Source organism: Eupeodes corollae, chromosome 2, assembly GCF_945859685.1.
Source record: "Eupeodes corollae chromosome 2, idEupCoro1.1, whole genome shotgun sequence".
Classification (NCBI taxonomy): domain Eukaryota; kingdom Metazoa; phylum Arthropoda; class Insecta; order Diptera; family Syrphidae; genus Eupeodes; species Eupeodes corollae.
Genome location: NC_079148.1, coordinates 109,945,984 through 110,016,740, shown reverse-complemented (window position 1 = coordinate 110,016,740; position 70,757 = coordinate 109,945,984). Strand labels below are relative to the sequence as shown.

The 70,757-nt window shown below is 34.5% G+C and overlaps 8 protein-coding genes across 11 annotated transcripts in view; 4 read left to right on the top strand and 4 right to left on the bottom strand.

The window, feature by feature from the left end:
- The first annotated feature begins 4,115 nt into the window (after positions 1–4,115).
- LOC129944258 (pupal cuticle protein Edg-78E-like) lies at positions 4,116–4,909 on the top strand. The gene is made up of 2 exons (XM_056053579.1): positions 4,116–4,267; positions 4,378–4,909. Exons 1-2 carry the CDS (start codon positions 4,256–4,258, stop codon positions 4,762–4,764), a joined length of 399 nt encoding a protein of 132 aa, XP_055909554.1. The 5' UTR covers positions 4,116–4,255; the 3' UTR covers positions 4,765–4,909.
- A 4,112-nt stretch (positions 4,910–9,021) lies between these two features.
- On the bottom strand, positions 9,022–9,731 carry LOC129944257 (pupal cuticle protein Edg-78E-like). Its single transcript, XM_056053578.1, has 2 exons — positions 9,581–9,731; positions 9,022–9,499 (listed from the first exon to the last, which is right to left on the bottom strand). The coding sequence occupies exons 1-2, from the start codon at positions 9,647–9,649 to the stop codon at positions 9,161–9,163; spliced, it is 408 nt and encodes a 135-aa protein (XP_055909553.1). The 5' UTR covers positions 9,650–9,731; the 3' UTR covers positions 9,022–9,160.
- Positions 9,732–13,381: 3,650 nt separating this feature from the next.
- On the bottom strand, positions 13,382–23,915 carry LOC129944245 (intraflagellar transport protein 122 homolog). The gene is made up of 15 exons (XM_056053562.1): positions 23,664–23,915; positions 23,351–23,581; positions 17,245–17,455; positions 16,349–17,182; positions 16,121–16,285; positions 15,803–16,047; positions 15,261–15,743; positions 14,925–15,199; positions 14,715–14,862; positions 14,448–14,648; positions 14,257–14,377; positions 14,038–14,194; positions 13,861–13,973; positions 13,637–13,801; positions 13,382–13,571 (listed from the first exon to the last, which is right to left on the bottom strand). The coding sequence occupies exons 1-15, from the start codon at positions 23,726–23,728 to the stop codon at positions 13,476–13,478; spliced, it is 3,510 nt and encodes a 1,169-aa protein (XP_055909537.1). The 5' UTR covers positions 23,729–23,915; the 3' UTR covers positions 13,382–13,475.
- A 1,081-nt stretch (positions 23,916–24,996) lies between these two features.
- Positions 24,997–36,744, top strand: LOC129944246 (putative uncharacterized protein DDB_G0271606). 3 transcript variants are annotated; one of them, XM_056053563.1, is made up of 4 exons: positions 24,997–25,974; positions 28,948–29,698; positions 32,949–34,318; positions 34,386–36,744. In XM_056053563.1, exons 1-4 carry the CDS (start codon positions 25,927–25,929, stop codon positions 35,439–35,441), a joined length of 3,225 nt encoding a protein of 1,074 aa, XP_055909538.1. In that variant the 5' UTR covers positions 24,997–25,926; the 3' UTR covers positions 35,442–36,744. The 3 variants fall into 3 exon arrangements, with proteins under 3 accessions (XP_055909538.1, XP_055909539.1, XP_055909540.1); XM_056053564.1 differs by lacking the exon at positions 24,997–25,974 and adding an exon at positions 28,535–28,753; XM_056053565.1 differs by lacking the exon at positions 24,997–25,974 and adding an exon at positions 28,535–28,787.
- Positions 36,745–40,864: 4,120 nt separating this feature from the next.
- On the top strand, positions 40,865–45,730 carry LOC129944254 (SURF1-like protein). The gene is made up of 5 exons (XM_056053575.1): positions 40,865–41,132; positions 41,209–41,330; positions 41,408–41,602; positions 45,115–45,282; positions 45,366–45,730. Exons 1-5 carry the CDS (start codon positions 40,938–40,940, stop codon positions 45,574–45,576), a joined length of 891 nt encoding a protein of 296 aa, XP_055909550.1. The 5' UTR covers positions 40,865–40,937; the 3' UTR covers positions 45,577–45,730.
- Positions 45,587–59,733, bottom strand: LOC129944251 (UDP-glucose 6-dehydrogenase). Its single transcript, XM_056053572.1, has 7 exons — positions 59,169–59,733; positions 47,585–47,723; positions 47,358–47,507; positions 47,078–47,289; positions 46,729–47,016; positions 46,350–46,664; positions 45,587–46,280 (listed from the first exon to the last, which is right to left on the bottom strand). Exons 1-7 carry the CDS (start codon positions 59,337–59,339, stop codon positions 46,104–46,106), a joined length of 1,452 nt encoding a protein of 483 aa, XP_055909547.1. The 5' UTR covers positions 59,340–59,733; the 3' UTR covers positions 45,587–46,103.
- Positions 59,734–63,835: 4,102 nt separating this feature from the next.
- LOC129944255 (cytochrome c oxidase subunit 6A1, mitochondrial-like) lies at positions 63,836–64,579 on the bottom strand. Its single transcript, XM_056053576.1, has 2 exons — positions 64,242–64,579; positions 63,836–64,163 (listed from the first exon to the last, which is right to left on the bottom strand). The coding sequence occupies exons 1-2, from the start codon at positions 64,417–64,419 to the stop codon at positions 63,928–63,930; spliced, it is 414 nt and encodes a 137-aa protein (XP_055909551.1). The 5' UTR covers positions 64,420–64,579; the 3' UTR covers positions 63,836–63,927.
- Positions 64,580–67,828: 3,249 nt separating this feature from the next.
- LOC129944247 (cilia- and flagella-associated protein 52) overlaps positions 67,829–70,757 on the top strand; it is a 5,023-nt gene continuing 2,094 nt past the window's right edge. The window contains exons 1-5 of one of the 2 annotated variants that reach the window (XM_056053567.1): positions 67,829–68,192; positions 68,261–68,369; positions 68,439–68,539; positions 68,843–68,946; positions 70,373–70,757. The exon at positions 70,373–70,757 is cut by the window's right edge and continues 16 nt beyond it. In XM_056053567.1, coding sequence (XP_055909542.1) covers positions 67,975–68,192; positions 68,261–68,369; positions 68,439–68,539; positions 68,843–68,946; positions 70,373–70,757 — 917 coding nt within the window. In that variant the 5' untranslated portion in view covers positions 67,829–67,974. The remainder of the gene's footprint in view (positions 68,193–68,260; positions 68,370–68,438; positions 68,540–68,842; positions 68,947–70,372) is intronic. The other variant, XM_056053566.1, reaches the window with a different exon arrangement.

The following is a 70,757-nucleotide window of genomic DNA, read 5'->3' as shown; positions in this document are numbered from 1 at the left end:
TAATTCAAATAACATAAGAACTCACGCCGTACACAAGAACACACAGACATCCCCTAAAAAAATTATGAATTTAGAGATTTTAGGGACCTTAAAATGTCATAAAATGTTGACTGTCCAAAAATAACATTGTATTAAAAATTATTATTAAAAAAAGAAGTTATCAAATAAAAGTGCATTCCAAAAAAAGCAAAGTTAATAAAAAGCGTAAATCTTTTAAATGGCAAAATTATTCAATTTTATATGTAAAATAGAATTACCTCAGTTACAATTTGTACCCATAACTTTTCTTCAAGACAAAAAACATAATTTAAGATTAATTTGGATAAAACTGCTCATCACTTCCTCCCATCTCTTTGAAAAAGGGATTTGTCTAGGAAGTAATAACAACAAATGAATTAAACTTTCAGAAAAAGTTCACTTTTTCACTTTTTGAATTAAAGGGTGATTTTTTTGAGGTTAGGATTTTCATGCATTAGTATTTGACAGATCACGCGGGATTTCAGACATGATGTCAAGGAGACAGATGCTCAGTATGCTTTGACATTTCATCATGAATAGACTTACTAACGAGCAACGCTTGCAAATCATTGAATTTTATTACCAAAATCAGTGTTCGGTTCGAAATGTGTTTCGCGCTTTACGTCCGATTTATGGTCTACATAATCGACCAAGTGAGCAAACAATTAATGTGATTGTGACCAAGTTTCGCACTCAGTTTACTTTATTGGACATTAAACCAACCACACGAATGCGTACAGTGCGTACAGAAGAGAATATTGCGTCTGTTTCTGAGAGTGTTGCTGAAGACCGTGAAATGTCGATTCGTCGCCGTTCGCAGCAATTGGGTTTGTGTTATTCGACCACATGGAAGATTTTACGCAAAGATCTTGGTGTAAAACCGTATAAAATACAGCTCGTGCAAGAACTGAAGCCGAATGATCTGCCACAACGTCGAATTTTCAGTGAATGGGCCCTAGAAAAGTTGGCAGAAAATCCGCTTTTTTATCGACAAATTTTGTTCAGCGATGAGGCTCATTTCTGGTTGAATGGCTACGTAAATAAGCAAAATTGCCGCCTTTGGAGTGAAGAGCAACCAGAAGCCGTTCAAGAACTGCCCATGCATCCCGAAAAATGCACTGTTTGGTGTGGTTTGTACGCTGGTGGAATCATTGGACCGTATTTTTTCAAAGATGCTGTTGGACGCAACGTTACGGTGAATGGCGATCGCTATCGTTCAATGCTAACAAACTTTTTGTTGCCAAAAATGGAAGAACTGAACTTGGTTGACATGTGGTTTCAACAAGATGGCGCTACATGCCACACAGCTCGCGATTCTATGTCCATTTTGAGGGAAAACTTCGAAGAACAATTCATCTCAAGGAATGGACCGGTAAGATGGCCACCAAGATCATTCGATTTGACGCCTTTAGACTATTTTTTGTGGGGCTACGTCAAGTCTAAAGTCTACACAAATAAGCCAGCAACTATTCCAGCTTTGGAAGACAACATTTCCGAAGAAATTCGGGCTATTCCGGCCGAAATGCTCGAAAAAGTTATACGAAATTGGACTTTCCGAATGGACCACCTAAGACGCAGCCGCGGTCAACATTTAAATGAAATTATCTTCAAAAAGTAAATGTCATGGACCAATCTAACGTTTCAAATAAAGAATCGATGAGATTTTGCAAATTTTATGCATTTTTTTTTTAAAAAAAAGTTCTCAAGCTCTTAAAAAATCACCGTTTACAACCATGCAACAAAAATTATTTTAAACCAACCAAAAAATGCTTAAATGTTTACATTTACATGCTAAATTCGAAGTGAAGTATTTTATCAATTTTAATGAAATGTCTCATTATGAGTTTGTATTACTTTTCTTACCGGAATTGTAAAAACGTTGAATTTTGTTTTTAATTTCAAATACTGTACATTTTGCGAATATGATGTTTAATTTTAAAATTTAATCCAATTTTGTTGGTTACAAAACCTTTGAAGTTAGAACACATAAAATTAGAACCCTTGAACGGTAAGATCAAGTCTTCTTATAACGAAAAATATTACTCTGGTTTGTATGTTTAATTAATACATAATCTGAAGGCTCCCTGAAATTACGCCATAGGAAATTACGCCAAAAACTGTTTTGGAAAAAAAGCCTAAACAATTTTGGCGTAAAAAAATAGGAAAAAGGGCCCAAAAACAAAAAGGAAAATACGCCAAAAAGTGTGGAAATTACGCCAAACTTTTGGAAAAAGAGCCAAAATACTAAAATGGAAAAAACGCCCTAAAAAATATGAACTTTTTGGTGTAATTTCCAAATTAGTTTTGGAAATTAAGCCTTTAAAGAATAAACAGAGCTTTCCCTGGCTTAATTTCCAAAATTAGTTTGGAATTAAAGATCAAAAAGTCTATAATAGAATCTGAACGTACGACGCACGTAACATGGAGCGGCGCGGTGCAACCCGCGTGGCGCGGCGCCGCGCACGGCGCGCCGGAACGGCGAACGCGACGTGTATGGGCCGCCCCCCCCGCCGTTGATTATATAATAGGTACTTGTTCATTGGTTTTGTAGAACACATTTTCTTATACCTTTGTTTATTTCAATTTGTCAATTTTCGTATATGTAGGTATTACATGTAAACCTGAAGGACACCTGCCAAATTTTTCCGACAACACGGACATTGGTCAACGAAGTTCTTTGCTGTTACACACAATCCATCACTTTTTACTTTCATCTTAGCACCACAATTGTTAATATAACAAATCTAAAGAACATCTTCTTTATACACACATTTTTTTTTATAATATATCATAATCAAAACTTTCCATTTTGTCCATCGCTTTGTCAAAATGCTCTTCAAAATTCGTGAAAAACATGTAAAATACTGTTATTTGCCGTTATATATTTCTGTATACCATATGAATACATTCGACTTACATGTACATTTTTGATTTTGAACAACGAACGGTTAATTTTCTGGCTTTTTTTCCTTATTCGATTAGGAAAACAAGCCAAAAAGTTTGTTTTGTGGCGTTTTTTGCTTTAAGATTTGGAAAAAAAACTAAAAAGTTTATTTTTGGGCTTTTTTCAAACAAAAATTATTTAGCCTTTTTTCATTATTCTAAAAGGAAAAAACGCCAAGAATTTTTTGAAAAAAATAGCCAAAAAATCCGGAATTAACACCAAAATCTTTAGGTTCTTTTTCCTAGGAAAAAAAGTCAAAAAATTGTATGGAGAATTTTTGGCGTTTTTTCCATTTTATTTTTTTGGCGTAATTTCCTATGGCGTAATTTCAGGGAGCCAATCTGAAAAATAAGAACAATTGTTCATTTCACCTTTTAACAAAGGATTTGGTCAATTGACATTATCTAAAGATAGAAGGTATGTTTTGAAAAAAAAAGAACAATTTGAAACAAAATTTGTATTTTTATATTTGCTCATATGTTCTCAAGGTCGTCGAGGAGATGGGTTGGAGTGTGTATTAAATACATTGATTTAATTAATTAATTTTCCTATTATAAAGAAGGCCGTTCCTAAATCGATTAGAACATGTTTCTAGATGAATTTAATAACAACTATTGAATAAAGTTCATCTTCAAAAAGTCAATCTGTTTTTGATCCACCCAAATTTAGCACAACGATAAACCTTCCAAGATTTATTTCAAGTTTACTGCCCTCGTTCAGTGCTGCTTATACATACATGAGGATTGCATTCTTCTATATAAGATTACCTTCGTTTATTAGTTATATATGAGAGTTCGTCTTCATATCATTGGAAGCCCACGCTAAATAATTAAATTATGGAAACAAGTTTAATTATTTCTCATTTTTGTTTGCATTTTTGCAATTTAATTTTCAATCTGATTTTTCAATTTTTGTGTTTTGAATACAACGTAAAATAAAAAAGAAACTATAAAACAAGTTGAACATTTTTTTTTAATGGAAAACAAAAATGGTTTAGTCAACTCGTTTATGCAAATATACAAAACGGAGATTTTGACCGCTTTTGGGGGATTAATGACAAATTATATTATTGTTGGTCCCACCACCGCTGACGCTGACGCTGCCGATGACAACAATATAACAATGGACAATGATCTTATGTGAAACCAACCTCTATACTTAATTTCCAAAACCAAAAGATGGTAGAAAATTTCCGATTTGTTGCTATAAAAGCATGGTCAATAATGCAAATGGTCAACAGTGCTTCTTTGCATCTCTTGGATATTTCATATCTTCTCACCGTCAACACTTAAAATGTTCAAACTTGTGAGTACCTCACTCTAACTAAGATACCATACCATCTCTTAAGATGACATCATTGCAATATTTAAGAAATAATCTCTAATACTTTTGGTGTTTTTCTTTACATCACATAGATTTTGGTTGCCACCCTTTTGGGATTAGCTGTAGCTGCAGACTCTGACAGAGCCGCTGAAATTCGCACCCTCACCAACGACCCCTCAGATGCAGATGGAAACTTTGCGTATGCCTTTGACACCACCAATGGAATTGCTGTCCAAGAGAGTGGAAATATTGCCGGAGTTAATGGAGCTGCCCAATGGGTGTCCCCCGAAGGTGTCCCCGTTCAATTGACCTACACAGCCGATGAAAACGGATACCATCCATCTGGTGACCATTTGCCAACCCCACCACCGATTCCAGAGGCCATCCTCAGGGCCATTGAATACATCAGAACCCATCCACCAAAGGAGGAGACAGTTAAATACCAACAGGCTCAGGCTAATACCCCATTTAGAGGATAAACATAATTAAATCTAGTGATTTCATTCATTTTATTTATTCCGTCTTATTGTTTTTTTTTTTGTATTATTTGTCAAGGTTAAACAAATAAATTGTTAGATTTTTTATAAGGAGAAGAAGAATAAAAATAAAAATCTGTTAAATTTATACATTTTTTGTTCGTGTTTATCTCATTTATGTAGCTCTGTTCGTGGTTCCCACATGCGGTAGATAAAACATTATTCACATATTAGTTTTGTTTTTCTTTATACCAACATAAATTTAATAAAATAAAAAAGACTATAACTATTCTAGTTTAACTACCTACATACCACTTAAAATTTATGATTCGGATATGTTGTCGATATTGGTTGTTTAAATTTGATTTTGTTTCTTGTTTTCGTGTGAGAATTCCATCATAAATATTTTAAGTTTTTCCATAAATTATAAATTTAATTTTAATTTAATGACTTGACTTAAATTTTAACATAAAAGATGTTAAACTATTTTTGGAGCAATCTTAATTATTCTGTAATTATTAGTAATATGCGTATAGAAATTTTCCTGGAAAGTTTTGGAAAACAAATTGAAAATCTGATATTAAGTATTTTGTTCTGGATAGTTTAAAAATGTTTTTAAATGTATTTTTTGGTTAACAAAAATTATCAAAAAATCATGGGACTCAATTTTTCCAGCATTACATTTGAATCTTCCTTTTTTTCACCTAGTCTTTGCAAAACCGGTGAGGTGCGAAAAATACTAAGGTCTTTGAGATTTCCAAGTTTCTAGTTAAAGAAGGCACAATGCAAATTTATTTGTGTGGTTATGTTTTCATTGAAGCAAAAGTTCTTGCAATGAGAAAAAATTTGCTAATGATATCACAGGATAGACAATTTGTTCAAACAAAATCGATATACAACTAAAACCTGGTTGTGTTCCATCTCAGATAGACAGTGTATCCGGTTACCTCTTTGGCAGTGTTTAACTTTTAAATGAACAACTTATTCAAAACAGCTCGGCTGTCAAAAAAGAAACCTAAATGGCTGAAACACAAACACGCTTCAGCTTCGGCTTCGCCTGACGTTTACGAGTTCAGCAATAGGAGTTCAATTGGATTTTTTCTTTTTTAGTTCAGAGCTGAGCACTGAGCAGAGTCTGAGCGAACAGAGTAGAGTTCTGAGCAGAGTATGTTCAGAGCTCTCTGATTTAACTATGAAACAACTTGATCCTTAAACTGTCATGATTTGAAAAACAGTCACGAAACACGAATTTGAAGTTCTGAATGATCAGAGCTCTAAGAAAAACACGATTATTTTTCTGACATTTGGAGCTCTGCTCTGAACTAGAAAAGAAAAACGCCAAATGCATGCTATCACAATGAAACTTTGACCTGACGTTTCGTTTGACAATCGTAATGAAAGAATATAATGTTACGTAATGTTACTCCAAACGTAAGCTCTAGTTCAAATTTGCTGAACATTTGAATTGGCTGACAGCTCAACAGCTGTAAAAAAAAAAGTCTACAGACAAAATAGATTTGCTTTTAGAGCAATTTCTATTGGTTTTATAGGCTGTGTAAGCAACTTCCGCGATAAATTTAATTTTTTCGATTTCAAAATTCATATTTTTTACTGCACGAACAATTAAACCAATTTTTTGAGAAAAAATAACAGCTGCTACTGACAGAAGTGGCATTTTAGAAATGTCATATTAGAAATGTCATTTGAAGCAGCCTCGAATCAGGCCCATCGTAACGCAGACGAAGACGAAGTCGAAGCTGAAGGCTGTTTGTGTTTCAGCCAAAAGTTATCCTTAGATATCGGACGGAATCGTGCTTACTCAACCAGTGACGAATCCGGGGTCATGAACCCTCCTGGGAGAGTATTTTAGGAATTCCTTTAAATTAAAAACTAATCGTATTACGTTAATATTTTAAATTATTTATTTCTTATATATAAAAATAAAATTTGTATGTTACAGCTTTCCATGTTGTTGCAAAAAGTTTCACTTTTAACTTAGGAATTTACCAAGAAATCAAGGCTTTTCAATCACGCCGTAATAAAGTCATCAACTTCAAACCAATGAAATATCCAGGGAGGGGTCACATAAGCGATAAAGCTCATAGGTATAGTTAAGTTGTAGCAGCAAAGATTTCATCAGCATATTTTTTTGTAATTTAATTTACCAAAAAATCGCTTATTCTGTAAAACACGACTAAAATATTTTTAATAATCTTAAACGTATTAACAAAATTTCAAATTTAAAAAACAAAAACTTTAAGCTTTAAATTATTTAAATAAGAATTTTTATGAGAGAAATTGCAAATGTTCAGGTTGTTAAGAAGAAACCTTAACTAAGAGATTGAGCTGCCTTTAAATTTCTGAAACTCGTATTTATTCCATCTTATTTTTTTGACGAATATGAAAAGTGTAAGGTTTTTCTAAAGTGTTTTTTTTTTCTATTAAAATTGATTATCTATTGAATAAAAAAACTGTTAACATCTTAATAAAATAAAGAAATCTACTTTTTTGAAGTTTGCCCAGGAAGCTCTTATATCTGATATTTAAACATGAATTGAATATACATATGTCCGAAATACATCAAAAGTAACACTTTCCTAAAACTAAATGGCTAATTTAAATACATAATGAACGTTTCATATCTATTTATTAAAAATATAAAAGCTTTCAATCTTTCAAAAATTGGAATGGAAAAATATTCTGTCACCAGTAATTTTTGAGTGCAAGTATTATTTACCTATGTTCATTAATTTTTGTATTTGTAATTTCTAGAAAAATGTTGTATCGAAATAATTCTATTTCTTAAAATTCATGAATCAAACGTTTTCCTCTCTCTAATTTTCAAGTGTTGCTGAATCCTTTTTGATTAAAATATTTGTAAAATGTACATTTTTAGAATTTGTAGCAACAGCTCAAATCTACGAGTAAGCAGTCAGTTATAATAGACAGAAAAATCCTCAAATTGGATTCTATTTAATTTTCAAAGAAAAAAAAACAAATTTTTCTACAAAAAATTCTCATTTTCTGGCTTTTTGCATCTTTAATTTTGTAGCGTTCTTCGCATTGTTCTAAAAAAAATCTAATAACTAGTAGTCACTTTAACATCAACATAATATATATATTATTATATTTTCGTTAGTCTCCTATACAGTTAATTAAAGAACATTTTTAAGCGTTGTCCAAAAACTCGTATTTATTTTAAGTGTGTGAGACCCCCTGAATAAAAGTCTGGATTCACTTTTGCATTTGAAGGAACGTGAAAATTGATTTCATATTTGTATGTTTTTTGGTAAAAATCAGCGAATTATTGAAATTATCCATTGATTTTAAAAGCATTTTTGGCCTTCAAAATTTTAAAGTTTTGCAGCTATTTTTTGACGGCTAAAAGTCATTTCACTTTTTGACAATCCAACTGCGTTTAATAAGTTATATAAAAATATACCTATATGACTGGGCAGGTTCAGACAACAATAGAGATTTCATTTGCAGTCAACTGAAATTTTGACAAGACAACTAGATAGTTGTTTAAGTGTCATAAATTTCAAACATTAAACTAACTAACTACCTTTTAATCTGCTACCTCGAAAATTTTAGCGTTCAGTTGAAGGAAAAAACATGACCAACTGTCATTTTGACATAAGTAGACATGACTTGAAAGTAAAGCAAGTTTCTGGTGTCTGATTGGCTAGATGCCAAAAAAATTACCTTCCAATTAGGGCAACTTTAATGGAAAGTTGACTGGAATGGTAGTCAGGAAAAATCTCCCTTACTATCCAGTCAAGTCATCTTATGTCAAAATGACAGTTATCCATGTTTTTTCATTCAACTGAAAGTTGAACTTTATTTCACTATTTTTTTATTTTCTGACCAATTTTATTTAATGTTTTGTGGAAAAGGGTTTCTTGTGAAATTGGAAAAGAAATAAGTAATACATATATTCTTACAATACAAAACACAAATGTTGGTTGATATTTAGCTTGACTGAGGAGTGTTTTGTAGACAATATTGTTTTTTGGTAGTTTTTGTGTTTTTGGCTTTAGTCTCCTTTGATGGAATATTAAAATTGCCTTATAATTATGCATTATTATGCTTAAATCTTGCGTATGTCGAATCCGAACAGCTATATTTAATAACTCTTTTATGCTAATTACTTTTCATCGTAAAAAGACAGACTTCTGACATGAAATTCATACGCACTAAACAACAGTACGTCTTGTAAAACAACAACTACAACAACAATGAAAACAGTAAGAAAAAATATATGTTTTACATTTTTCCTAACAAAATAGGCAAATTTAATGTTTAATTAATTTCTTTGGTAGTGAATATTACGTTTTATAATATTCACCGACTAGAACACTACTCCTGGTCCAAATTCCTTAAAATTAGTATTTTAAATTTATTCCTTTGATGGATGGGTCCTGATGTATTCAAGAGCCCTAAGGATTTGTGCTGGGATTGGTGGAGGAGTTGGCAAATGGGCACCAGATGGGTGGAATCCGTTCTCATCAGCAGTGTATTGCAATTGAATTGGGATACCCTCTTGGGAAATCCATTGGGCAGCACCACTTACACCAGCAGCGTTTCCAGTTTCTTGGACGGAGATGCCATTGGAAGCTTCATATCCATATTTGAAGTTTCCTTCAGCATCGGCGGGTGTGTTGTCCAAAACACGGATTTCGGCATTTTTGTTAATGTTGTCGGCAGCAGCTAATCCCAAAAGGACAGTAACGAGGAGCTAAATTTTATTCAAATGTAAAGAACAGAAATGAGTTACAACCAGAAGATCTTTCCAAACTATCGTCCAAAATATACTTACAAGTTTGAACATATTGAGGCTGAATATAGGCTGGTATCCCAAGTGAATCAAGAAAGATACTAGTGACATTCACCATCCAATGTTATGTTTTTATACAAAAAAGTCAACACCAAATAAAAAACTTGATTATATCTTTCTAACTTAAAGGTCAGTAATAAAAACATGCGTACGAAATATATGTATTAGAAAAAGTTGTTCCTATACCTACCAATAACTGCCTTCTCGCATTATCATAACATCTTAAACATCACTCCTCGACGTCGACGACTACGATATGACGGTCCATTAGCATAATAATCATTTTAAAAATGCAAACATCAAAGGTGTGATCGACAAAAAATGATGTTTGGGTAGCACCTTCATACATACCAGCATACCATCAATGCCTAGGCCTAAAGTTACCTAATCCCCTAACCTAATTTACACATTTTACCGGGCCATTTAAAAACAATAATACGCCTTTAGAAAAAACAAAGCTCGATTCAATTAATTATGTATTATTATGAGTAGGTTTTATTCAACAGCCTTCTTCAAGCCCAAATGCCTAGACAACTCTGATTTTGCTTATAGCTACATTTTGTTCTCTTATTCTTTTTATAACATTTTGTGATATTACTCATCGAAAGAACGGAAACAATCGAAAGTTATTTTTCAACTAAAGATTATTTTAAATCTAGTTTTGCAGACTAGAAAAAGGAGTCTTTCTAATTCATTAAGACTTTTCGAAAAAAGAGTTAAATACATGTATTGTCAAACTAATTCAACATCACCTTAATTATTACTTGTAGTCAGTTAAATCTTATTTATGTGCTCAAATTGAACATATTAATATTATTCAATAAGTGACAATATTTTTAGAAATTCATTGGACAAGATGACATTTAAAAATACATTTATTGGAGAGCAGTTTTGTATTTTAATCTAATGCATTCGTTCTACATAGAATTGGAAACAAATACGAAAATATTTTTGAATAATTTCGGAAAGAAAATAAACTTTGGAATTTTAAGAAGTTTAAATTAGTGTTTTTTTCTAATTCAAATGTCAGCGGAATTCCCAATCCTGTTGATCTTACGAAATACTTATCTAATAAATAACAGATAATTGTGCTCTTAGTCTAAAATGTTGGCAGTCGAGGTATCGAATCCAGTGCGAGCACTGTTTGTATATTCTTGTCACCAAAAGCAAACGCTTAGAAATACTCGTGCCATAATAATACTCCAAATAGGTAAACCTTTGATGTTCAAATAGTAGTAATGTGCATTCCAGAGGGCACAGGTTTTTCTCAAAACCCACCTATGTCTATCAACTCCTACTCTCACCTCCCCGCGGTGAACATCAGGTGCCTAGTACCTCAACTTGAGATTTGGTTTCAACCCCAGTGGAAAGTAGTTGGGGACAGCAAACGACCTCTCCTTATCTAGACGGCAGCGGAGGAATTCTTGAGATGACCACGTAAAAAAATTCATAAGCTGCGACAATCCGCCAACATAAGCCTAATATGCGCGCATGCTCCAACAGAGGAATAATATGAAGACACCAAAGACATATTTTTCGAGCTCTTGGAAAAGTCATATGAGCAGTACCCTGGCTATGACATTAAAATTGTCTAAGGAGATTTTAACGCCAAGCGAGGAAGACTAGACATCTTTGGTTGTACAATCGGGAGATACAGTCTGCACGATACCACCCCCGACAACGAATTCAAGCTGATTAATTTAGCTGCGGGGCGAGACATTCTGGTAGCTAGTACGCAGTTCACACATCTAAATATCCACAAGGGGACATGGAAATCTCCTGATCAATCAACAGTCAACCAGATTGACCACATTGCGATCGACGCTCGACACTTCTTAAGTAAACAGGATATCCGAACATTCCGAGGGGCCAACATTGACTCGGGCCACTACCTCGTTGTAGCCAAGGTACGGCTATGGATATCACGATCCAAACTAAACAAGGAAGTACCTTGAGAAGATTCGACGTTAGACGACTACAATCGCAAGAGACTGCCATGTCCTTTTCCGATCGAGTCTCGAATAACCTCTTTAGGAGTCCTATGCTGCTGCATTAAGCATTGAAAACCAGTGGCAACATTTACTTACAGCCATCAGAGATGCCGCCTCTGAAGTACTAGGTTTCACACGGCCACCACAGCGAAACCCCTGGTTTGACGACAAATGCCGGCACGCAACGAAACAGCAGGCATACAAGCTGCACAAAAGGACCAGAGCTGCTCACGAGCTTTACGAGCAGAAGAGGAGAGGGGAACACCGGCTTTTTAGATGGAAAAAAAGAGAGCATGAGAAGCGCGCTATCGAGGAGATAGAGAGATGTCACAACAGGAATGAGGTTCGTAAATGTTACCGAAAGGTAAAAAAAAACCTCCCAAGGGTACCAGCCACCAGCCGAAGCCTGTAAAGACGATCAGGGGAACAACGTAGTAGAACCGCAGTCGATGTTGAGAATATGGAAAAACCACTTCTATAAATTATATAACGGCGATTACGAACCGAATTCCGCTGTAAGGGAGATGTGAAGTGTGACCAGGCAAGTCCACTATCGAACAAATATTGAGACTACAGTAGATCTTGGAAAAAACTCAGGAACTTCAAATCGATACTCACCATCTCTTTATCGATTTTAAAGCCGCGTATTACAGCATCTATAGGGAAGAGCTCTACAGAGTAATGTCTAGTTTTGGTATCCCTGTCAAACTTATCCGTTTGTGCAGAATGACGATGAAGAATGCACGCTGCTCTATCAAGGTCCGAAAATATCTAACAGATGCATTTGATGTCAAAAAAGGTTTTAGACAAGGCGATGCACTGTCATGCGACTTCTTCAATATCATTCTGGAAAAAATTGTGCAAAACTTAACCGTCAACACTAGAGGCACATTTTTCTAAAGGTCCATCCAATTACTCGGATACACTGATGATTTTGACATAATCGGAAGATCAAAGCGTGATGTAAGTGGAGCGCTTTTGAGCATTGCGACTGAAGCGAAAGAGATGGGTTTAGTGGTCAATGAGGGCAGTATGTGATGTTCGGTTCTCATTTATGGCGTTCTCATAAGATAAGAGCGTCTTAGGATGCTTCGAGAGAAAAATTCTTCGGGTGATTTTTGGACCCGTAGGCATAGATGAATTGGGGAGAAGATTAACAACGAACTGTACGGGTTGTACAGCGACACTGTCCTATTTAACAGAATTCAAGTCCAACGGCTTAGATGGCTAGGTCATGTAGAGCGAATGGACATCAACACTTCAGCCCGGAAGGTCTTCAACTCCAATCCCGAGGGACGGCTCAGTAGAGGGAGACCACTGTTTCTGTTAAAACATACTTCGAGGCAGATTTCTTCATTGGAGAATCTCGTTGAGACGTTTAGCTCGAATTAAGTCAGAGTGCCTTTTACCAATCATCTACATAAGTCTCGGATCCATATGTGAGTATTGGTCGGCGCGGCGGTTTTAAACAGCAATAGCTGTTGTATAACTTTGAAATGCTCTAGTAAATTCGAGACTTCAAATGCAATGAAGGTATACAATTGAAAATATCGTCTATGATTTTTAACGTTTTTTGTATTCTTTTGATTAATGTTGATTCAAGTAAAAAAAAAATCATAACCGAAAATTGAAAACAAATATAAAAATATGGAATTGCATACTTTCAGGAATTGATGAAGGGGATAACTGATATGGATTATTATTATGAGCTTATTTTCTCCCAAACAAAAAAGGAAACTACTTGGGACCTGTTTTTTCTAGTTATTTGAATTAAAAGAGCATATTTCTTCACTTCAGTTGTGCACACATGTTTCATTTTTGTTTATTACCAAATTTTTAAATAGAAAAATATACATAAACTTTACCTAACAAACAAAAAACAAAATCTAATAACTTTCAAAAAGCTTCTCGGATGGTGTGCGGCAAAATGGACAATGACCCTTTTGTAGAACTTGCAATTCAAAATCCTCAGCATAAAATAGCTTCAAATTTAAAATAAATAATTTTTTATTTGTTTTAAAATAATGTAATATTCTCCTCAACTTACCAATAAACATTCTGGACAAAATGTTACTTGTAAATCCGGTAAAATATTTCTATAATAAATATTCTTCATTTGTTTTTCTCGTCGTTTAACAATTAGAATATGATTTGGATCCATTGCTCTAAGAGCATTTCGATCAAGGCTTAAAGGTAAGGCACCAGCAACATCCTTGAAATGTAATTTAATATAATTAAGCAATAAATGTAACCACTCTCACTTGCACTTACTTCAGAAAAAGGATCAATATCATCGGGTGATTTTGGTGGAGCTATAAGAAGCCTTTCAGCTTCGATGTCCATTATATCTATCTCCGGATTAAATTGAACTAATGGTAGTATTTCTAAATAAACAAAAAAAAAAAACAAATAGATTGACATTTTTTAAAAGGTAACATGTTAACAAACCAAAAGACACAAAGGAAAATATGTAATCTTGTTTGCAAGATGCACAACTGTTGCCATTTAAATGAGCACTATAATTGGAACACTTGTAGCAAAGTGGCAGCAGTTCCTCAGGATCGTTGAATCCTCCTTTGCAAGCTTTACTACTTAAATAGTTGATCTAAAATATAACACAAAACTTAATAAATAAAACTTGGTTATAAAAATAATTCATGTTCCCACATCAATCTGCTCCTGAATTCCTGCAGGAGGTTTAAGGGTTTGAAGCTTTTTGTTAACCTGTAGACATAGTTTGTTGGCATCCAAAAGTTTTGCTTGCTTCGAGAGTGTATAATAGAGTGCACTAATGGAAAAGAGAAATATCAATTAAATCTTTTATATGAACTATAATTACTCTTCAAATTCAAACTTACAACATACTTATGCCCTTTGGAGCCCCCTTGTGTTCTATTTCATTGACAATGTATCGACTGACATTAAATAAGCTAACCGGCGAATAACTTGTAAATGGTTCTTTAAGGTAACTGTGTATAATGCTGTAGGCAAAGTAAATTTTTGCAATACGCAAATTATTTTTGTACTCTTTATAATCATGATCCATTGGAGATTGTTCCCTAAAACAAAACAAAAATATTAAATACGCTTATGAATATTTTTATCAAGAACAGAAAAATGTTTACGCTTTTGAAATGTATGTATCTAAAAGCTGCTTTGCCATTAGCCAATTGAAATAGCTAGCATCCAAAAAACGCTCTTCTGCAATAGCCGAAGAACTCAGACTTTTCAGAAGTCGATTTGCATCCTTACTTCTACCAGCTTTGAGGTAGGCTAAAAATGCAAATACAAAATAAGACCACTCAAATATGTACATACATTGCTATACAACCAACCCTCATGAGCTTCTATAAATTGATCGGACTCAGCTAGCCATTGTGCATGTTGAAAATGCACAGATGGTAAAATTTCAGGTACGTTTTCAGCCAATCGAAATGCTTCATACCAATCTCTGGCTTCGACATGCAATTGAATGACTTGTGATTCATCGCCTAATTTCTTGTAAACTTCAGCGGCTAAAGGTAGAGCTTTCAGACGTTTTAAATGTGATGCCACTAGCTCTAAGGAGCTCCTTTCATTCAAACTCAATCGCCGTCCAATATCGTAAAGCCTAAAATTAAACCCTATTAATATTGAAACCCATTTTAGAAAAGTCAAAGTGTCTAAATTACACATCTGCCCATCCCTGTTGTGATACAATCTCAATGGCTCTATCATTTTCTCCAGCCGATAAAAGTAACTCTGCTGCAGCCCTTGGTTCGTGTACTGAACAAGCCCATTCAGCGCGTTTACGTATTAATTCTCGTTTCGCTTCTTCGTCCCCGTCTTTGAGATACTCTTGCGCTAAGTCGAACATTCTCAGGTCACTGTACATAATTAAAGCACGATCATTTTGCCCACACTTCTGATAAAGTCGAGCAGCTTCTCGGAATTTTCCGGCAAAAGCAAAATTCTCCGCCTGTAAGACTTCTTTGGGAACCTCAGAACGCTTTTGTTTCTCCATTAAACTATGAATCAATTGCAACCAGGGAAGATTTCGCACTTTAACATAAGCATCTTTTGCAATGTTGAGGTGAAGAGATTCTAGAGCTGCCTGAGCCAAACTCTCCCAATCGGCTGTAGTTACCCCCAGGCATGCAACTTGATACGCCTCACTTAAAATGTACAATATTCGAGTATTCAATTCAAAATCACACACATTTTTTTAACTTACTCGAAAAATCCAGCCTCAATAAACTGCCACATGGTTGCGCCTAAAGCCAATGGAATGTTGTGCATTAAATTACCACGCAAACAAAATGCTGTTGCTCCACACAATCCAACAACAACACCGATCATATTCTGTGGACTACGAGGTGGTAAATTTCCGACTCGAACACTTAAGCCTCCTGTGGTATGAGTGTAACAGAGCATTGTATCTAAGTGGGTATTCCATGCAACAGAATTGACGCCAGAATCCTGTTAACGAAGCACAGAATCACACATTTCAATAAAGGAAACAGAACTGAAAGTTGTGAAGGAAAAAACCTACCTGGTAAAGCATTGTGTCATTGACCACATCTCGCACAACCAATCTCCCAGCATCGTCCACAACGGCAATGCGACTACGTGCAGCATTCAAATCTAAGCATCGCACTGCTGACATAACAGTTGTTATCAAGATTGGCAGAGCATTGTCAAGGAATATTCTAAACACCTAGAAAAGTTATAATAATATTAACAACCAATCGAAAACTAAAACTGTATCATTTTTGAATACCTGTCCACTTTTTAGACCAATAACAAGACCCTCTCTTCCAACAGGACCACCAGTTACTTTGATATACCTAATAAAACTGTCCATAAGCCACTCTCGCTGGAGAACCCCTTCAAAATCAAGACTTTGCAATCGTTTTTCCTGGCACAAAACTATATGACGAGCACAAACCACCAAAAGACTACACTCAAATCGTTTTTGGATCTTTTCTTTAACCTTATAGTGCATCGGTTGATCCTCTGCCGAACTCAATTCGTAAAGAACAATTCGTTCCGGTAATTGCACAGCCAAGCGATTTCTATAGATGGCTATTTTCTGCACCAGGTCTCGGCATTTGATGCGAACTTTTGAATTTGATATCAAATGTTGTATTATCACGTCGCACATATTTTCACGGAATGCATATCGATCACGATACAAAGCATGAACTGTACTCGATGCTATGCTATAGCATGCCAAAGTTCCATCTTGACATCCAACTGCATAAGCGAATCCACTAGGATGCAGGGCCACCGACCAGATCCACGAATCAAATGCATCTCCTAGAGTTCCCAATCGAATGCCTTCTTTTGTAAATATCTGCAACGAGCGACAACACCCACTCACAATGAGATTTTCTCCATTTGGGAAATATGTCAGACAGAGCGGATCAAATCCCAGGGCACGTTCTTTGCCAATCATCTGACCCCCAAGAGTGTGAAACGACAGAGTTTGATTCCAATCTGCAACAGCAATTGTGTCTATGCTGCTCGAATTCGCTGCTGGACTACATTGAACACCAAATATGGCACTGCTTGAGCCTCCAGGACGTTCAATACGAGATTTTTCTTCTCCAGACTATCAATTAAAATGCAATTGTATCTGTCAATACTTACTTGTATGAAGCTATTAAAGATTACCTTATTCCGAATTGATATGGTTCCATTGCTTAGACCGAGAACTAAATATTGTCCATCGTTTGTCCACGCGCAGGAATTTATTCGATAAGAAACTTTATTTTTCTGAACCGCCTTTTGTTCTGATGACCAATAAGCGAAGTCGGAAGTGGAACATGAAGCCAAATGATGAGACACAGGGTTAAATGAAAGGCATTGAATGGCGTCACCATGTCTATTCATAAAATTAAGGAAAATACATAAATAAATACACTATTTTCTGAATTTATAACAGGAAAATAAGACAATATTAACTAATCCGTTAAGTATGCCAATGAACTGCTTGAAATCTATAATTTATAGCAAGTTTTTAGGCGTTCGCATTTTGAAGTTACACTTCTTAATATCCACAATTATTATGAGAAAGAAAAAACTCTCTTGTTGACGTCGTAGAAGATTAAAGCCACAAAGTAGATCTTTCATAGATTTTTAACAATTAAACCTTAACAATAGTTTAAGAAATATTGGAGACTATAGCCTCGGGAAAATCAAACCTGTCATTATTTTGTTCCTAATTCTTCATGGCACACAAATGAACTTCTTAACTTAAATTGGCGTGCATTCTTATTGTTTCTTAAAATCTTTGTTTTGTGATACTTAAAGTCTTTATTTTCATAAGCACAAGATTTGTACCTACTATATCAGACATGCTGTGCTTTTCAAGCGTGTCCAGAGGAAGTCCAAAGTACACTCGTTGTACCCAAACACTAGTTTTACAATTTTGTAATTAATGTTTTCCACAAATGGTACAGAAATAATTTGCATCACTTTTACATATTATTCTCGACGCAGAAAATATCAGAACTTTTAAATACATAGTGAGCGTGATTGAAAGGAGCACCTTAAAATTAATAAAATAAAGTCCTACTTTGCTTTAATTTGTTATCAATAATTTATTGTCAGACTTAGAAGAACGATTTTTCGATACTTTGGTTGCTCTATGGCTTTGCTACTGAAATGTCTTCTAGGCACGTAGAAACATTATATGATTTCAATAGTAATATCATCTTTGTAGTTCAAACAGTCTTGGTGTAAAACTAGGTGATTAATTTTACATTTTAGAACATTTTAGAACATGTTAGAAACATCAGAATCCGTACATAATAAGACCAGAAGTCTAATGCTAATTTTTTGTTTGGTTATGCGTATACTCATAATACCAAATTATTAATTACAGTTGAAACTCGATTATCTGGGATTCGATTAAGCGGGATGCTTTATTTACCGTGATGAAAATATTTAGCATAAAAAACTATCATCCGTAAAAGAAACAAAAACAATTTCTTTATTAACAATAAGACAATTTTGTAATTAAACTCTATTATCCGTAAAAAAAAACTCTACTATCCGTAACATGAGAACAAGACCGAACAAGTTTTTTCACATCTAAAAATCAACGGAATTTTGTATCTTTTGCATTGCATTTAAAAGAAACGCAAGCAAAGTAGCAGGATAATACATTTTTCGGGTTCCGTTTTGTTTTATTTCTTATGTTTTTTTCAAATTTTTCGCAGACAGCTTCACTATAAAAGAATCGGAGAGGCGCAAAACCCTCAAAAAAGCTGAAAATCCCAAAGTGGATGCAACAACGTGTAAATGGTTTCGATAGGAACGATTTCGAGGAGTTCCAATTTCAGGCCAAATGATATGGAGAAAGCAAAATTTTTCATGAAAATGTAAACATAGCCTTTGACTGTGTATACTCTGAAAGATGGCTCGGAAAATTCAAAAACTGCCATGAAATTCATGGATTGAAAGCGATAGGGCAAAAATAATCTACGGACTAGGTACGAAGCTGCTACGCCTTTTGTAGAGGAATTGTCTGAACTCATTAAAACAGAGAATTTAAGAAAGAGCAAAACCAAAACACTTTGGCATGCAGTGGCGAGCGTTCAGTTGGAGGACATAACGAATCGAAGGAACGACTCACTGTACTGGTTTGTTCTAATGCTTTAAAAACTCATAAATGCAAGTTGATGGTTATTGGCAAAAGCGCTCGTCCAACAGCTTTAAAAAATGGTGGAGTTGGGCTTGGGTAACCCAAAAATGTCTCCTTGAATGGTTCAATAAAAACTTTGTACCAGAAGTTAAAGAGCACCGGAAAAAAACAATCATGACAAGAACTCCAAAGTTGTATTACTCTATAATTACTGTTCAGCTCATCCAGACGTTAATGATTTTAAAGCCGCAAATATGCTAGTGAGGTACTTTCCAGCAAACTGTACTTCTCTGATTCAGCCAATAGACCAACGCGTGATTCGAAGCCTAAACTGCCATTATCGCAAAGAAATTATTCAGAAAACAGGAACAGCTCAGAAAACAGGATGCATTTTTTCAAGTCATTTAACATCAAAATGCCTTATTGGGTTTTTCTAAGTCCGGGAATTCGTTACCACCGATGTTCTGAAAAATGCTTGGTACAATTAACTCTGTCCCGAAAATGAGGAAGAAGGTAAGTTTTATCGAAATCAAAAAGTTTTAGTTTTTACATCATCGACATTTCTAAACTTCCTCAGAACAAGATGCCATTGACGAGATTTCAACAATTATGGAAGTCGCAGACGATTTTGATGTCAATTCAATAAGAAATTGAGAACGAAATTATGATAAATAACCCTCTTAAAAACGAGTCGCAATCATTTCTGATGAATTTGATGATGTAGAAATTTCAAAAATTCCAATCCAAGAATCGATTTATCCTGGAATAACACAACAAGATATATAGTTCACCGCATTAAAGTAATTTACTCAAAGAAAACCAACGAGTAAAATCACAACGACAAACAACAATACAACAATTTGTTTTAACTTTTTTTAAAAAGTTTTTCTTGAAGTTCGTAATAATCAATTTTGTGATTTTGTAATGTATGTACAAACAAAAATATGTACAGAATGAATTGTTAAGTTTTATGAATTAATTTTATGTTTGTAGTCTTTTTTTTAATAAAAATAAAAGATACAAAAATTTAATAAAAATTTCTGTTTTATTTAGTTTGAGATTTGGGATGAGATTTTCGATTATCCGTGATGAGCTCCGTCCCGACCATCCCGGTTAGTCAAGTTTCAACTGTAATTAATTTTTAAACTTATTTTCGATTCTTTTAAATAAAATGGTTATAATCAGGAGATTTTTAGGATTGGATTGTTTTTCTCGCATTTGTCTATTGCCAGCTATGCTTTAAAGATTGAATTTCAAAATTTGAATAAGAAAGTATTCAGATTATAAACGATGTATTTAACAAAGATGATTCATCGTATACAAAAAAAAAAAACACTCATGATTGATTGAATATTAACTATTTGGGATTTCGTCCGCCTCAAAAGCAAACCTAGTCACTCACAAATCGCAAATCTATAAAATACTTTTGTATTGATTTCAAACTCTTGGCAGTTATGTATTACGAGTATGTTTATTGAATGCTAAACTATATAAATAAATATTATAACACTGAAGAAAATGTTCTCAAAATGGATTTAAAATATGATTTTTATTGTGGAGTCACCAGGAACGAGGTCTTCTTATGAGGATTTATCGTATTTCATCATTTAAACTATAATAATTGAAACAATTTTGTAAATGTAGGTAATTTAAGATTATTTAATCCAATCAAACTTTTAATCTATCTACATTGCCTTTTAGAGTTTAAATTATAAACGTTTTTGATAAAAGAAGTTTTATCCTACTCACATTGAAAGAAAACCAAAAAAATACTTTTCTCGTTATGGGGACGTCGCGTTGTCTTTTCGAGATTTTAAAATCCTGAGACCCACTAATTCCTATGAAACGACTTTATGAGAGTTTTATCGTGATTTTTGCACATAAACACAATCCAAAAAGTCTCCGTAAAACAGCTTTCTTTTTTTTGATTCTGAGATATGTAAGTTTTTACAATCAATCCGTTGAGAACTAGGGCCTATTGACTTACAACTCTCAGGGATGGAGGGGACCTACAGTTTTTTAAGCCGAATCCGAACGGCTAATTTGAGAAAGCACTTTTTATGACAAGAATTACTCTTGGAGAATTTGGAAATTCCTCGCAAGAGGCAGTTCCCGTGAAAAAACTTTAAGATGGCATGGGCATAACGATATTTTAAAAACAAGAATTTTGAAAATCGCAATTTTTTTAAATTTGAAGATGCAAACTAATTTTTTTTTAAATGGTACCAGTTTAGTTTTTACATTTATTCCTACTACTTTTTTCAAAAAAAAACACTAAATTTAGGCTGCTGTACGCAGACTTTTTTGGCTTAGCGCATGTACATATGTATTTTTTATCCTTTAAAACCAAAAAACTATATGCGCTACACTTAAAACCTCTGAAAAAATAAAATTACTAAATATTGCGTTATCGGACTCAAATAACAAGTTAAGAGCAATTTAAATCAAGGACATCCCCAATCACGAAAAGATTGGCTAATCCATTTGGATACCATATAAACAAAAACCCTACAGAACGAAAATGGTTCTCTGTGGCCGGCTTTTTTATAAATACATACAGTGTCGGAAAACAAAAAAGAAGCAAGTGCCTTCTACATTTTCGATACACAATATTTTGTTAGCAATTAAGTCTTTTGTTGTTAGTCTTTCTATATTTTAATTGTACTTAATAATGCTCTTAAATGGCAAAACTGTTTTGTGGAAACAACTTTTTGTTTCCACTTAATGGTAAAAAGTTTTGTTTAGGTGTTTTGAGTTTGTTTGTAAGTTTGTCAGATGTTTTATTTTCGATACTAAACAACATTTTTAAAAATCATTACATTATTACATTATGCTGCCTTTGAACGTGAAGTGATAAAGCAACTAAGACAACCTGGAAAAACAATGGTTGAAACTGAAAAAACCTTAAACTTTTCGAAGAAAAAGGTATTTAAAATTTTGCATTCACGCTTAAAGATTAGATTAGATTAGATTTATTGTTTCTTTTCTTGTTTATGTACATAAATAATATTTACAAAAATCGATAAGCATGGATTTGCCGTCTGCCTGTAAAAGAAGAAACAAGATAAACTTCTTAGCGTTTTGATACACTATTGGTAAGAATATGTAGCAGACACCATTTCTTTTTTAAGAGAACTCAAAAACGAATTAAACGGATCATTGACAGCTAGAGCAATAAGAAACCAACTTATAGAAGCAAGTCCACAAAAAGTGGAATTTTTAAACCAAGCAAAACATTATACAAAAGACTACCCTTTGCAAAAAAAACGTACACCGTTCTTATTGGGTTAACGTTTTGTGGCCGGATGAAACGAAGATCAATTTATATACTTCCAATGGAAAATGTAGGAAAATGTATAATAGAAGGGCCACGGTGGTGGGCATAAAAAGATTTGAGGGTACTTTTCAGCATCTGGTGTGGGTCCAATAATTTAGATGAAAGATAATATGTCCGATGTGGATTATGTCCAAATGGAATTCATAATCCACCGGCCTAAGCCCAATTGAACACTTTTGGGGCATCCTAAAGCGAAGGATCGGATATTGTAAAACCAAAAAGAGTTGTGCTCGAAAATTCAAAGGGAATGGTACTCCATACTCGTAGAGACATGTGTCGAATTGGTGAATTCGATGGTGCGAACAGTGAAGGCAGTTATTAATAAAAACTTTTACCGTTAAGCTACTTTCTCGCTACAAAAAGAATCCCATTCTTATGTTGTTTCTATTATTTTTTTCCAGAAGGAAGCAACATATTAATCACAAGTCTACTTTTTATCATTTTTTCCCAATATTATATTAAAAAAATTGTTGCATTTAAGCAATACATTATTAAATATTTATCTGTGTAGTTTTTATTTTCATACTATTCACAAATACTTGTTTGTGTTTTTAAAAGATTGAACACAAAGCTTGTTTCCATTATTTTTTCTAACACTGTAGGTATGTAAAAAAAAGAAATTTAACAGATTTGGTTGAGTGTTATTAAACACTATTATTCTGGCTTTTGCTACAATTTGTCAATTTTTCAAGCTAATCTCTAATGAAGGATATTTGGCATTTCTGTTTGGAAATGTATGTATCTTAGGTCTTTTAATTAAATGGAACTTCAAACGCTCTCCAAAAGATACTTACGAATACTTCAAAAGACCCTCCAGCTTATTAGTCCATATAATAACCGATTTATCTGCACCACCAGTAGCGAATTTCTTCCCATCTTTGGCATAGGCAATACAATGTACAGTGTCCTTGTGAGCTTTAAGTGTATTCAAAACACTTCCATCAATTGGATCGTAAATTAAAACCCGATCCCCAGCTGCCACAACTAAGTGATGACCTTCCGGATGATAACATACTGCATGTACACTAAAAAACCATGAAAACTTAATAAAGATATGAATTTCCTTACAATCAATATATGAACAAAATACCCTCTGATTAAACAAACCTAATATCATCATCTTTAGAATTGGGTAAGTTAATTTTTTCAACCCACTTAAGAACACCCCTCATTTTTTAATAGCACAAATTCAAAAAATGTATTTATTTATTTAATTTAACATTTTCTTTCTGAATTGTGGGTAGGTAGGTTACTTTCTTGTTGGTTTAACTAGTTTTTAGTTTTTTGGTTTCTTGAATCATTTGTTTATAATTTGATGGAGCTGTCATGTTGCTTTGGTAACAAAAACATTTAAAATGAAAAAAAAAAATTAACAAACAAGAAAAACACAACAACAATTCAACCAACACAAGTGCAACATAAAATATATCCCAAAAACTCCATGCAGTTTTTGCAGGGGAAATAATATAAATTACCTTCTTAGGCAGGCTACATACGTCAGAAACCCAAGACAAATTAAGAATATTCAAAATTGTGTGAATTGAAATAATTGGAATATTCAATCCCCTTGCTTACATTATGGTCAGTATTCAGCAGAGAAAATCAAACGTCAGAATTTTACATTCCTAACATAGTAAGTATCAAAAACTCATTTCAAATCCAAGTCTTTAAATTAAACAGATAAGTTTTTTGAAGACATCGCGTGCTTTGTGAGCATTTTGAACCACCACATCTAAAATTAATACAATTATTCTTTGCGAAATAAGTCAAACTGTCAAGATTTTGAATTTGTCCTTTTTTACGAATTTAATTGTAAACAATTGTGTGATTCGTTAAGTCTTGAAAATTCTATTCAAGATATATTCCAATTCAAATTTGACATTTACTAGTTTTTCTCAACAGAACATAAGCAAAATGGGATCAGTTTTTTTTTTCAATGGTGTTCCATTGGTCACAAAAAAATTAATGCAATCCAAGTTAAGAAAATGCAAATTCCATTATACACATTTATTTTCTTCTTGCACATTTATTCTGATTTTTTAATAATGTAACTTAGACATGTTTCACATTTTTAACCATTTTTACTATTTTCTCAATGTTATTTAAGTCTTTCAAAATGTTGGACTGAAATTTATTGACATTTTCTGTTCTGTAATTTTAGAATTTACCTAAATACTGTATTTTGTGTGGATCTAAATTAAAACTACACACATTTGGAACAAAATTATATCAAATTGTTGTGTGAACTAGCCTTTAAAACAATTCTCCTCCTAAAACTGGAGTACAACGAATACAAATAACCCCTTCGCTGAAACCCATGACCATTTATGCTACGATTTCTCCTCTGGCCTTCTCCTTTGTCAAGTTATCTACTATCCTGCTCTTGAACAAACATGACGTACCATGACAAAAGAGACCAACACCAGACCAGTGCATAAGCAAGCAAGTACAGGAAACACCACGTCGGTCGTTGTTCTCGACTCCACATCAATTTCAGATCAAATTAAATCGGCATTTTTCTTGGCTCAACCTCAAACCTATCGGTTTTTTAGAGATTTGTTTAACAAATAAACCATAATCCTTATGTGAAAATAGAATTTCCCTAATTGTTCGTTATTCAAAATCATTTTTCGTCTTTCCCAGCATAAGCAAGAAAAAAACGGTTTTGAAGAAAAAGCCTTTTTCAATTTTCATATTGCTCACAGCTCACGCAACCCTGTTATCGCATTTACGAGACAACGCGGAAAAGAGAGGGCATATATGGACTACACGTTTAAAAAACCCACGGCTACGGCATTCGAGTACGAGCATACGACTCAACGATTTTCCTCAACTCGTGCATGATTTCCCATCTCTGTCTGACCCACATCGATTGCACTCGAAAAGTTAAAAGAACGTGAGTGCTGAGCGAGATAAAAGAATTAATAAAACTGCACGAACGAAACAACAGCAGAACACACGTAAACGAAAACGAAAAAACGACAGTGAGATGCCGCCATTTTCATTAATTCCACATTCTTTCGTCGATTCTTCTCTTTCAGTTACGTTTCGTCGGTGAGACTCGCGAGTGTTGTTGAATCGAAATCGAGTGTTTGAAAGAAATTCATTATTTTTATATTCGATGCGCGACATATCTGTGCTGTGCTGTGTTTTTGTCCCCGCAGTCTTTTATAATCACACCAAACCCAACACCAATTATTAATTGATTTAAACAAAAGAACAAAATAATCTCAATCTGAACAAAAGTCGCAACCAAGTTTTCTTTCCTTTTTTTGCATAAAATTTGTTGGCGCCGCTGCTGGGAGCGCAAACCTTTTCAGCTTGCTCTAGGTTTTCTTTTTTTATTTTTATTTTTGGTTTTTCTTGTTCAATGATGAAGAGAATTGTTCAAACGACGACGGCGACAAATAATCGAAAGGTAAAAATATGTAAAAATCTAGTAATCTTCTTCACACTCGTTAAAACCTAGCTACCCCCATTTCCCTAAAAAGATAACTTATTTTTCGAAATCTTTTCGTTAGTTGAGTGCATTTTTATTTAAATTTTACACTACGAGTCATATTCGGATAACGCTGCGCCGCCATTGCATATTAGAGCTAGAAATTTCAATTTCCTCGCCATCGCCAGTTGCCGTTGGGAAAAAAAAAATGAAGAAATCGTGTGTGAATTATTTTGGCGCGGCTGCGGTTGAATTCTCGGAGTGAGAGATAAAGGGAGAAAAGAGTAGTTTTTTTTTCTCTGTAAACAGTGATGCCATACCAAGTTGAATAAATAATGCTGAAAATTTATAGGCACCCCCATATGAAGGCTACACTAGAGTTTCAGTTTCAAACAATAGTAAAACGGAAGCATTAAATTACTCATAAGGGGTTATAATTCCTGTATTATGCTATCCGTCAGATGGCTTTGATTAAAATACGTTGGACTCTTGTCAGAATTTCTAAAATGCTGATAAATGACTCAAAAAAAAACATATTCAGCCACATTGAATACAAAATTCATGTTTGGCATCTCTAGCGTAGAGTTGTGTGGTGATAACTTCTTATCTCAGCATTTTTCGAATTTGAAAGTAAATTCGTAATATTTTTTAAATTTCACATCTATGAGTTTTTAAAAAGAGTTTGTGTTTTTCGTACTTCCACGGTAGAGACATTTTAAAATGCTCTGTATGGGCATCATTGAATTATATACCTGTACCTACTTACAATAAGTCAGGATTCGTGTATTTTGAAGGTAGAATTTTATTTAACGAAGGGCAGCTGTTCCTTGCAAAACAAGGAAGAAAACATTTTACTTTGATCTTGTCTCGTGCAGACTTGCATTTTTGGATATTATGATCACAGTTGTAAGGGCTTAATTTGTAACATTTACTGAAGTGAAAAAAAATCCAATTATTGATTACAATAATTTCTTTGTTGGATAAGTTGCTTTGTGCCATTGTGAAATCTACTTTAGCGAAATATGTAACACGCAGAATCAGGAAGTAGAAACTATCGGTACTAATTTTCCAATGTTTTCTGTTAGGTTAAATTTGTCTAATTTTGTCAATGGAAGCTTGGGTTGCTTTTAAACTTAACTCTAGAATACATTTCAAGAGATAATTTTTAACTTTGTTTTTTGAAGATTGCAAAACATACCAAGGTTCTTTTAAGGTTTTGAAATACCTAATTGGTCTTCATATTCGGACAATGCCTAAATTGAGTAATTTTTTATTTTTCCACTTATAAGTGGTTTCAAAAGAGGTTACAACTTTATATTTCTTTCTAATCGTTTGCTAGTTTTAAATTGATAACTTCGGGTTAAAAAAGCTGACAAAACGAAACCATAAAACCATTTTAGGTATCTAAACACTTATTAAAAATGATGGCATTATTTACTATGAAAAATAATATTGATTGTGTTTGACCAATTCTTTGAACATGTTTCAATGAATGTGCTCTATTGGTCTTCAGAAGAAGTAAGGAATTCTTTTCATCACAATCAATTAAAATATTATGGTTCAACAAATTTCAATTCTCGTTTATTATTTAGATCTTCAAATAGTATACTTTGGTCGTTCTTAAAAATTTGTGTTCTCTGTAGCATTATATCCTGAATTTCTTAAGCTCAAATTTAAATATTCTTTCACCTCTTTACCCCCTTCCTTGGCCAGGAACCTTTCTAAGGTAAAGACTAACTACGCACTTCCAAGTCAATTGGTCTCCTAGGATTTGTAGTTTACACAACAAGTTAGTTATACACTTATTGAAAATCGTCGCTTGATTTACTTTTAAAAAATCGTATTTCGTATTTATTTTGTTTCTTCCTTATTAAGATTTTAGAAATGCTAGGAGGCCAATATCTCGAATTCCGTCGTAATCGGAAACTTTTACGAACTCTGTGTTTAACGCGAGATTTTCCGCCATGAACGATTTGTTTATGTTTTTTTTGGTTCCTAAGGTTTCCGATTACGATGGAATTCGTGATATTGGGCTCTTAGGATTTTAAATGTTCTCGATATCCATATCGTGGAGCCAAGTCAATTTACAATTGAAGTTGTTCCAATAAATTAAATGTTCAACAATTTGGAGAACCATAAAGCCCTAAATTGCTTACTAAAGTCAGATGACGCCTGTCATATTGGCTAGACGATCCATTTGGCTTTTTCGTGAATGATCAAAAAAGGCTTTAACCTTCCAAAAACATTAATTTTCCACTTGTTGTTTTGAAAGAAAGTGTCAATACTGGTAGGTTCTGATTGTTTCTTATCTGGCTCGTTGTTCCGTCCGGGGATAAAACAACGAAACTCGTTAAATTCTTCATAATTCTTCCTACCCCAAGCGGAGAAGAGATAAAAAGAGAGAGAGAAAGCAAGAAATGCGCATGTTTTTTCACTATCTTCCCCTTTTCTCAACATATCGAAAAAGGGAAATATTTTGTTGGCTTTTCAAGCTTCTCCTATTCGCTTTTTCTATGCCCGAGAGCGACTTTGACTTGTGTTTTGTATATTTTATTTATCCTGTACCCGTTTGCTGCGTTTTTGTTTTCCCGTAAATGACCATTGGACATAGAACAATAAGTGGAAGTCAAGCAACTGCTCAAGCTGCTAAACTAACAGCTCTGGTGATTCTGTGTCTGGGTGCATTTTGCCTAGAAAAATAAAGACGCGTCGTCGCTCAATTATTCTTACTCTCATCTGTCCTGTAATTTCAAGCAAGGTGTAGTTTTTCTTGTTTTCTTTCGATTTCGAGGGTACGGAAGGGAGAATAATTTCATAAACATTATCAACTATTGCATCTTGATTTTCCATTGCCACCTACATACATATATTCCCAGACCTATCTATAATAAAAACTAAAACAAAAAAAAGAATATTGTAAACAAGCTTTTGTGTGTTGTTTTGTATTCACAGGTGTACGGCGGTGCAACATCACAACAACAAACAGTCAACTCAACAGACATGAATCCAATGAACAGTGCAGTGCGAAAAATACACAATTTATTATCGAGTGGCGCTGTGACCGTGACTGGGCCAAATCAGCCGCGAATCTTAAAACAAAAAGTCGGCGCTACCATTGTTTCATCGACAACAAATTCAGTAACAAACAATGTACAACAACAACAGCAACAAAACAGCACTTCCAACAGCAATAACATTTTGGGTAGATGCTACATATGTGACGATGCAACAAATGGAACTCAAAATCAAATGCTCACAGACATGGTCACCTCACATACCAGCACCAAGTTTCCCAATAAAATTGGTCAACTGGTCGGTGATGCGTTTATGGTTATTGTCAGTGTAGAAGATGTGGTTTGTCCAAGGTGTAACAATCTGATAAACTACTTGGATCGACTTGAAAACGATGTGGAGCGAGTTCGTAATAATATTATGAATTTGCTGCATAAGAAGTATGGTTTAAATGATGATTCGTCGTCGTCAGCATCTATAGCGACATCATCTGTAACAACAGCAGCTCAGACGTTATCCAATGTTGGTGGTGGAAGTGTGAGCAATGTTGGTGGTGTGAGTGGAGTTGTGAATCAGCAAACATCGGCGTCAGCTTCACCGCCCATTAAAATGCAAAAGCTCAATAGCGGCAATGTAGTTAACCGTGTTGTTAACTTAAATGACGATGGGGCAGATGCTCGATCTAGAAAAGGTGAGCACTTAATTACCTACATGGTTATATAATATCATACCTATTTTAAACTCTTAAGATAACACAATTATTTTTAGTTTAGTCGGAATGAAAGAATATTTTAAGTATGACAAATTCTTTGCCTCGAGTTTGATAACTTGGCCGCCAAGATTTGATAATGTTTTTTTTTTTTAAAGGGGTCCCTCTCCTGTTTAGGAGGTAGGGTTAGTTTTAGATACAAATACTTATGTATTTAAATTTAAAAAAAAATAGGTTATTCCAATAAGGGCTTCAAAAATTACCCTATCGAAGAATGTACGTCACTTTATGGTCTATCGGTTTAAATTACGTTAAAAACGCCATAACTTGGTCTGAGCCATATCCAGCTCTTGCGGACTCCGTACACCTAATTTTTTGCACTAACCTTGTTATTGCCTATTTTCTAGGGTGAGAACCACGACCGAAAGTTGGAGTTATTTTAAAGTTACAGTCACCGAGTCCTAATTTCGATGGACATTTTTTATACTTGGCATTCGTTACTCGTTCGTGTACTTTGTCATGATGAAAATGTTGAATTTAAAAAAAAAAATTGACACTGACAGTTAACAATGATAGTGAAGCAGTGCTTCTACAAATTAAATTCAAAGTTGTAAGGTCCCTATTAGAAAACCCATTTATTCCGAATCGAACACAAGAATCGGCATGGTTGTATTTTAGTTAAATAAGAAAGTTATCGTACTTTCCTCCATCACGTCATGTTATATTTTTGAAGGAATAATTTGTCTCTTTAAATGTACGGGACCATTAACATTTCGGTTTTGAGATTAAGTCTTCATTATAAAGGATGGACTTTGTCATTAGGAAAGAAAACCAATATAAATTTTGATATGTAACGAGTCTAGAGTAGGGGGATTATTATATCTTTTCCGTAGACTTACAGACAAAATTTACGTCAGCAAAACTTTAAATTTCATAACCAAGAAACTATTCACGAATTAAAGGCCCAATATTGCCTATTGTCGGTCTAATGATCTTCAATCGCCGCCTTACAAAATTGAGGTGTATGGCACGTTCGTTCAATTGCTCCGAACGCTGGGAATTCGATAAATTCAGCAGCAATATTTTGACTGTGCGTTTGTTACGATAATGAACACATCATACTACTTCAGTAAGGTTTCGAGAAAATTGTCTGCAAAAATCTTAATAATTTAAACGCGATGTTAGATTTTTGAACCAATAAATATTTTAAACACTTTTAGAGAAATGTCGGCCATCACAATCTCTCCACAGTTCTATGATTTTAGTTAACCTTTTCAGACAAAAATCGAATCTATTTCTAATCCTTTAAGACTGTAAAATAGTCGTTTCGTCTTGTTTTAACCATTCCCATTCATCTTCCAAATCCATCTGATATAATTCAGGTAATATTTTCCGACAGTGCAAACCCTTCTGATCTGGTTGTAATTTACAAAGCCTTCATTCGTCCAAAGCTTGAATACAATTCGCATATCTGGCAGGTGCCCTAAAACAAGTATAAATCTCTTGAATAGAATACAAAAAAGGGCTTTAAAAATGTAAATCGAAATTTTTACATCGCTAGAACACCGCTGCAATGTTTTATGCCTTTCGTTGTTTTATCGATATTTTTACAAATAATGTTCTGTCGAATTAGATAGTTCCATTCCACCACTGATGATCATTCCAGGAATGATCATCAGTTTACCCTTGAGGTTAATATCGGACGTACTGTCAAGTACAGAGATTCTTTCTTAAATCGCACATAGAGGATGTGGAATGCTTAGGCCAACTCTGTTTTTCCCTCCCATTTTGATGTTCAGAACTTTAAGACCAGTATGCACCAGTATCTCCTCTTAAATCCTTTCCTATTTTCCTAATGCTCGCACTGTGTTCAAATATAAATAATAAAAGGTACAATAACCCCTTGAGTGCCTGTAAATTATAAAAAAAAAAAACGCAAATAAATTAAAATGGCTTTTCGAGGTTTCCTTAGGTGTACTCTGAGAGACACTTTTTAATTGCAACACATTAACTTTTGGAAGGCTTGATTGCGAAATGCAACATTGAAATGTAAACTTAAGGTTTATCGACTGAGCAGATATTTTAAAGAATTGGCTTTCAAACACAAGAAATACGCTTTTGATTAGAACAATAACACAGAATTAAGTGATAAACAGATTACCCGTTCTCTTTCCAATCATTTCTCAGACTGATTCAAATTGGTGCCAAAATGAATAGTGACTTTAACGTCAAAACACACAACTACTCCTGGCAGGATTTAAGTGGGGGTTAAGTACAATTTAAGGCAGGCAGTTTTAAGTTGTACGAAAATAGTTAAAGGTAGCTAGTTTACAAAGGGTTAAGTTTCTAATAACATTTTCAGAGATTTTGGATCAATAAACCTTATCAATCAAAATCGACACGATTATCTTTAAATAACATCACAAAGTATGTATTCCTTCGAAAATATGTTAGGTTACAAGCCCATTTAAGGGTTTAAATATGTCTGGACCAATCATGGAACAAGCTAGCTCTATTGTCTTTTAGCCTGTTACAAATAAGAATCAAGTCAATTCTAACCTACAACTACTTTACCTATTTTTATGTAAATACTGAAAATTAAATATATGTTAATCATTTTCACTTGTTACAGTTGCAATTGCAAACGCATATGTTTTTCTCAAACAAAAAACTTTAAAGTATGAAGGTTTTAATTCCATTAAACTTAATATTGAATCTTAAATCATCCAATTTTGTTGGACAAAGTTGTAAAATCAACTGGGTTATGGATCCATACACAAGGTTTAACAAAATAATAATTTTAAAATTAAAAATGTTCAAGCAGAGACAAATTTTCTTGGAAATCCTTCTCTCCTAATTAAATTCAAGAAGTTAGTGTTCCGGAAGTTTCTATTGATTTTATTTTTTAAATATTTGGATTCAATTTCCAGGAAAATTAACTTTCATTTGATTAACTTTTTTCCAATGAAAATTATTTCGGTATTTCACATTATAGTAGGATACTATATATTTAATAAGTCTGAATGTGCGAAACAATTCGTGTAGATGATGAAGTTTATTTTATCAGGTTAGGAGACCTTGCATATTTAGGGAAGTTAACATTTGCACAGCTTAAACTATTAACTTATTAGGTATGCCCTCATGCAGCAGCCTTGTTGATTGTATTGCAACTTAAGCATTTCCAATAATTTCTGCTATAATGAATTTTATTGTTCTTTTTTTCTGTTTACAGTGAGTGCTGTTCAACAAATCAAAATAACACCGCCACAAATTCAACAACAGCAGGTAGTACAGCAGCAGCAACAACAGCAACCACAAATGCAAAAAAAAACAACAACCAAAATTTACAAATGCTTGTCGTGCGATTTCAAAACTCAAGATTTGAAGCTATTCAATCCGCATTACGAAACATGCAAACAACAAAATTTCCACTGCAAAATGTGCAAAAAGATGTTTTCGAATTTGAATGCTATGAAACAACATATGACGGAGAAGCATAATGCAACACCATCACAAGCCAATACAATTGCCACCAATTCACAAATTCAGCAACAGCAATCTAATATCGATGTGCACTCGTGTCAATTGTGTCAGGTGAATTTCACCAGTGAGCTGGCCCTCAAGAAACACATGGAAGTCAATCACAATGAATACAAATTGGGTGAAACAACACAGCTCTATACATGTAATCACTGTCAATTCAAGTCCACGGACAAGCAGATCTTTGACGAGCACATGCGGAAGCACGTCAAACCAAAACCGTTCAAATGTCGCCTCTGTTCGACCAGATTCGAAACTCGTGAGCAAGCAACTATCCACGCTAAAGCCCATCAGCCTAATATCTTTAAGTGTGGAACTTGTTCACTGTCGTTCCCCAAGCGTGAGATGCTGGTAAAGCACTTTGAAAGTCATCAGACCAAGGCACAACAGCCTCAACAGCAGACACAGCAAGTTACCCAAATTATCACACAACAACAACAGCAACAACATCAACAACAACAGCAGCAGCAACAACAACAGCAGCAACAATCCCAGCCCCATGTTATAACTACGCAAAAGCTGTTGCAGGAGACAATTGACGAGGCTCTGAGTGAATCCTCTGAGGCTGGTGTGGATTCCAAAGCTATTCGATTCTTCACATGTCACATATGTTCGTTGACTTTCATCCAAGAAAACTACTACAACCAACACATGGAAACACATAAGTCGCAAACACAAAAGAAGACCGCCTCATCAGCGTCCTTAACATCAACTGTCTCTAGTGCAGGCGTAAGCACGACCTCGTCCACATCATCGGCGACCGTCAGCCAGAGTCTAATTCGAGGCGATGGCAAGGACACCAGCGAAGCCGGTAATATGGTAATGAGCTCTAATTCAAACAACACAGCGTCAATATTGGAAGCAGACATTGAGAGCATTTTTGAAAAAATGCATTCCGATAAGTCTGACAATGATGTAGGCGGCAACGGAACAGCTGCTGGGGCAGGAGGAGATGGAGCAGGAGGCGATAATCTGGTAATCACGAGTCAAGAGAATGCTGTCGGTGGAATAACCTTCAATATTACTATCCCACAGCCAGATTCTGCTGAACAGGGCAATGAGGTGAGTTCGAATTTGAAACATAGATAATTTTTTAAGAATTGTATATATTTGTATTTGTTCATTGTAGGGTGATGTAAAACAACAACAACAACAGCAGCAACAACAACAACAGCAACAAAGAAGTGGCGACAACTCCTCAGCACCGGTCGCTGTAAGCATTGATATGCCGGTGTTAGATCATCCGGACGAGGGCATCGATAAGTCGGCAGATTCAAGTGAGAAACCATCCTCCACCGATGAAAGTTCGAAAAAACCAAGTAGTCCTGCAGGCGCATCAGGATCGGCCGCCCAACCAGTAAGCATGCCAAGCTTAGATGATGATAATGAGGCTCATGACAGTAATAGTCAGCACTCGACTCCAACAATGGAACAGCAGCAATCACAGCAAGAAACACAGGTTTCCGCTAACACAGAATCAGAAGAGCAGCAGGAAGCTCAGCAACAACAACAGCAGCAACAAGAACAGGCTGAGCAGAGTCAAAATGAAGAAAACCAACAAAATATGGCGAATGCCGATCAGGTTCAAATGGAACTGGATGAAATGCAAGCCGGTGTCGAAGGCGGTCAAATCAAATTCATCCTCAACGAGAACGGTCAACTGCTGCAGCTGGACAACCACATCATCACCGATGCCGATGGCAACCAGATCTTGGTTCAAGACAGTGAACAGATTCAACAGCTTTTGCAGAGTGTTGGTGTGCTACAGACCAGCGACGGTCTGGATGGGGAGACCCTTCAGATGATCGGCGACAACAATCAAATGGTGATTGTGCAGCAAGGCGACAATGAGCCACAGCTTATCGATGCATCTCTACTTAATGCCGACGGGCATATCGTCATCCAACAAGGACAGGACGGAGAGTTAGGAGAGGGCGCGCACGTTATTGGTGAAGGTGGTGTTCGAATTCCCGTCTCGGTCTCGTACACTGCCGATGGACAACCTATTGTGCAAGTCACTCAACAGCCAGACGGCGTTGATGGCAAGGAAATGGAAGGCACAGTGATTACCACCACAGCCGGTGGTGAAACAGCCGTCACTCAAAGCCTCTCCCAAGCGCCCGGAAGTTATTTCGCGTTAGAAGACTTGATGCAGCAGCCTGAACAATCAAAAGCCTCGGATTAGACGTTTTTGCATTGAACAAGCAGACAAAATATTAGATGCTGCGTCTCCTCGTTTTGAGGTCAAGATGAGGGTCTGGCGCCCAATGATTGCAAAATAAAAATGGGTAATTGTAAAAAAAAATCACCATACCATTATCATCATCTCTAAGAAAAAGGATAAAATTGTTAGAATTTATTCGAACGTAAAAAAACACTAATTTTAAAAAACCCTCCCCCCTTCTTGTAATGTATATATTATAAAATATTAATTTAAATATTTTTTTTCGGCTCGGTTTTGAATTCTAAATACACAAACTGTTCGCTATGCATAGAAAAAAATATGGTTTAAGGTCGCTAGTGTGGTATCTCTTATTTTTACCCCAAAAGCAAGAAAATAAAATTAACTTTTACCTTCAAAAAAAAAAAAAAAAAATAGAAAAACCCCGCGGACTTAACACAAATTGTCGTTTTAAGGAATCAATGACTAAATATGCATTAAAAAGTAAACAAATTATATTTGAAAGAATTAAATATTTACCAACACTATTTTATCATCATCTAATATTATTATTATTTTGTAATTAAGCTACAAACTGATTTCAGTTGTTTCAAAAATTTGTTTTGAAAGAAATTTTGAACAAATGATTTTAGAAAAAAATACAAAAAAAGTAAAAAAAAATACAGAAAACAAAAATCAGTTTAGACCGTTATTTTCACCCGAGTATATAAGAGACAAAAAAAAAGAAATATATATAATATTATAATTAAAAATGTTAAATATAAGTAGTCATTATATAGAATATAACCCAAAACAAAAACAATAAACGAAAAAAAAAAAACTAATTAATAAAAATATTCTTATAAAATGTTTATTTTTGATTTTAACCAACAAAAAAAAACAAACAACAACGCTGTGTATAAACTTATTTAACGTATTGTTTTACTTTCTTCATTTAAACAAAGAAAAATAAAAGATATACATAAAATCACTCCTTTCCAAATGATGATTAATCGTTGAAAAAAAAACAACATAGGGTAAAACAAAACAAGAAATATTACCAATAAAACAAAAATATGCTTTTCTTCTATTAAAAAAAAAAAAATATGAAACTGTTTAACTAGCAAACAACAACAAAAAAAGTATCATTTAAATATTTTATTTTCTGATTCACACTGGCAAATAGATTTTTAAAGTATGTAATTGCCAATAATTCATTTATATGCAATTGAACTTTATTTAAACTTATTATACAACAGGTAAGATATTTCAAAGAGAAATTAAGAAATAAAAATTGAGAAACGAGAACAAAATGTTGTTTTATTTTGAAGTTCTTGGTTTGAATTTCGAGTGGTTTTGTAACGGTTGATTTAATTATAGGAAGGAAATGCTATTTTCGAGTATCGATGTTGAGTAAGATGTAAGAGATTTAGATGGGAATGTGAGGTATTTCGTTGAGAAGAGTTGTTCGCTTTGGCATCACTTTAAATACGCAACTCATACTATGATTTATGTTTCATTCAAGTTTAATTTGGTCAACCTTTATTTTAGTGGATTTTGATAATGGACCCTATAGGAAATCTCGAGGGGAATTTTAGCTCCCACGGAAAGTTTTATTCCCAAGAAATACTTTTAGTTAACGTGAGAATACATTTTTCCCAGTAAAAAAACTACCAACATTGAAAAAACAAAATTATTTTCGGGGATCAATTTCGAATTGCGTGCAGTGTTATCAACGAATCATAATTAAAAAAAAAAAACTAAATTTAAGTTAGATTTCCCTTTACAATTAAACAAAATATCCCAAACAAATTCCCCATCCATGTGAAGAAAGAAAACTTATCCGAAAGCAAAACCAAAATAACAAATCAAACTTTCAACAAATGCAGATTAATGTACAAATGGAAAATCAGGCAAAAAAATAAATTTGCATTTATTAAAAATTATAAATTAGGTACATAATAAAATTCTTTCTTAAACTATAGCCGCGTTTTATTAGCACAATGATCTAATCAGCTTCGTGGTTGGATCTTAATTTGAAATCCAAAATTTATTTCTCTATTTCGCAAAGAGAGGGATGCAATTTGTAATATAACATGTTAATGTTGGTATCACTACCAACTATTTTAAGTATAACCCATATTGCCATAGTTACATTTCCATCCGACAGGAAAAAATTATTTTAAATAGATAGTAAGCAATTTCATTTTTATTTACTTTTTATCTTAAACACACCAAACAAAAACCTTTGACAAAATAAAACATAAATTAGTGAACTTAAAATGAATAAGTACAAAAAATGTATATTTAGCCCAATAAATGGATATTATTTTTCCCTAAAAAGAACAACAAAAAATAATCATGAACTAAAATGTTCTTTGGGCAACTCTACTTTAATTTGCTTTATTTTGAAATGTCACTTTTGAAAGAACGAATTTGACACTGCTACCAAACTTTGAATAATAAAAAATATGATGATCCAGCGCTGTTTTATTATCATGATCTGATCCCAATCAGATCATGGTGATAATAAAACGCGGCTTATGTAGCATCTAGAAAAAAAAATTCTTCGGTTGTTCCTTGTTTTATTATTTGACAGCTAGACAAGTCTACCAACATAAAAATAAAATAAAACTGCTGCGGATGGGCAACTGTGGATTCGTTTTCAGGGAAATAAAATTGGGCTGCAGATAGCGATGCCAAAAAAACACGTCTAATGCTAAAGTCTTTAATAGAGTCGAATCCAATGCATTAACCCCTATCATGGAAATTGATCGGAGAAATTTCCATTGAGAAGAAAGTTCCGATAGGAAGATCTTTTTCATTCTTCCAAACCGATTAGGTGAATAAATAATGACGATACGAGCCATTTCTTTCGATTTCCTGAATATTCGCTTTTCAAATTGCCTTTTACTACTTTTCCTTTTCTTTAAAAAATAGTCTTAGTCAAAGTCACGAAATAACAATTGATTAAAAAAGGACTTATAAAATCTTTTCCTTACAAAAATTGCTCACCATTACCATCCATCTTAAAACATACCGTCACGCTTCGCATAAAATTATATGCGTTATTATCTTTAATTATTTTTGAATGCATTCATCGCAGTAGTTTGACATTTCCGAACGTAAATTCGTGCATTATGGACAAATCGCATACGATCCAAAGTTTCTTTTGGATTGTTTAACCCCATATGGAATTTTTATTTATTTTTTGGTATGGAATCAGAATTGGTTAAAAAACAGATTTCATATATTTTCCGCCATTTTTTGAATTTATTTTATGAACGCACCCTTTCACTAAATGTCAAACTGTCATTGTCAATTTATTCACTATAGTCAACATTTATAAAATCGTAAAGTATACACGAACGAGCAACGTTTGAACATAATGAAAACATTGACCATCACTTTAAGAACCTTAACGTGAGTCTCGTCCTATCTCAATTTATTCGTTAATAAACAAAATATGCAGTGTTGGAGCTAAACCCAATTTATACACAAAAAAAAGTTGGTGTGGTTTGCATTTCAGCGGTATTATTGGGCCATATTTTTTCGTCGACGATAACGATTGCCACGTTACCATGATAACCGATTATTTTTGGTCCAAAGTGAACGATATGGACTTTGGTTTAATCAGATTCGTGCCACAAAAGCCACACAGCAGACGTTACAATCGATGCAAAACCTACCCGTGGAGGCCAAATAGACGAATTCAAGTTGCATTCAAAAATGTTTTGATTGTTTTTCAAGCCAATAATAAAATTTTTGAAATACCTCAAATAGTTTGCTTTTTATTTTTAAAAAAGGTTGCTCATTGTAAAACTCTTTATAAAACTTACAATTTTGGGACTAATGGTCGAAAAAAAATTAAATCAAGACACCAATCTACATTACTTAAGTGTATTCCAAATTATATCAAAAGTAGGGAGTTTCTTAAAAAATTGTGCAGGAAGGATGATTTAAAAGGAAATAATTACTCATCGTTTATAGACGTCAACAACAACTACTGTCCCTTCCTTAAAGTTGTAGTTTTTTGACAGATTCCTAAAATTGTCTATCGCCTTTAAAAGGTACTCAGGATTGCAGTGACGTTTATTTACAAATTATCGATAACAGAATAATATTAATAGTTTGGAATCACTGTTTTTTTTTTTTGTTGTAAACGAATTTTCTGTTTTTTTTTTATATGCAGCAAATTTAAACCCTGGGTACCTTTTACCTTTTCTGTCTCATCGTAAGTGATACCATCAAGTTGAGTTTCTTGAATCCGGTAAAAATCAATGTTATTAAAGTACCATACATTTTGGCACGTATACTTCTTCGGGACTTGCTCTCAATTGTTCACTTTTCTTTATTTTGCTTAGCTCTCTTCTGTGCGAGGATCTAAGCGCAATACAATATCCAAAGTGGCACTTTCGTCAACATCCATTTATTTTTGTAGCAGGTTTTCCCGCAAGCTTTGTTTTTTTTTCAATTTTATTTTTATATTTTTGGCTTTTTGTATCCCAGATAGCAACCTCATTCTACAGAAATTCTAAAAACTCCTTTATAAAGATGTGTCATCTTTCACGATGTTCGCTCGACAACATTCATATGAGAAATGAGAATTTGTTCGCAAACATCGCTGTTTGCATACAAGCCCACGAGAGAACAAACAGCGAACACGATCAGGTTCACCAAATATGTTCCTCGTGTATGCCTAGCTTAAAACAGATGTGCAGCTTTTTTCGTGCAGCGTTCTTATGGGTCCAGGCTTAAAGAAAGGTTGAATGATGCCAAAAAACACTGATATTTCTTTCGCTAAAACCATACATTATAGTTTTCAAGTTATGAAATAGATTCAGACGTTTAAAGTAATAAACAAATTTAAAAATGTGGACGAAGCAAGGAGGAGTAAAGTTTATACAAACAAAATGGTGCAACAATATTATTTCCAGCAATGGCCGATCAAATGTTCTTTTTAATCCAATTCTAAAATAATGGACATTTAAAAAAACAAAAACACAATTAAATATTTCAACTAATATTTTTCCATTGACTACATTAAAAATGTTTGCAAAAAGTATCAATTAAATGCATTTTTAGTTTTCGTTGAATCCCACCAGCGTTTGCCCAGTTTTTCCTAAGAACACCAAACACTATTAAAATAAACCGGTCCTATATAGTGCTATTTGTTTAACGACGATCGTTTGAGAAAGTCATTAAAATAAAAGCTGATTCCACCTTTGGGGTTTTTGGCACACTGACAACTATGTTTCGAAAGTATAACATTTCAAAATTTAATAACTTTTATTCAAAAATGATGCATTCATCAAATAAAATTTAGCGGTCCTATTTTGGAAGCGGATATGAGTTTTAAAATTCAATCGAGTATCGCCTTTCATAACATGCAACGAGTCTCTAACCATTCGTTGTCAAACAAACACAGCTGACTAGTTTGACAACCGCAACCCTCCGAGCCACCGACGTCCGACTACAATTTTGCTAATTTTGTGTTTAACTGAACTTCACAAAAATAAAATGTTACAACTAAGTGCAATTTTAATACGACGACCATTTGTTATATCGAGTCTAATTAAATCTCCACAAATTCAATACATAACAATTGGATCTCATCGTTGCCTGGCCCAAAAAGCTGGAACACCATTTGTCAGTCGACCAAATCTTGGCCAAAGAGATGACAAAAAGATTTCACCACTTGGTTATTTTCTTATAGTAAGTATGAAAATACTTTTACTATTTTGTGCACATTCTTGAGAGAGTAATTTTTTTTTTAAATTTTGTATTAAAGTTGCTTCCTGTCACAGCATTCGGTCTAGGATGTTGGCAGGTGAAACGTAAAATATGGAAGGAAAATCTTATAAAAGAACTCAAAGAGAAGACTCTTACCGCAGCTGTGAATATTCCTGAAAAGTAAGTCAATTTAAGTTCGAATACGAATTCTTCATCAATTTTAACATGTAGATATGTACGATATAATATTCTTTCAGTTTGGAAGACTTAAATCAAATGGAATACCGATTGATCAGAGTGCGGGGTGAATTCCAACACGATAAAGAACTGTTGCTAGGACCAAGGTCATTTATTCGACCAGACGGTGCTGAGACAGGAGGAGGACTTTTATCATCCCGAGATGGTTCAAACGGATATCTTGTTGTGACGCCGTTTAAACTGGCAGGAAGAGAGTAAGTTTAAGCTAAAGTAATAAACTTTAAATACTCTTCCAACTTTGAAGTATCTACATAAGATTGATACATTAGCTTCATTTTACTGTTTCATTTTAATTCCAAAATTGATTGTATTTGGTTTAGTATTTGTATAAGTTCTTTAGATTTGATTGGGTTCGGTGGAGCCATATATTAAAATATACTTGATTCGCTTTATGTAATAGATGGGTTCATAAAGTAGTATTTCCACAGAGCCAAATAACCTGTAAAACTATAATAGAATGTGCAATAATATGTTCTATCAAATGCTCGAAAACGAGAGCTATGAAAATTATTAGACAATTTAGAGGCTGGTAGCCTAACGATTATTTGTTTGTCCTGAATAGTTCTGAGGAGTTGGCCAAAATTAACCACTAACAAATATAAAAAAAAAACTTTGCAAATTCGAGTCAAGAAAAACAAAATGTTTTATATGTTTTATCAAGAATTACATTGTTCGCCATAGCATACAAACTATCGTAGTATCTGTCTGATACGACGTGAATATCATCTTCAAAAAGAGTCTACAGTTATATCTGTTATATTAAATACACTTTAAAAGTAAAAATCACTTGATTGAATAAAGAATAATACTTTCAAAAGGAAGGATCTCTTTGTAAAATATTGCTTAAACATATCTCGACATCCAAAAATCCGATGGTCCGGATAAAAGTCTCTAAAAAAAGCTAATCACCCTAACCCGTCTAATCTAATCTTCCAATGCATTTAAATCCATCTTTTCAAGTCATGGAAATGCTGATCAACACATCTTTAAACACATCTTGAAACAAGAAAGCCTCTTAATGATAGGCCTGGATGTTTTATCTCACCGAATATTGAAACAAATGTTTACATTGTTGTAGAGAAATTTATATAATTGCACTTGATATTTCAAAGGTATTTGATAGAGTTGGGCATTAAGTTCTCTTATAAAAAATGCCAGAATTTAGTTCTGATGAATCTCTGCTTTTTTGGTTAAAAATTACCTTTTGGACTTTTTGATTCAAGTAGTATTAGACGAACAATAATCTGGTATCCGCAAAATAAACGCTGGTATGACCCACGGCTGCGTTTTTTCCTCCGACGTTCTTCCCTGAATTTATGAATTGTTTTTTGTCTGAAACTTCTAACACACTTAATTATCCCTCTGATGACAGAACCCTCAGCTTTTCATATGAGTTTTATCTTCTCATTCTTGTCTTTTTGATGTGGACTGCCAACCGCTGCGAATGCTAAAGCTAATTTAATTCTGGTCTTGATTGCATTGTACAAAGGGAAAAAAAACCGTGTAGAAATTAAAGCTTTAAAAACTCAAAGTATTACTGTCGCAGAGCGTAAAAACTCTCCATTACCACTATCAAAGTTTGCATCAAGGAGACTAAACAACTTTGAGGTCTGAGTAAGTGCGTCACAAACCATTTATTGTGGAGTGGCAACATACTTGATATCGCCAAAAATTCTGCTAAGTATTTAGGTTTTCTCCAACTATGCAACAATTTGTCTACCCTAATCTTATCTGACTTTAATTTACAAACCTTTTATTGATCGAGTACTACTCTCATATTTTGGCTGGTGCCCAATATTAGAGTTTAGTTTTTTTTTGAGGATATAATTAGAAGGAGAGCTTTTATAGAAAAGCAATCGTTCTCTTACTGAGACATTTCCTACTCTTGAACACAGCCGCAAGGTCTCATTGTGCCTATCATATGTTCATAAACAATGTTCTAGTTGCATTCTTGCTCTCAAACAATTCAACCTTTATCCCGCCCTTCTAGGAACTTTCTCCGAATTACCCTTGAGTCTAATTTTGGACGTACGGTTAGGTATAGGGATTCTTTCTTTAGCCGCACTGCACACTGTGTTATCGCTGTTATTGGCCATTGGTATCGAAAGTGACGAATACAGGCTTTTCCATAGCCCACTATTGCAATATACCTACTCTCCTTTTTATCATTTATTTTATTGTGTTTATAGTTAATTTACTAATTTAATCTGTTGAAGTCTTATCGGCTGACTTATGAAGCCGTGGAGAATGGAGTTTCTGGATATTAATCTTTAAGAATTTTCATTAGTCTAACTTAAATCAGTTTGGATGTGAGCAGTGCGACGCGTCCAAATTCGGCAAACATACAAAAAAAAAATAACATGTTACTTGCATCTAGCGGTCTTTCGTTTTCATATTAGAGGCTTTTAGCTTGAAGTTATACTCTACTTTTCCCCGTGAACACCCATTATTTCAAACTCTCTGGATATAGAGAGTTCATAAAAATACTATATATAGTTTTAAGTATTTGTAACATACTAGCATATAAAAAATTAATAAATATTAGCTCAAAAATAAACAATCAGACAGTCAAAACACTGCACGGAAAAAATTCGAAAACTGCGTTTGGAGGGAAAAACCTACCAAAATATTCAAGACATCCTAGGCTGCTCAGCAAATATGGTCAGTAACCCCTTAAAATGGCAAAATAAACCGAAAAGGCGAGGCCCAAAAAGAGTGACTACTGAAAGAACTGACAGAAAAATTGTTCAGTTAGCAAAAGCGAGCCTTTCCATAGGCTCTAGGAAAATAAGAAATGGGCTTCAACTCTCTGTTAGCATTTTTACAATACGAAGACGTCTTTTATAAGCGAAGTTACCAGCCCGAAGTCTACGCAGGGTACCATTCTTGACGAAAAGGCATGTGGCAAAGAGAATGAAGTTTGTTAAAGCGCATAGAGATTGGGCAAAAGAGAAATGGAGGAATGTTCTGTGAAGCGATGAAATCAAAGTCGTCCTTTTTGGGTCCAAGTGTCGTCGAGAATATGTGAGAAGACCATAAAGTGCAGCATACTATCCACGGTACACTATAAAGACAGTGAAGCATGGTGAAGGAAAAATGAAGATATGGGCTTGCTTTTCATATTACGTGGTCGTGCCTATTTATCCCTTGGGAGGTATAAGGGATGCAACCGTGTATGTGAAAATTCTCGAGGAGGTTATGTTACCCTATGCTGAAGAGGAAATGTCGTTGGTTTGGGTATACCAACAAGACTATGACCCAAAGCATAGGCCAAAAAAGACAAAACCATTGTTCGCGCAGAAAAAGTTAACTGTTATGGATTGGCCCGCTCAATCCCCCGACCTTAACCTCATCGCAAATTTGTGGGGGGATGTTAAGAACGCAGTTCATAAAGCAAAACCCTAGAATTCGAAAAAATTGTGGAAAGCAGTGCGTAATTCGTAGAACGCAATACCAGTTAAAAGGTGTCAGGTTTTAGTGTACTCGGTGCCACGTAGATGCGAAGCATCATAAAAAACAATGGTTATGCAACAAAGAACTAAATTTATGAGTATAGGAGCCTCAAAACTTAACTTTAGATTTCTTCTTAAAACTTGTATTATTATTATTATGTAAATGGTATTAATAAATTCAAGGAAAATACGCGCTTATTACAATTTTCTTTAAACGTTAGAATTATTACCTATTCCTTTTTTTTAAATTCTAGTGAAACAATCTTAATCAATCGAGGTTGGGTATCAAGAAAATGTGTTAAGGCAGAAACTCGTAAAGATGGTCAAGTTCCTGGAGAAGTCGAACTTTGTGGTGTAGTTCGTTTGGGTGAAGTTCGGCCACAATTCACACCAGATCACAAAGGTGACATCTATTTATACAGGTATTTTTCTGTTTGTTTATTTTTGTGAAATGAAGTCTGTTATAATTAAAATGGGTGCATTTTTCTATTACTTTTTATATCAGAGATCTCCCACGAATGTGTGCCCAAACCGGTGCATCCCCTTATATACTAGATGCAGATTACGCATCCACAATCGCAAATGGACCAATCGGAGGACAAACACGTGTAACACTACGCAACGAGCATTTATCATACATCGTTACTTGGTTTTCTCTATCAGGAGCGACTGCCTGGCTATGGTATCGCCAAATAATCAAGAGAAAAGCTTTTTAGTTTAGATCTCTTGTTTTTTATTGGTTCATTTAGTGAAAAATAAAATTATTTATTTTATAATCTAAAATATAATATGTATTGTGTATATATATATATATTATTTCTGTCGCGCTTAAAATCTATTAAAAATTAAAGTTTACATATTGCAAGATAATTAATGATTTTTCGTATCCTTTCTTCTTTCAATTAAATTGAACACACAATTAAAAATGAGAAGAAAAAAAATATAGTTTCAACTTAGTACAAAAATTAAAATAGAAACACGTAAATAGGACAAAAATTAAGGAATATATAAATGTATAAAATTGCAACATACATGAATTTATAAAAAGTTAAAAGACGACACTAAAATTTGTAAACAAAAAATCCCGGTCTTAAGTCATTGCAAATAAATACAAAATTATCAAAAAATACTGTGTGTTTGATTTGTGTGTCATAAATTGGAGTGTATCCTGTAAATAATTTCCTTAGTGAACGTGGTAGGAGACACAATTTAGAACATTATTCTTCTTTTTCTTCGTACTTCCTTACAGCTGGGGAATGCTGCCCCATGTCCTCATTAAACTGGATCGATTGTATCGTTTTCCGATTGTCTGCACGTGAAAACCGATTTGAAGTAACTTTTCGTGGTCAAGGATTTTTCGGCCATCGAAGATGTATGCTGGTTTCATCATCGATTGGTAAATGCGTTTATAGTCAAGTGCCTGAAATCACAATTCATTCATTAAACTGAATCGAAACATCGATATTTTTAAAAAGCGTTCTTAACTTACAACAAACTCATCCCATTCGGTGCAGAGGACTATTGCGTGAGTATCCCGAACAGCGCTATACGGATCGCTATGGATTTGTACTGCCTGTTTGACATCCTCTGGGGAATCAGTTACTGAGGGATGTGTCAAATCATCGATTATCTGTTCGGGTTCCACTTTCGGATCGTAAATGTCCAATTTGGCACCTTCTTCAAGGAGGGTCTTGCACACAGTGATAGCTGGTGTTTCACGAGTATCGCCAGTATCTTTTTTGAAAGCGAATCCAAAGATAGATATTCTCTTATCCGATACCGTATTGAAGAGGCATTCAATTATCTAAAACACACAACAATTAGATAATCAAGTTTTACATAAAACAAAACAAATCAATTAATTTTACCTTTTGTGAGAATCGGGACTTTTGGTACTCATTCATATTGATGACTTGTTGCCAGTAGGCAGCAACTTCTGGAAGATTCAAACCCTCACATATATACACCAAGTTAAGAATGTCCTTTTGGAAACAACTGCCACCAAAGCCAACCGAAGCCTGAAGGAATTTCCTACCGATTCGTGAGTCTAACCCGATTGCCCTTGCCACTTCTGCAACATCAGCGCCGGTAGCTTCACAGACTGCCGATAACGAGTTAATACTAGAGATTCGTTGGGCAAGGAATGCATTGGCAGCCTGACAAAAAAAAAATAGGAGTCAGAAATCACAATAAAGAGTTGTGAGTAGGTGGACTTACTAATTTAGAAAGTTCAGAACTCCATGTATTTGTGGTTAAAACATTTTCTTTTGGTATCCAATGTTCATAGATCCATGAGAGTTTTTCTACAGCCTTATGACCCTCTGGAGTTTCTTCGCCTCCAATTAGGACCCGATCAGCGTGAAGCAAGTCTTGGATAGCTGTTCCTTCAGCTAGGAATTCAGGATTGGAGAGAATGTCATAGCGAACTCCTTTTTGACAAAAGTAAAAATTTATTTGAAATTCGATTTTCTTTAATCTTTTATTTAAACAAAACCACCTGGCTTCTGATTGGCACGTAATATATGCATTATACTTTCAGCGGCCCGCACTGGTACTGTACTTTTTTCAACAACCACCTTATTCGATTGAGCGATTTCGGCAATCATTCGAGCTGCACTCTCAACATATTTCAAATCAGCTGCTCGACCTTTGAAGTAAACAAATTTAAAAAAGTTAATAACTTTTATTACATAAACAAAGAATTAGTAGGTAGACAAATCAAACCTTTTCCATTGCCAAAAGTTTTTGTTGGAGTATTTACTGAAATAAATATCAAATCGGCTTCTTTTATGGCAGTTTCAATGTCAGTTGAGAAGAATAAATTAATATTACGGCACTTCTTCACGACGTCATCAAGACCTGGCTGGAAATATTAAAACAAAAAGAAAAAAACGTGATGAATGATTTGTAATTAAACAGAGCAAACTTGTTGTCATCAGCAAGTTCAAAACCAGTGTTGGCTTAGCCCAGAAATAAGGTTCAACAAACTTTCTGTTGACTCATTTGAATGGGTATTTTTATTTCGTGTATGGTTTACCATAAAATAATTGGTTTAAACACAAACACGATTAACTTATTTTTTTATTATTTAAAAAGCAGCTTTTTATGAAGATACATTCTGAGAACCAATTTTTTCATTTCATTCATAATTTCTTGAGTCAACTTTGGCTTCGTTGACTTATGAGTAACTTATTTGTTTGTGGGAATAAAATATTTCAGATTGTTCTATAAATGCTTTCTGAGACATTAGGATCATTTGATTTTAGAATTAGCATTTTAATTAGCATTAGCATTTAAATTAAGAACTACAAAGAAGCGTACATGATCTAAAGAACAGAGGAATTAGGCACGCATTTCAATTAATGCTCTAATAACTGTTGTTTCTGTTTTAAGCAATTATAATTATTATTTTTTTGTTCAGTTTATTAATTTGTGACGTAAATTAGGTTAAACATTTCTTTTTTCGAACATGGCTCCACGTACAAGCTTATAAAGTCGCGAGTTAGTTATTAAACATTACAAAGATGGGATTAGCCAAAAAAATGTATGAAATGGTTAAAATTAAATCTTCAACCGTTCAGCATATCATTGAGTAAAATTCACTTGAAAATCCATTCGTCAGCAAAGGAGGAAAACCCCTGATGAAATATTTTCTGTCAGCGACCGAAGATGGATTATAGGAAAGCTATAGAAAGATTCAACCTTAAACACGGAGCCAGCTTTAGGAAAATAGGGAAGGATTAAAAAGGAGATATCGATGCACATTGGTCTTAGTTTTGAATATCAAAATGATAGGGAAAAACAGACCTGTGTAAAGCACGCCACATTCTTAATGTGCTGTTAAAAAAAGAATCTCTATACTTGACAGTACGTCCGAAATTGAGCTCAAGGTTAAACTTATGTGCATTCCTAGAAGTACGAGTATAACGGCTAATTCGACAGATAACTGTTTATAAAAATATCGGTAGAACAACGAAAGGCATGAAACATTGCATAGGTGTTCGAGGGACGTAATTGTTTCGTTTATAGTTCTATCGCCTATCATTTTCAAAAAATAAAAAATACTTAAACTGCCCAAATATGCGAGTTGTATTCAAGTTTTGGACGAATGAAGGCTTTGTAAATTACAGCCAGATCAGAAGGGGTGGCAAATTTCATGCACCGTCATCGGAGAAATCCTAAGCACCTAGCGACATTTTTGGCAATATCGAATATGTGATCATTTCATAAGAGGTGATCTGTGATACACTTGCGGAGTACTGAAAGTTGACTAGTGCAAGTGCAGCTCATCGATAGCGGCATCGGGGTGGGTTACGCTTTAACGACAGGAGACAGCATTGAGTTTTCGAAGCATTAAATTCTACACGGTTTTTGATTCCCCATTGGACAATGCTGTCGAGATCAGAATTTAATGAGCTTATCAGACGCTGCCGTTGAAGTTCCTCATCCGAAGGACAAGGATGTGAATTTTGAGACGAATATGAAAAGCTGAGAGTACTGACGTCAGCAAAACAGTTTAATGGATTAGAAGTGGCAGACCAGAGATCGTTTATGAATATGAGGAAGAGGGTCGGAGACAAAACGGAGCCCTGGGGCACGCCAGCGTTTATTTTATGAGTTTCAGACTTGAATCCGTCCAAAACAACTTGTATTGAACGGTTCGAAAGAAAATTTCTAATCCAACGAAGAAGAGATTCGTCGATACCGAAAGCACGCATTTTCGATAAGAGAGCAAGATGCCAGACTTTCTCCAAAACGATGTAAAGATCTGTTCCACTGTTCGGTGAGATGAACCATGAGATCACCAGTGGACCTATTGCTACGAAAGCCGTATTGCCGGTCATTAAGAAGCTTCCGTTCCTCAAGACATTTCTTAAGCTGATAATTAATCAGCGTTTCCATGACTTTGGAAAGAAGGGACGTGAGTGCTATTGGACGATAATAAGAGGGGGAGGATGATTCGCTTTTTTTAGGGACATGCTGTAGAAATGCTGTTTTCCATCAGCTCGGAAAGAGATCCGTAGAGCAGCAGTGGTTTTACCAAGTACAATAGGGGTAATACCAGCCAGATGATTTGTAACTGTACGAGTGCGAAAGAAGATTTGTCCCATAAAATCGTTTACACTCTCAAGAACATGAGGACTCAGGACACTCTCTGGTAGCGTCGAATTAACAGCAAACTGTGCTGCAAGCAAATTGGCTTTATCAATCAAGCTAACATAGGGAATGTCATTGTGGACGAGCGTTGGAACCCAGGATGACGTGGTGTTTCGTACGTTTTTTTTTTTTTTAAATGACCACACATTTTAACATCTTAAGGTACGACATTGTAGAATTCTTTGCCTTAATTTCAGGTCATGCAAACATTTGGTTCGCCGAGTTTTCACAGACGAATGTAAGTTCAACCTTTAACTTAGATCGGATGGGAAGGTATAAGTTTAGAGGCAGCCAAACACAGTGCTTTGCCCAAAAATGTATGTGGCACTGTAAAGCACTTGTTTTTATCGAAGCAAACATGGACAAAAATATGTTTTTGCATATTTTGAAACGGATTTTCATATAAACTGCGGAAACGGCATAATTTTCGACTCTACCAAGACAGCGATCCCAAACAAAGATCTGGAATCGTTTAGTCTTGTTTGATTTCATATTCAATCCCCAGCCTTTACGTGAAATCAGGTAACATCAAATTAATACCAAAGATGGTCTAAAAAAAGCGCTTTTATAGAAGTGGGAAACAATAAATTCCGTTTATACAAAGAAGCTTGTTGAATCATTATTATTGATAGCCAAGCAACAATAAAAACGATTTATGTCACAGTAATCCAATCGAAGTTTGGAAATTACTCTCGTCAAGAACTAACGGTTCTTAGCTCATAGCATTACATTAGACTTTGCTGGGTACCAAGTCACAGTGATGTGCCTGAAAACGAGAGAGCTGATGAGCTGGCGATTAAAGTCACAACTCTGAAACAAGCCAAAGTGACATTAGGCAAAATGTAATTTTGTAGTTAGATTACTGAAGCCTACAAAAACAAGCTAAAATTTCTTGCAGACTAACATTATTTTTATTAGAATCAATATCTGCAAAAATTGTTCAGAAAACTAATCATTCCTATAGTTTTAGGTTGAATTTTATAAAATAAATACCCGATTTAAAATTGAGTCATTACATTTTATAAGGTTGTGTTAGCTTTGAGGGCTAAAAATTTGGGGTAAAGAGTTGTTAAGAGTTGAGGATAGTTTTTTTTTCATATGAAAGCCATCTAGTTTTATTTTTCTAATATGAGTTTTCATATCAGTCATGGTTAACCTGCATAGTCGTGTCAATAAAAAAAATCGATGGTTTGTTGTTATTATAAATTATAAGCATTTCTTCATTCACTTCTAGATGAAAACCTGACATTATTAATTATATTATTATCAAAACCATATACAAAAACTAATTAATATTATTTGCCTTTTCTAAAAGATACTAATTTCAAATGCAAACATATCAGAGACTAAACAAATCTTCAAAAACATATTTTTTAACTAAACAACCGGATAATGCTGCAGCTGTGTGGCATTGATGATTATAATTATTGTTATTGAGTGTAAACAAAACCTCTTTATATTCAAACATGTGTCATTTGTTTATAATCATGAATAAATATAAATTTTGTTTAATGTCTCCCTTTAACGGCTGCATTAACATTTAGAAAAAAAATTCTCATTTAACGCTTGGTTAACATTTTATTTTAAAGTTTATTCCTCGTCATAAAATTGTTCTAAGAATTTTTAAAAATCTTTAAGTATAATGTATTTGCATCTTTTAAAACGCATTAAGAAGAACGTGCATTCATAAAGTTATTCCTTGAATTGCTTTTAAATAGAAAACAACAAACCATCTGATTATTTTGATTCATGTCAAGGTCTAAAGTTGATTTTAAAGTTATAAGATTTTATCATTTGAAATCGTGAAGATCATTTGTCATCTCGTATGAGTCACGCCACGTTTTGCTGAATAAATGCTGTTTTTTCTGATTAATACGTTCCTAGAGTTTTTTAGTAAAATATACACACGGACTTACTATAACCAACGGTTTCTCACTATCAAACAATTATTTAAAAAACGCTATCCAATTACATATATGTGTTGTTTTTTTTATCATCACACAAAATGTTACCACTCTATTGCATGGGTTTGATATTACCTCTGGATCGGTATATCAATGATGTACATATATAATTTATTTTGTTATCAGGTCATTCTGAAGAGAGGAAGTATGATAAGCTTAATTCTGTTGAATTTCGTAAAAGCAATTAGCACAAATGATAAAGAGTGGACACTAGAAACAATATTCAATAACGATTTTAAGTCTAGGAAAATATATTAGACACAAATGCGGAAGATGACTTTAACATAAAGAACCTAAGGTTTAAAAACTTCTGGCTGAAATGGAAAAGAATTTTTAACAGTAACTTCAAAGTGCAATTTTATTTGGAATGTTTCCAATACTTTATTCCTGCATTGAACTAAAGAATGATGTTTAGAATTTACTATGCAACGGTCGGAAAAAATATTTTGACAAACAAAATATCGTACATTTTTATTCAAATATTTTATTTGACCAGTTGAAAAAATATAAAAAAATGCATTATAAACTTTCATAAACTTTCAAAATAACTTTATTAAACTTATTTCAATGTTAAAGTTCTGCAATTGAAAATTAATATTTCCTAAATATGTGGTGGAAAAAGTATTTTGACAAAATTTATTATGAGGAAAAAATGTGTTTGAAAAGAAAATTAAACAAAAATTAAGACATATGTAATTTAATAGAAAATGAAATTTCCGTTTCCTATTAATGACTTTCTGCGATCGGCCTGCTATAGATTTTACCAAATTATCTCTTCGCGGGTTCTTGTCAAGCATGGGCTCCTTTTTCGCTTATATAGGCCCACAAACTTTATATTATTTTTAAGTCGGTACAGCGATAAGACTCGACGCTTCATCTCAATGGACCAACAACAATGTGGGGCACTCCATCACTTTGAACCTCTTTGGTTCTATACCAAAGTACATAGACTACACTATTCCTAAACCCCTATTTGGAAAAAAAACTTCCAGGTATCCATTCCATCTAGAGATGAATGGGAAGACAAAAAACTCCTGGATAACAAAAGTATTCATTTTTATATAGATGGATCCAAGACAAATGTGCGAGTTGGTATTGGGGAGTACTCAGAAAAGCTTAATCTAAGGATCTCATTTCGCTCCCTAACCATTGTAGCGTCTTTCAAGCGGACATTTTAGCGATCAAAGAGGTTCTCTCCTGGCTAAGAGAAAACGTGATACCAACTTCTGATATCCGCATCTTCTCTGACAGTCAGGCTGCTATTAAATCTCTTGATGGTGTCTCAATCAAATCTCAAACGGGCCTCGATTGTCGATCGTCTCTTATGGAGATGGTGCAGCAATTTAACATTCACCTATTTGGGTGGCGGGCCACAGAGACATCACGGGAAATTGTAGAGCCGATGAACTCGCTAAAAATGGAACCGTCATGCCTATTTCACCTGAAAGGAAGGAGATAGGCATACCGATAGCTACATGTAAACTTATGCTAAAAGAAACAGCTTTTGCGAAAGCAAATTCTAGGTGGCACAAATTACCAACATGCGCAACCACAAAACTCATATGGCCTTCACAGGACCTAAAGCGCTCTAAAGACTTGTTATCTCAAAGCAGACTTCATATTAGCTCCCTAACAGGTGTCCTTACGGGACAATGTCTTATATATATACGACTTGGTGTAGCCTCAAGAAGAGGAAACAATCTCTCACCTCCTCTGCACTTGCCCTGCTCTTTCACTCAGACGCAAACTTCATCTGAGGGACTACTCTTTTGATAATCCCAGTGAACTAGCTGAAAAGGATGTCTAGGCTTAAGTGTGTGGATTCTAATCCGCAGCCACGTTAACCTTACCTAACCTAAGTCGGGGCTTTGAGATGGCTAACCTAGTGTATTTAAAACCACTCCCTTAAGAAAATTAGTTTTTTTTTCAAATTTATGTTTACAAAAAAGTATTATTCTTTAATTATAAGACATGACTTTAAAAGCCGTCTGCCCGAGTTTAAAAAAATGTACATAATAAAGTTTTGTATGTTAAACATTTTCTTCAATTATAGCTCTTCTTTATTTCGATGCTTGTTGACAATAGTTGTGCAATTTTTTCCAGTAAGTGCCATTAAAATCATTTTCATTTCTGGTTCCTCAGTTCTAGTTCGAAAAAAAATGAATCCCGAACTCCTTTAAGACAGGGCATCTTCCCAGGAAGTGATATTTGTTTTCCGTTTCACGCATATTACAAATAGTGCAGAAAATTTGCAAATCTTCTCTGTGGGGTATAAAGTTAAGGTCCATAATTTCTCCTCTGGCCTTAAAAACAGTAGATATTGTGTCAGTTGAGTATTTTTCATTAAAATAGTTGTTTTCGCAAAGATTATGGTTTAAGCTGGCATATATTTCGCGATGGGTTGAAGTAAGTGCTTTTTCAATGCGTTCTACTCGCATTTTTTTTATCCACCTCTCAAATTAAATTATCGAACTCTTAATTCCATTGATGGATATTATCCATAGTCTGACCAGCAAACTCTGCGAATGCTTTCCAATAAAACAATATTCTCTTCGCTATATGTCAACCTTTCTCCGTACAGTACCATAGTTTTCGCAATGCAGTTGAAATGAAGTCGCAATGTTTCTATGAATATTGGTATGATTTGTATCCCCACACTTGAGCTCCATATAGCATTATTGATTTGGAAACTGCCTGGAATAATTGGTATTTCATTCTAATCGATATATGTTTATCTTCCAGACAGTCCTTCCTTGCGGCACATATAGCTGATTTAGATGAAAATAGTTTCTCCTGAAAGTGTTGTTCCGTGTTCAGTTCATGTTTTTTTTTTTTAATAATAATCACACACTCAAGGGGATATTACTACCCTTATTATGCAGAGGTACAGTGTGAGCACTAGGAAGAGGAGAGAGGGTTTAAGAGGAGATGTTGGTGCGCATTGGTTTTGGATTCCTGAATATTACAATGACTAGAAAAGACAGAGTGTGGTAAGGTATTCTACATTCGCGTAGTACGTCTAAAGAACGAATCTCTGTAGTTGACAGTACGGCCGAAGTTCGGCTCGAGGGTATACTGATACGGTTGAACTGTTTAAGGGAATGAATGCTGCTGGCTATTTCACTAGAGCATAAGCCGTTAAAATAACGGTAAAAAAGCGTCAGACAAGAGACCTTAAGACGATGTTCAAGCGAAGTAAAAGAACTTATGATGATATTATCATCTATCAATTTAAATGCTCTACGTTCAATACTATCCAAGAGGCTTAAGTAAGTTGCAGGAGCACCAGCCCAGAGATGGGAGTTATACTCAAGCTTTGGACGTATGTAAATTGTAGATAACAGCCAGATCAGAAGGGGTGAAATATTTCTTGCATCACCTAAGGAAACCCAAACACCTTGCGACATTTTTGGCGACATCGCGTATGTGATCATTCCACATGAGGTGGTTGGTGACAAACATACCGAGAATATCGAGGTGTTCAGTTCAGTCTCATTGATGCAAAGGGGGTATATCTCGCTTTAACGATACAAGACAGAATTGGGTTTTCGAAGCATTAAATTCCACGCGGTTTTTTAATCCCCATTTAACAATGCTGTTTAGGTCGAAATTTAATGAGCTTATCATATTTTGTCGTTGCAGTTCCACATCCGAAGAAGAGGGATGTAAGTCTGAAAACGAATATGAAAAGCTAAGAGTACTATCGTCAGCGAAACAATATATTGGATTAGATGGTGCAGACAGGAGATTATTAATAAAAATGAGAAAGAGTGTTGGAGATAAAACAGAGCCCTGGGGCACACCAGCATTTATTTTATGGTTTTTAGACTTGAATTCATAGAATACTACTTGTAATGAACGATCCGAAAGGTAATTACTAATCCAATGAAGCAGGGATTCATGAAAACCGAAAGCACGCATTTTCGATAAGAGAGCCTAATGCTAAACCCTATCAAATGGTTTTGAAATATCAAGTGCAATAATCTTACTTTCTCCAAAAGTAGCAGATATTTATTCCCAAGTATGTATATGACTTTACGGTTTCTAATTCATGTCCATCAAAAAACCACTTCTTATTCCTAGAGTAGCACCCACCTCCTTTTCTACACACCATCGTTTTGGATTTATTTATGTTTACAATCAGCCTCCATTCATCACTGTATTTGTTCAGCTGATTAATCAATCGCTGTAAACGTTCTGGTGTGTCTGCACGGATCACCAAATTATCTGCATACATCAAAACTTTAATAAGGATTCCCCCGATTCCTACACAGCCACATAAATAATCGGAAATGTCGTCTATAAACATTATGAATGCTTGCGGACTTAAATTGCATCCTTGTTTCACACCTGTAACCGTTTCAAACAAATTCTTTACACCGTATCAAATGCAGCTTTTAGGTTAACAAAAAACGCATAGAGCTTTCTCTTTTCTCTAATAAATGTCTCCACTGTCGTATTCAGAATGAAGATTTCATCTATGGTCGAGTAATTCTCACGGAATCCTGCCTGGAATTCGCTTAAGCATCTGTTTTGTGAAGTCCAACTCTTAAAACGATTTGCCATAACCCCCATTAACATTTTTAGAGCTGAGTTTAAAAATGAAATGCCTTTATAATTATCAGCCTGATTAGGGTTTCCTTTTTTAAGGATGGAAGAGATTACGCTCTGCTGGAAGTTCATAGGGACGTCTCCAGTTTCAAATATACGATTTTGTTCTATGGTAAGAATTTCTAATAAATCATCATTGGCATATTTGAAAAATTCAATAGGAATGTCGTCAGTGATTTGCGATCTTTACTTTTTACTAACCAGCCTCTTACTTCTGCTTGGTTTATGCAAAATCCAAATTAGTACATCTGGGCTTGCATACTGAAAACGAGACTGGAGTAAAGAATCGAGAGGATTCAGCATATTACTGAAATACTCGTATGTTTTTAGCTGTGCTGCATTGATATTAAGTCAAATTTTAAATTTTCTTTTATTTTATTGAGCATTTTCCACAGAGTTGCCGAGTCCTTGCATTGCAAAATTTCGGTTGCTGTGATTCTTTAAAACTCTGTTTTCTTGATTTGGCAGGTGTTTTTGTAATCTTTTGTAATTAGTTATTATCTTGGCTTTGTGACAAGGTGCATTGTCTTGCTTTAAAATGAACGACTGTATAATCAATTTACCAGAACTAAAAGCGTGGTTGTCTAAAATATCCAAATAATGTTGTTTGTTTATCATTTCATCGATTGGTACCAAGACTCCGGTGTCATTCGCATTTTCCTAGGGATTCTGCAAAAAGTTTTCTTTTTTGATCTGTGGTACTCAAAACAGCTTTCATCAGTCCACGATACTTTTTCCCAAAATGACGAAGGCTTGTGTAAAAATTCTTTGGCAAACTGCAGGCGTTAAATGTTATTTTTGGAATACTTGTATGTAAGTAGCAAAGTCAGCCTCCTTCAAACGCTTTCTTACAGTTATTCCCGAAATTTTAATTTCATACCTATTCCTTTTTTATTTCAATTGCTGCAGATTTTGTGGTGTACAGCACATTTTCTTTAAACTTTCTCACTATTAAACGGTCCTCTTTCTTAGAAGTCTTGTGTGGTTGCTCTGAACGTGGAACTTTATATAGTTCGCTTAACTTTTCCACCGAAATACCAGCATAATACTTGGTCACCATCTCAGTTCTTAAACCTTGGCTAACTTCCGACGTTTTACCCATTATTATCAACGAATTGTTTGCAAATGCCGTCGAAGTTAATAAAATTTATTAAAAAGGGACAATATAAATAGGAAATCTCAACTCTGATTGCCTCCGACTCGGAAAAAAACTGCAAAGGTTACTATGTCAAAATACTTTATCCAGTTAGTTATGGCTCAGTCATTAAAGGGTACCAAAAAGAATGAATGAGAAAAATAAAATGTTTCTGGATTTTATCGTTGCGTAGGTGCTTTGTTTTTGAGTAGCAAAGGATTCCCGTTAAATTTCTCAGTTTACCATATCAAGTGGTCTAGCATTACAAATAATATTGTCAAAATACTTTTTCCGACCATTGTACCTAGTCTATCAATGCTTTTCAAATCCATACATACCGGACCAAAACTTTTATGTTGCTTAACTACCATTAACATGTCAGTACTCACAAGTAGATCAAATATTTGAGTCTGTAGTAGAATGAATCTTACCTCCTAGCCGCGTTCGAGAGAAAAGTAAGAGGACACTCAAAGACAGTGGACCGCGATAGGAATAGGTAGAAAGACTTGTCGAGGGAGTTCATGACTGGATCTCGGTTGTTCAATATCTCCGACATTTTTCCACGCTCTTGACAAATATTTTCATCAACATGATAATTAAGACAATGGATATCAAGAAACAGCACATAGACTTCATGAGAGGAAGGAATATCTTTGCTTCAAGCGTGAATGTCACACCTACCTATAAATAGAATCTTCTATACGAATTCTAAATGGTATTTTCATAATCGAAACAATAAAGCTATAACTCGATGATGGCACCAGATTTGACCATCAAGACCAATTGACCAATCTACAACAAGGTTAGCAGTGCTACCCTGTGTTAAAGATTTTTTTAATGTAAGATCAAATTATAAAGCCCTGGAGTTAATTAATTGTTAATTTTCTATGAAAATCATATCGGAACTTTAACTAACAGCACTTATATAACGTAGACCTTGAATTAAATGGACATTTCTCAAATGTGACGCGTGTAAGACTCATCATTATCTACATTCAAGAGAAGATATTTATTTACTACTTTACTAAAAAAACAAGAAAGTTTCAAATGCAAAACACTTGCTTTGCACAAAAGCAGATTCTTTTGTTTGCAAAGATAAATAATAACCAGACAATTAAATATAGTCGTAAGTCATAGATGTTCCGTTTTCATTATAATAAATTAATTTTCCAACGAAAAAAAAATGAGCTGGACTACGTGTCGTTGCCGAGCAATAGCTTTGAGGAATAACCACACTAAGCAAAGCGAAATAGCCACTGCTGATAGCAATTTCCATGACACTAAAACCCGTCAATATCCAAGGCAATTAATAAACATATATATTTGGACGTTCTTCGATTGGATCATCAATGGTTCATAAGATTTGTATTTACCTAGGTAAACCACCGCTACTTAAAGATAGCTCTATGATTTTTCGATTTTCATTTAATATTATGCTCACCTCGTAAATTGGAAGTTTATCGGAATTCCATTGAGCTATGCGTTCGACACTTTTGTCTACAACTGTGACAGTAATTCCCGGACACTTGTATGCCATCACACTGCAAGTTGGACCCCCAACATAGCCAGCCCCAATGCAACACACTTTGGATACACCAATTTCTTGAGACATAATTACCTTTAGAGGTTTATTAAGTGATACTTGCACTACTTGATATTAATGCTAAGCCAATTATAATTATTATTATTCTTATAGAATTTGGGTGAGGGAAACCCAACAAGTAAATGCAAGAGAGATACCACAAATCTTGGCGTCCGGGTTAACACAAAATTGAACGTTTCTTTCACTTCCGCTCTTAAATTGTGAATGCTATCAAACAAAAACTAGATTCGCGTATTTGTTTGTACATTAGGGAACTTAGTTTAAACAAAGTTTTGATGAAAAAAACAACGAATAAAAGATAATAAAACGCTCAAACTTCAATGAATCTCGTGGATAAAAATAATTAGTTGTGGCCGCCGTCGTCGTGTCGTGTCGTTCGCGCAAATGGTAGTGAAATGAGGGGATAAATTAATGGCGATGGGGAATGGCAGTTTTGAGATATTTTTTTGTTTTTTTTTTTTTCTTCTTCAAGGGAAATTTACGTGACGTTTTGGTTTGTTGTTGGTGGATTGACAGTTAGTGATGTGCAAGAATGTCGATTGTTCGCATTGAGCATGATTCACAATAACAATGTTCTGAGAAATCGAAACATGAGTGTGGCGAGATCGATTTGTATTTTTTATTTTTCAAAGAAAATTTATTAAAGTCTGACTCCACTAGTTTCGTTGCATGAAGACTCGACATAAAATTAATCATCCAATGGTGGTTATATTAATTGTGTATTTTTGGGTTCCAATATATAGTGCAGTGAAAAATTGCCAAAAAGACGATCCGCATTAGTCTGATTTTTGTATTTTTAATATGATACAATTAAACATTTGTCAGAATAATTTAAAACAAAATTGTAAAAATTTGGAAAAAAGGATGTGTTAAGAAAATATGTGCTATAATTTATATATAAGTTGTTGGCTCAAGTTTCTATTACCGCAGCACGAATTTCGACTCGCATTTTTTTTATTTGATAGATAGTGCAAATAAATAATAACCATAGCAATTTTAGAGCGAGGAAACATTTATTTCTATTTTAAATCAATTTTCAAAGTTTACTTTTTAACATACTAAACACACAAAAATGGTAGATTTTCACATTTCTTCCCTGTTTTTTCTTCAGTGTTGCCATATTTGCTTTTTTTTGTTGGGGATTTCTTTGATTTTAGTGCTGAAATGCAAAAAGTACTATGCATATACCAAAACTCGCACCCACTCCAAATCCTATACCGATCCCAAGCAGGGGGGTTGCCCCTTACATACTTAGCTGTTAGTACACCGTGCTATCAATTCAAAAAAAAAATTGTTTGTGGCTCAGAAAATGAAATACAAAAAAAAGAGGGTTAAGTATGAAAAAGAAAATATTTTTTCTATGACTTAAAGCTGTTTCCTCGCTTTAATATTTAAAACATATTTTATTGAGACTCCTACCTATCTGTAAAAAAAAAATGGAAATTCGGGCTGCGGTAATGCAAATAAGAACTAAAGAAAAGGGGTTTGTTCGTAGATTATGGTCGAAGTAAAATTGTTCTTCACCTGTAACAGATGGCACTAGAGATGATAAACTAATATTTTTTTTGTTGATACTAACTTTTTGCAAAATAACAAACAATGATATAGCTTATATATCTGTCCAATTACTAGCATAATATGCTGATGACATTGACATAATCGAAAGAACTCAGTGTGATGTCAATGGGGCTTTTGTGAGTATTGAGGCAGAGGCGGCAAAAATAGTTCTAACGGTTAATGAGGGCTACATGCTGTCGTCAAGAAAGGACATACAACACCGATGTCTTGGTCAAAACGTCACCATCGACAGACGTAAATTTGAGGTAGTCAAGGACTTCGTCTACCTATACTCCGCTGTAAACGCAGAAAACAACACCAGCGCTGAGATCAATCGCAGAATAACTCTTGCTAACCGCTGTTTCTTTGGACTAAGAAAGCAATTGAGTGGTAAAGTCCTCTCTCGAGGGACCAAAGTGTTGCTATATAAGACCCTTACGCTTCGAGAGAAAAGTTGTTCGTGTGATATAGGTACGGTCCCGTATGCATCGAAGGAGAGTGGAGGAGAAGATGGAACGATGAGCTGTACGGGCTGTCAGCGACGTAGACTTAGCCAGAAGGGTAAACGTCCAACGACTAAGATGGCTGGGTCACGTAGAGCGCATGAAAACCAATGCTCCGGCCCGGAAAGTCTTCAAATCCACACTCACAGGGCAGTGCGGTAGAGGAAGATCGCGGATCAGATGGCGCGCACAAGTGGAAGGTGACCTCACCCAACTTGGAGCGCGAAACTGGAGACATCTAGCTAGGGACCGAGCTAGATGGAGAAGTTTGTTGAGTGAGGCGCTAGTTCACACAGGACTGTAGCGCCACCTTAAGTAAGTAAGTAAGATATAGCTTATATTTAGTTTAATTAAGACACACAGTCGAGTCAGCTTATCAAAATAAAACTATATTTTAATTTTGTTTACAAAAAAATTATAAACAATTACACAATGAAGCGAAGGGAACTCAAAGATCACTTTTATGATGATAAGATGTAAGGTGACATTGATAGCTAAAAAGCTGTCACTACAAAAATTTGTTTTTTTTTCTCAGAGGACTTAACAAGATATTGCTTAGATTATATAGTGATAGGTAGTGGTGGACAATCCATACGGAGTCACCACAACAAAAAAATATTAAATACAATTTAATTAATCGCACGATCATTTTCGGAGAATAAACTATGTACTTATAAAACATTTTTCACATCTTAAGTCGAATTGAAAGATAAACACTTTAATAACGGGCAGATTCATACAACATAGTGGAATTGAATCGTCTTAACTTTGAAAAAATTGTCTTCCAATAAAGTCAATGTGCAGGTTCAGATAACGAGACTAGAAAGTAAAGCTGCCAAAAATTTGGGTTCCAATTAAGGTAACTTTATTGGAAAGTTGATTGGAAAGTTAGCCAAGAAAAATCTCCTTAACTATTAAGTCCATTCCATTTATGTCAAAATGACGGCTAATCATAATTTTACATTCAATTGAGAGCTGAACTTTATTATTCTGTGATGTACAGGGTGTGCCGTGGTTACTTCCTTATTTTATAAAATCATAACGCAAAAAGTATTGGCAATATTGATTTAATTATTTTTTCATATATAGAAGTACATTTAAAGTTTTATTTTCTATTGATTTAAAAACGACATCTTGAAGGTGGCCACCGTTCTTATGTGCATTGAGATAGTCGGAATTTGAAATTGTTTTTCACTTTTTCCAGCATATCTGTGCTTATATCGGGCGATAGCAGTACGAATATTATATTTATGATGACGAAGGGTCCTTGGACGATCGGAGTATACCAACGATTTAAGGTAACCACAGGAAAAAATTATATATAATGCTGGCCACTGACTGCACTTTCGTTCTCTTTAAAGAACCATTGGCCAATAATGCCGATTCTTGATATTGCACACCAAACAGTCACACGTTCTGTATGCAGGGGCTGCTCATGAAGTTCCCTCTGATTAGTAGAGCTCCAATATCGCATTTTTTATTTGTTCACACATCCTGAAATATGGAAGTGTGCCTCGTCACTAAGAAAACAAGGGCGTCCTAAAGCAGGTTATAGAGGAAGGCTTCACATGCATTTCTTCGGGCAACATAATCGAGTGAATTAAGTTGTTACACCACTGCCTATTTGTATGGGCGAAAATTATGTTCCTCGTGAAAAATTTGTCCCACTGTGCGACTAGAAATCCCTTAAGCAGAATGTTCCGAATGTTTGTGTGCAGATCGATTCTACCTGAAGGTTCTAGAAGGTCCATTATATTTCTTCTGCACACTACCGATATCCCTGAACGTTTCCACCCACAAACAAATCGATTACGATCTGCAGGTGTGATATTGAAATGGTTTTTAAAAAACGATGAATAGCTATGTTCGATTGGCTGAAAGAAAAGTAGGCCTCCACGGCGAACACTTGTCATAACGAAAACCTCAGAAAACGTGCTTTCGAACAAGACATAAACAAACGCTCTACTATTAATAGCCGCTCAGTTTCAGATAAGGAAGTAACCACACCCACCCTGTATTTATTCTTTAAAATATCAAATACTAGTCAAGATATACAAACGTGTAGCTTGCCTGGGGAATGTTTTGTAGACAATTATGTTTTTTGTAGCTTTAAAACGATCAACTGAAGGTAGCGGTTAGTGATGTAAGGACCCGAGTTTGAAGTTTATGGCTCTTGGAAAACTAACAAGTTGCCAATTGGAAACCTAAATACATATTTGCCTTGTCCAAAATGTACTTTCAAAGAATGCGATCGAGTGCAAATGAAGTTCCTTATATTCTCTGAACTTTTAAATCTTATCTATAAATTAGCTTATATTAACAACCATGTAAAACTTTATGAGTTTTAAATTTGTTGAAAATTACAAATGCAACGAAATACTTAAAAAAATAAGTTAAACAAATATTTTTTTTTTGTAAATTAAACAAAAGTAAAAAAAACGTTCGTTATTTTTGCAACATTTCTATATTTAATATAAAATTCTTAATAAAGAAAAGAAGAAATATAATATAATAAAATATAAAATTTGTATAAAAATTCAATCTTCATATCCATCAGGTAAGGCATTAGTTTTTGGATTATGAAAAAACGATTTGTTTCCATCACCCCAGGGAAATCTCTTATTGCGAATTCCCAAATATTCATATTTAACAAACTCTGGACGCTCTCTTTCCGGTTCGTTTTTAACGCTAACTAAGACATATGCAGATACCAGCAATAAAATTGGAAATGCACCAAAGACACTTATTTTTTTCCAAAGGATAGCTTTTTCTTCTAGAATTATTTGGTTAGTTAAAAAAAAAAGTTTGAAATACTTAAAATAAAATATATGTATGTAAGATTGTTTTAGACCTGGCGATGACGTATGGGCACATTTTTCAGGACTCTTCATAGAGGGGCTCTTAGGCTTTAAATTAGATTTGCTTTTATTAGATTTAGACGCATTTTCTTTGAAGAGAAACTTTGATTTCATGACAAAATAATTTTGAAAGAACTTGTGAAATCCTCGATATTTCTTAAGGGTGTCCATTTATCATATAATTTTTTGTTTTATTATTTTTATTTTTGAAAATCTGTTTTTAATGTTTTAAACAAAATACACAGCCACCTTTGGTAATTTTTTTAATTTTTTTTTTATCAAATAAAACTAAGTTTAATGTAAACACTGTAATTTTGAACTCAATTCCAGCGTTTATTTATTTTATGCCACACCCAGACTCATACTCATTAGTTTCAATAATTTAAAAACGAAAATTCTATTTTTTTTATTAAAACTACTTATTGACTTGATGAACCAATAACGTAATAAGGTTCATTGCTTTTTCCCGGTCAGCATTTGCAGTTGTCATTTGTTCTAAAATAGTGTCTAATAGTGAAATATTACCTTTATTGTTGCAGTTGAAACAATCACTTGTGTAATTGTTATAACATTGAGGAAGAGGTTAAAACCAACTTCATCTATTGCTTCCTCAACAGTGGCATAAGGCAATATCATGACTATATCACAACCACGCGTTAGGTCAGTCAGGCTTTTGACAATCTTTTTAATGACTTTACGATATTTTATTGTAGAAAACAAACAGAATTGGAATGGGCTAGTTCAGAAGACATAAGGGATTTGAAAGTTAGGTTAGGTTATAGTGGCTGTCCAAGATGGAAACGGACACACTTAGGCCAGTTTAATGGCCCATTGTGATACCACATGAATCTTGAGGCTTCCTCCTAAGCTCAATGGAACCAGCTTGAGTCCCTTACGAAACGTGAGAGGCTGATTATACCGATATGATTTAGATCGTTTAGATCGTTAAAGAAGAATTCTCCTAGGTAATTCTTGCGTTTTCGAGCTAGAGCAGGGCATGTGCAGAGAAGATGAAGAACCGTTTCTTCCTCTTCCTCGTCCAAACAGCTTCTGCAATAGTCATTTGAGAATACGCCTAGTCTCGTGGCTTGCTTTTCTGTTAGACAGTGTCCGGTTATGACACCTATTATCGAGCTTATATGCGATCTGCTTAGAGAGAGCAAGCACCTTGAACGTTTTAAATCCAGTGTTGGCCAGATGTTTTTTGTGGCTTGACACGTGGTGATGTTGTTCCACCTGGTGCCTTCCCTCCTCGCAGTGTCTTGCATTAGCAACAGTTTACAAGTAGCGATTGGTACGCCAGTACTTTCCAAACGTGGTAGGATGGGCTGTACTGTACCGTTCCTGGCGAGTTCATCTGCCTTACAGTTACCTGGAATGTCTCTATGGCCCGGCACCCAGCAAAGGTGAATATTAAACTGTTGCGCCATCTCCATTAGAGATGATCGACAGTTATAAACTGATATAGAGTTTGTAGAGACAGAGTCCAGAGATTTGATAGCGGCCTGGCTGTCAGAGAAAATACGGATATCAGATGTTGATATCACGTTTTCTTTGAGCCAAGACAAGACTTCCTTAATCGCCAAAAGTTCCGCCTGGAACACGCTACAATGATTGAGAAGGCGGAATGAGAGACTTAATTTCAGTCGTTCAGAGTACACACCTCCACCAACCCCTTCTTTGGTTTTTGAGCCATCTGTGTAAAAGTGGATTGACTCATCCTCCAAGAATGTCCTATTCTCCCAAAAAGATCTGGTAGGTATAGAAATCTGGAAATTTCTGTCGAATTGTAGTTGGGGGATGGTGTAGTCTGTGTGCTTTGGAATTGATTCTAAGTACCATAGAATTACGGAGTGGCAAATGTTGTTGTTAGTCCATTGCGACGAAGCATTGAGGTGAATAGCAGAGCTTGCAGCTATTTGTTTGCTAAATATGTCAAGGGGTGTGAGGTAGAGCAAGGTGTCCAGTGCCGCAGACGGGGAACTGCTTTCTCTAAAGCAGTCCACCATACTGCCACACCGTACGTTAAAATCGGTCTGATTACCGATATGTATAGCCAATGCGTGATTCTGGGTTGTAAACCCCATTTATTACCAATAGCTTTTTTGCAAGAAAAGAGAGCTAGAGTAGCTTTTTTGACTCTTTCCTGTACGTTGCGTTTCCAATTTAGTTTTTTGTCTAAGACAAGACCTATGTATTTAGCCTCGTCTGAGAATTTTAATTGGATTCCTTTAATGTAAGGAGGGTTGACAGATCGGTTTTGTGTGGGTTAACACCCAGTCCACACCGATCAGCCCAAAGTATTAGTCTGTCCAAGGTATTTTGTAAGAGTTCTTTTAGTATATTAAGATGCTTTCCTGAAACTGCTATAGTAACGTCGACCGCATAGGCTATCACTCTGAAACCCTCCGCATCCAGACTAGTTAGGATTTCATTCACCACTAGGTTCCAGAGGAGAGGGGATAGAACACCACCTTGCGGTGTCCCTCTACTAACGAATCGTCTGCTAGAAGAGTTGCCCAGTTTTGAGTTAATTATTCTGCTAGTTAGCATTAAATGAATTAACTCCCGAAGCGAACTCTCTACATTTAGAGATGTCAGTGCAGAAGTGATTGAAAGTTAGTTAGGCAGATTTCTAGTATCTCATTGGCCAGCTGCCAAAAAGTGACCTTCCAATTAAGGCAACTTTAATGAAAAGTTGACTGGAAAGTTAGCCAAAAAAAATCTCCCTAACTGTTAATTCAAGTCTACTTCTATTAAAATGACAGTTGATCATGTTTTTTTATTCAACTGAAGGCTGAACTTTATAACTCTATGATTTATTTATTTTCTGTACAACTTCATTTAATGCTTTCTGTAAAAGGGTTCCTTGTAAATTCGGAAAAGAAATAAGTAATATGTCTTTACAATACAAAATACAAATCGTGATGGGCTTGCAGCTTGCTTGAGGAGTATTTTGTAGACAATAATGTTTTTGGTAGTTTTTGTACTATGAACTTAAAGTAGAGGTTTGCTAAGTAAAGTTCTAAGTTTGAAATTCATGATACTTGAATAACTATAGTTGCCTTGGTCAAAATTTACGTCCAACGAATGAATTTGACTGCAAATGAAGGCCTTCATGTTGTCTGAATCTGCCAAATGACAATACAGATGACAGCTTTCAAAGCGTGACAAAATAGAAAATTGATCTATTCGGGCGTTGAGCTCGAGCTTACAATATTAACGATGTAAATTGAACTCCAATATTGAGGAGACATTTAAGATTGCCTAATAAGATTCCATTGTTTCTATTTAATATTTCAAAGTCGGCACCACCGAATGCGTGATTTTGGTTTAGCTATCAGACTCCGCTTTGTAAAGACTAAAAGAATGGGTAAGAAAGTTTTTACATATCAACCAATTAAACCGCAGTTCATTGTCTGACTTGATATCAGCCTAACTCAATTATGTTATTTTATATTTATGTACTTTTGGGAAGCTGCCACAGAAACCATTTAACCAAAACAAAACAAAAATGTATACAAATAAACAACTTTCGAAACGTAACATTTCATCGGTTTGAACAAAAACAACCCCAAAACCGGAAACCGTAGCAACTAAGTACAATCAATTTCCTTTTAATAATCAAACAAAATTTATAACAAAAGCCGTCATAAGCAGACGTTTTTTCGCATTCTACTATTCTCAAGTCAATATAAAGCATATTTTTTTATATTTTTATAAATCATGGCGCAGCAGGATGATGTTGAAAACTCTAAACTCAAACCACGTGCAATATTTGGATTCGATGGAGATGTTCCGTTTGGACTTAATCTTCATCCTGACGGGATGCATACCTTAATTCCCCTTGGTAAAAAAGTCGTTATTACAAACACCAAAACAAACGAACAGGAGTTCTTAACAGGCCACACAAATATGGTATCCTGTTTGCATGTTTCTCACAGGTTTGATACAATTTAAAATTTATAAAAATCTACGTTTACAAATATTAGTAAAACAATTATGAAATTAGCGGTAAATATGTAGCATCCGGACAAATAAATCACATGGGCTTTCGTGCATATGTCATTCTTTGGGACTATAAGGAACGCAGGGAAATTGCAAGACATGATCTCCATAAGGTAATGTAAGGATATTTTTATTAGACAATTCGTATGATTTCATAACTTTTGTAAAACTCTTTGAAAAAGGTTCGTTGCGAAACTGTTTGCTTCACAGCTGAAGATAAATATATTGTTAGCATTGGTGGTGTCGATGATGGATGTGTAATAGTTTTCGATGTGGAAACACGGTAATTAAAAACATGATCTTCAATTTGAAAAATAATCAAATTTTATAGAGAATTTAAAAAATGTTGGGTTTTTATTTTGGAATATCGTGAATAAAATGTTCCTAGGATATTTTCCCATTAAAATGAAAGCCAAAGTTCCTTAATTTCTAAAAGAATACTTCGACCTTTTTTATGGTCTTAATTTCGGACCATGGACCCCAAGAGCTAGCTTAAAATGGCTTTTACTTATGAGCTATTCAACTTGACTTTTACTTTTTTGTATTTATAAAATAAAACTGGTATTTTTTTTTCATTTTTTCAAAGGACACCAATTTGTCGAGCCGTAGCTGTCAATAGCACGTCAGGACATCCAACTTATGTCTGTCCATTACATAAAAGTTGTGATACATTCTTAGTATCGGGAGATCGTAAGTATAATTTTATAAATAATTCTTGTTTTTTTTTCACAAAATATGTTTAAAATCACACTAAATATAAAAATTAAAGGTGCAAAATCACTACACCAGGCGTTGACTTTTATGGGTGCTTTGACAGTCTCCATGTGCATTGGTATTGTTCCTTTTTTTCACTGGCGTACATATTCATAAAAATGGACCTCATGATTTTTTAATGAAAATCAGGCTTAGTTTCCATTGGGCAGGTTCAGGTGACATAAAAGTTAAGCAAGTTTCTAGTATCTGATTGGCCAGCTGCCAAAAAATTGACTTCCAATCAAGGCAACTTCATTGGAAAGTTAGTCAAAGAAAATGGTCATGTTCAGAGAACATAACATTTGCAGTCAAATTGCATCCTTGAACATACATTTTGACCAAGTCAACTAGTTAGTTTTTCAAGTGTCATAAACTGCAAACTCAGAATTTTACTTCCCTAACTTCTACCTTCAGTTTACTGTACAAAAACTACCAAAACATTATTGTCTACAAAATAGTCCTCAGGCAAACTAAAATTCCATCCAAATTTGCATTTCATATTGTAAGGAAATATTACTTATTTCTTTTCGAATTTGACGAGAAATCCTTTTACATAAAATTTTAAATGAAATTGTGCGAAAAATAAATGAATCGTAGAGGAATAAAGTTCAACTTTCAGTTAATTTAAAAAACATTATAAAACATCATTCTGACATAAGTTGACTTGACTTGATAGTTAGGGAGATTTTTCTTGACTAACTTTCCAGTCAAGTTTCCAATAAATTTTCTTTAATTGGAAGGAAATTTTTTGGCCAATCAGATGCTAGAAACTTACCTTACTTTCAAGTCTCTTATGTCGCCTGAACCTGCCCAATCTCCCTAAATATAAAGTCATGTCAACTTATGTCAAAATGACAATTGATCATGTTTTTTCATTCCACGGAAAGCTGAACTTTATTCCTCTATGGTTAACTTAATTTCTGCGCAATTCCATTTGCTATTTTGTGTAAAAGGGTTGTTTGTCAAATTGGAAAACGTAACTAATTGCCTCGTATAACTTGGATTCTTTTTGCAAACTCTGACGAATAGCAGTGAAATCTTATGTTAAACCAACACACGTCTACGTGTTTTTAAGTGATTCGAGGATCAAATCAAATAACAATCTTGGTAGGATGAATATGGCGATCGTAAAAATGTTTAAGGGCACAGAACGTTGCTCGAATAGAACGACTATTCAGCCTTAGCAATATTGGAAGTCTAAAAGTTTCTATTGTAAGACCCTTAAGAAGCAAAAAAAAACAAAAAACGATAGCATGCGAGAGAAGAAAATTAGGAATTCGTGTATTTCAACTTTTCTTTCCTTAATAGATAATATTATGAACAAGTCTTAGGACAATAAGAACATTTCATTTTCCAAAAACAGATCATCTTCGAATGTGGACGATTGAAAAAGAACGCAGAAAACTAATTGTGCAGGAAGTCCAAGTTGGAAGACATCAACGTCGATATACTTCAATGGTAATAGATGATAATGACGAGAACATCTATATTGGTACCATGACTGGTGATGCTGCTCATGTTAGACTTAACGATAATGGAAAAGAAGGACGAACTGGTATTTTAGTTGGACTCTATGGAAAGCATAATCCACGAAAACCAATTGGAAAAGACTGTGAAAAATACGTGAATGGTATTCGAGAAATATCGTGCACCATCGATGGAAATCTTTTGCTTGGAACCGGTGATGGAACTGTCGAATTGGTGGCGCTAAGAAAGGAATGTTTTAAAAACTATCCTAATCCAACCTG

Excerpts from the sequence above, each read along its gene's own strand:
- LOC129944257 (XM_056053578.1), bottom strand. The coding sequence starts at position 9,649 with ATGTCACTAGTATCTTTCTTGATTCACTTGGGATACCAGCCTATATTC. Across the intron at positions 9,500-9,580 it reads GCCTCAATATGTTCAAACTT|CTCCTCGTTACTGTCCTTTT; the intron begins GTAAGTATATTT and ends AATAAAATTTAG.
- LOC129944245 (XM_056053562.1), bottom strand. The coding sequence starts at position 23,728 with ATGAGGGGTGTTCTTAAGTGGGTTGAAAAAATTAACTTACCCAATTCT. Across the intron at positions 16,048-16,120 it reads ATGACACAATGCTTTACCAG|GATTCTGGCGTCAATTCTGT; the intron begins GTAGGTTTTTTC and ends CTTCGTTAACAG. Across the intron at positions 15,744-15,802 it reads ATTGAGGCTGGATTTTTCGA|TGAGGCGTATCAAGTTGCAT; the intron begins GTAAGTTAAAAA and ends GTACATTTTAAG.
- LOC129944246 (XM_056053563.1), top strand. The coding sequence starts at position 25,927 with ATGATGAAGAGAATTGTTCAAACGACGACGGCGACAAATAATCGAAAG. Across the intron at positions 29,699-32,948 it reads AGATGCTCGATCTAGAAAAG|TGAGTGCTGTTCAACAAATC; the intron begins GTGAGCACTTAA and ends TTCTGTTTACAG. Across the intron at positions 34,319-34,385 it reads CTGCTGAACAGGGCAATGAG|GGTGATGTAAAACAACAACA; the intron begins GTGAGTTCGAAT and ends TGTTCATTGTAG.
- LOC129944254 (XM_056053575.1), top strand. The coding sequence starts at position 40,938 with ATGTTACAACTAAGTGCAATTTTAATACGACGACCATTTGTTATATCG. Across the intron at positions 41,331-41,407 it reads GCTGTGAATATTCCTGAAAA|TTTGGAAGACTTAAATCAAA; the intron begins GTAAGTCAATTT and ends ATATTCTTTCAG. Across the intron at positions 41,603-45,114 it reads TTTAAACTGGCAGGAAGAGA|TGAAACAATCTTAATCAATC; the intron begins GTAAGTTTAAGC and ends TTTAAATTCTAG.
- LOC129944251 (XM_056053572.1), bottom strand. The coding sequence starts at position 59,339 with ATGTCTCAAGAAATTGGTGTATCCAAAGTGTGTTGCATTGGGGCTGGC. Across the intron at positions 47,724-59,168 it reads ATAAACTTCCAATTTACGAG|CCAGGTCTTGATGACGTCGT; the intron begins GTGAGCATAATA and ends TAATATTTCCAG. Across the intron at positions 47,017-47,077 it reads GTTCTGAACTTTCTAAATTA|GCTGCCAATGCATTCCTTGC; the intron begins GTAAGTCCACCT and ends TTTTTTTGTCAG.
- LOC129944255 (XM_056053576.1), bottom strand. The coding sequence starts at position 64,419 with ATGGACACCCTTAAGAAATATCGAGGATTTCACAAGTTCTTTCAAAAT. Across the intron at positions 64,164-64,241 it reads TGCCCATACGTCATCGCCAG|AAGAAAAAGCTATCCTTTGG; the intron begins GTCTAAAACAAT and ends AAATAATTCTAG.